The following is a 72,089-nucleotide window of genomic DNA, read 5'->3' on the forward strand; positions in this document are numbered from 1 at the left end:
AGTAAGCGGTGTTCATCTACGCCCGAACCCAATAACCTATCTCAATCCATAATCCACCATCTCAGATAGTAATCTTAATCCAAACGATGTATCAAGTGTGCCAATAACGAATCGACGGATTGTAATTATAGCCATCGGTCGATACAAGCTATCCATGGGAGGTCGTATCGGTGTCTATGGATAGACCTTTGTATAAAAATGACAGTTGACGAAAGCTCGATTTCAACAGTTAATTATTTTAACAGATTTTAACTAACACCAGTTTTTTAAATAATTAAAAAAACTGTTTGTTATGTTTTAAACATACACATGTATATTTTAATGTTATTTGTACGGTTTTATTTACTTTATTTGGTTTACATTGATTATCAAATATGAGTGAAAACTCGGTAAAACGGAACGACAAAGAGCATTTTATCCGTTGCCAAAAATGGATTGTCTTCGTAGGGTTTGGTTATTGGGATGCAGATAGGAGATCGATCGACTGTCACGGTCTGATCACAGATTGTTTTCAATCTGAGATTGTGGATTGATTATTGGGTTCGGGCGCGAGTGGATTCAGCATGCGTCTTCGATGCCTGGCTTTGCAAATTGCACCAATGACTTTCTATCTATGTGCAGCGTACTTGCCACTCGCTCGTACAGTGAAGTAAAACATAGTGAGGCGTGCCTTAGACGCAAAAAGCTGATGGCTTGTTTCAAAAACCAGAAGGCTGATCACCTATTTGCCTTTTATAAAAAAAACAGAACTCTGAGACCCAGACCTTAGTAGATTGTAGCGCCAGTTTTTTAATGATAAACAATCAAATCAAATCAAAATTCGTTTATTCAATTTAGATGCTTCTTAGAGCATGCTTATGAATATCAATAACGTTTACAAAATTCACGAAAGAGCAGGACTACGCCATCCGTTCGCAAAACTACCAGGAGGCCTTGTTCTGAGAAGAACGGGCAAGAAACTCAGCAAGTTTTGCCCTCCCTTTACATTACAATTATTCAAAGGAAAATGTCATAAACCACAATGTCATTAAAGTTACATAAGTAAAAAAAATAAAAATCTGTTCTGTGATTTACCACATTCACCATTACACACATATTCATAACACTTCAAAGATAACAAATCAAATTATAAGAATATAATTAGAACTATTGCCAAGCGTTTTTATCTTCCAGGTAGTCATTGACTGTGTAGTAACCTTTACACATTAAGGTTTTTTTGATATGTGTTTTGAATCTGTTTAAAGGCAGTTCCAATATTTCACTAGGAATCATGTAGCCATGTAATCATGTAATCAAACGTACCTTTGAAATAAAACAAGCGCATCGTTTTAATGTTGTTATTTATTTTTCGGAATTTCATATATTATTAAAATATCAGTTCTTAAGTTACTAATAATGTTAAATAAAATATGTTAGGTTATATTATGAGTAAGGCCCATTTGAATGTCCTGAACCTTCCAATGGAGCGGAGAAAACTGTATATAAAAATAGCATATATTTTACTTTGTTGATTCGCACAGCTACTCTTGTGTTTGCGTTTTCCGAAAGAAAATCATGAGGAGTAACGCCTCTGTCTGTACCTGGAACAGATATCAAAAAAAAGATTAAGCAATGGGTATTTAAAATAGGTTATATTTTGCGTGGTGGGGTAAAATTCACGTACGTGATACTATGTAAGTGATAGTTATTTGATAATATCTTGTAAAAGTTTCATAATCGTTTTAATTGTCCTTGTATAACATCAAACCTTTTACAATTTCAATGCGAATTTATTACATATAGTAATATTAGATAATACGTTAGATAGAGGGTCTTATTCAGGGTGATAAGAGTCAAGGCGTCCCGCTAAGTTCAACTCCTGTATGTCAAGAATGTATTGAATTTGATATACCGAAGTCATTATTAGTGGCAAGGGTAAGAATAAGAAGTGAGACTAAGCGAGAACTATGATTCATAAGTATTACCTAATTCGTCACGGATCAGTTTACAAATATACACAATTATTTTTGAAGCGAAAATCGTAACCTTAAAACACGCACGTTAGGATATTCACATTTCGAAGTATTATTAAATTTAAAATAATATTACTAATATTCATCTACTCTTACTCTTTCGTTCGGAGTTGTTCGGATTAGCTGAGTTTCATCATCGGACGTCGAGGCAGAATACGAAATTCCACCCGTATCACCTCGACGTCCGTCGTTCCACAACTGAGCGTTTTTTAAGGCAGGTTTTGCCGCGCACCGCTACTTTGTGGAACCAGCTGCCCACTGAAGTATTTCCTAACCAATTCGACTTAGGATCCTTCAAGAAAAGAGCGTACCAATTCTTAAAAGGCTGGCAACGCACTCGAGAGCCCTCTGGCATGGTGTGTCCATGGGCGGCGGTATCACTTAACGACAGATGAACCTCCTACCCGTTTGCCCCTGTTGTATTAAAAAAAATAATATAATTAACTATCAATATTTACCACATAAAATAACACTGTTTAACGAAAATTTAAACTCATCCACCAAGCTCTCACGAAGCACTACCGCCATCACAGCCGGGTCTAAATTAGCCCAATAATCAACAGCGGCGATAGATTTTCGTTCGAATATCATCATATAACTTGATATAACTGTTGGTATCTTCCCAAGAACATTGATTCGCCAATTCTGAAATAATAATAATGTTTTAATGACTTTTTTATTTTTTTCATACAACAAGCGCGCAATTTTTAAAACCCTAAATAATAATCATTAAACCTTGTAATTAAAAGAATGTTCGTAGATAACCGAACGCCTAATATTATTAATTTTAACTTATTAAACTACGAAAACTTTTAAATTATGAAAGAAAACATCCACGAAATTCATTAGGTTTATTAAAATCCAATATTTTGGATGGCGCACTACAAAAATAACGCGCAAAACGCACTACAACAGATAATAAAAAATCTGAAGTTAAGATAGACCATAGAGATGCTTCTCGCTAGTAAAAAATAAATAGTACAAAACCGTTTTAGCCCTTAAATTGAGTCGCACACAAACGAAATCATCGTCAGGAACCTGCCCTGCGATTCTGTAACTCACTTTTCGAACTCACACAGCGGTTTTCACATCGGCGCGGCGGTCGCTCTCAAATCAGTCGTGAAGCAGTCATTTTATGATTTGGCATTCTGATAAACAATAAACTATAAGCTCCCACCTTTTCAGAATGCCAAATCGTAAAAAAACTGCTTCACAACTGATTTGAGAGCGACCGCCGATGCGAAAACCGCTGTGTGAGTTCGAAAAGTGAGTTACAGAATCGCAGGGCTGGTATATGATCAATCTCGTTGATGAACATATTAGGTGACATATTATGACCAATTAGATGCTTTGGTCAAGACCGCTTTGTAGCGCTACTGGTAAATTTTTCTACAAAATAACAATAGAAGTCATTATTATTTAATTGAAAAATATTGCTTTAATAATTACCTTTTCAATTTTAACATAGGTTAATATAGGTGAAAAGGGCACCACTGTTACTTGGCTGGGGTAACTGTGGTTGGCTACGATGTGGTATGCTTCAGGATCCATAGCCGCGTTAAACTCAGCTTCTTTGTGTTCTGCAGCTGGTACAAAAAAAAACTTAACATTGACTCTTGTATGTGTGACCGCGTTCTTGCCATTGTCAATGTCATTTTTGAAACATTACTAGGGATGATGGCAAGTGACTGGAAGGCCTTAGAAGATGTGACGTCTTAAGTCTCTAAGTTAATTCAAAAGTTAGTACACTAGCAAATAGGAAATAACTGGCTTAAATATAAGTCGTGTCTATAACTATGGCTAAGTCTTGGGCCTAAGGATAAATATACCCACATGATTCATTTTTGATAATTGTGTTTAATATCTTAGGTTTAATCAATTATTTATAAATATATGAACAAATAATATTGCAGTATTTAAAACTCGTCCCAACATTAAGACATTCATTTGCTGTGGGTTACTAGTCAAACCTACTAGTAGGTTCAAAAAAATATATATATAAAATTATTTACTATAACCATGACATTAGTGATAAAACGAAAATCAAATTAAATCAAGATTTAGTCATTCATATTGGTAACTATGGACACAAAAGGTGAATTTATGAACGAAAAAGTTGTAAAATCTGAATTTACATGTAGGTACCAGTTCGAAAATCGAATGCGTAGAACGGGCGAAAACTGGCAAAATTGCACCATTGACACCGTACTTATCATCTATATTATATATATAGTGACTGGTTAAAATTATTTAAACTAGATTTCAGTCATCCTATCAAAAACTAATAACCCTCCTACAGCTCCGAACGCACGCAAATCAGTACAGTAATTAAAGAAGAAAGAGGGCATCGGCATCTGGCTTTCGACGGTACTGGAATCGTTAGATATAATCTTGTGATTTTACTTACTATGAATATGTCCCGCACCGACATACAACTGTCCTATTCTTGAAACAAACTCTGGATCCAGTTTGATTGCCAGTCCAATATTGGTTAATGATCCGATTGCTACTACTATGAGTTTGTCTAGAAATAAAAATAATGATAATTATTAAGGAGTAACTTTTATGTCTAATCTAAAGTTTGATAGAAACAATATGATTTCGATCATCAAACAGTGATGAAATAGAAATCGTAACTCCACTATTACGTTATTTCAATTTGCTTTTTTGTAATACTATGAGTAGAACAATGTTTAATATTTAATCAAATTACAAAATATCTGAGATGTTATTTAATATTTATATTATCCACATAAAAAAATGAAAGTATAAATTGTTACTTCAATATGTTTTTTCGAAACTAATATTTCTTAAAAATACCTATATGAATAAGTCAAATAAAAGTTACATGAGGTATTTTGTCTCCAATAAAATAATATTTTTTGTGTACTAAAAACTTGAATCGACATTGAACTGGTAGGTAATATTTAAATAAATAATAATTAAAACAAAAAAAAGCGCTTAAAACGATAAAAAACTTTAAGCGATATCTTACCACCATATAAGTGCGATAAATGGATAAGAGCCAACGCTGCGTGAATCGGTTTTGCAGGAAGTTTATCGTAATCCTCTACTTTATTGTCACCAAGACCGTCTTCTCCAAAAAATTTGTCTGATGGGATGCCATGGATGAATGGCGATGCGGCTCCACGGTAGATTGGAACCTGAAACACAAGATGTTTTAATTTTATTTCTATTCAGAAATGGAATTCGATAAGTTAATTCGAAATAGCAAGGTTTTTAAAGAATATTAAAAATTCGAAACATTGTTAAAATATCACTAACACGAACTGACTTTCTGATAAAGATTACACTTTAAAAAATACTAAAAAAATATTTATAGAAAAGGAATTTAGTTTTAAGTCTAGAAATTTTGAAAAATCAAATCAAAGCATTTTTTAAAGATATGGGAATGTCAGCAAAACTATACTTACATCTTTTCTCTCTGCTATGTTTAAGATTCTTTGAGTATTAATGTAGGCTTGGCTTTCATTGACATTACCATGGACCGTGGTTAAGCCTACCACTTGCGGTCTGAAACATTAATTTATTTTAATACGATTAATATTTTTTCATAATTTTAGAAGCAAGTAGGTTATCAGCCGTTTCTTTTAGGGTCTCAGTCATGCTGGATTTCAAACCATCCGTACCTTCACTTCATGGTGTACCATTACTCCAGAACTGGTTTGAATAGACGACCAGAGGGTGGCGACACGCCTAATCTACACTTCTATAATATAAGCTGTATAAAAATACGCACCCGTTCAAATATTTCTCGCAAATGAGAGCCATAAAAATGGCCATTGCGTCATCGGCTCCACCATCTTCGTCTATAACTAGTTTGGGTTGCACATGTGACGCTCCACTAGAAATAATAAATTATTTCATAATAATGCATCATTCTACTTATTACTATTATATACAGCTAGCACGTACCACTGACAAGCAACCAATAAAGCACACAACAATTTAAAATAATCGATCGTCATTTCTTCGCACTGGTAAATGTGAATGGTAACGTTCTAATGTTAGAATAATTACTAAACAGCTGTAGACGAATTAATAACAAATACGGGGAATAATTTCTCCAACGAAAGTCACGGAAATAATGGCACCAATTAAATTAATTAATTAATATGTTTTGCTTAAAGAGTTAATCGCTTATGCAACTACAAATACACTGATTTTCTAATTATTTGGTAGATCAACACGAGTTAAAACTGACCTATGCCTTATATAGTATGGTTCTGTACTCACTAGGAACGAGTTTTTTCTTATATTTCTTTTTCAAGTGATAATATTTATATCTAAAAGTGAAATATATCAATAAAACAAAAATGAAAATGGCAATTGCCTTAATTAGGTATAAGACCGATTAATTTTATTTCCTTTTGAAATACATATGGGGTCACTAGTGGTACACAATTGTGGTATTGTTATTATTTAACTCGTACTAACAACAAAATAATATACAAACGCGGTAACATATAATTGCGGGTAATTACAAATCAATGTTAGTGACTTTGACACAATGTGCATCGAATGTTAATCTGAATTCATTATACTCCAAAAAGTGTCGTGGGAACAAGATAAGATTACTATAAATTTAGAAAGACTATTTTTATAGAGATATGATATCTCGAATCGACAAAGATTCTAAGCTAATCATCTTATTGGAATATTTCTGTGAGTATTCACTTAAACATGTGATAGCCTAATATGAAGTAGAATATATTGATAAAACAAGGAGAAAGCAGAAGAAGAATCAATAAACAGATAATTCAAATAAGTACTGATCACTAATTATAATTATATGCGGGACGAAACGCAATAATTACAGGATTTCGTTTCGCACGCAGCACGAATGGATGTTTCAGTTATAATGTTAAAATCATTGGTTAAAGATATTGTACACGGGTGCGTTTCAAAATACTCGTGTGTTAACTTAATCTTAATATATATAAATTACGTGTCACGTTGTTTGTCCGCTACGGACTCCTAAACTACTTTACCGATTTAAATCAAATTTGCACACCGTGTGCAGTTTGATCCAACTTAAAAGATAGGATAGCCTTCATCTCAATTTATACCCGAAATATTATTTTATTGCAAAAAATTTTTTTTATTATTTGATAGTGACAATTCTAACAGGTGGCGCTGTGTTGAAAGTACCAACGTTTCAAATAATCTACAATTTAATGGCACTACCACCAAAAATGCATGGTGGTCCCCATGACTGGTGTTCTCCTACCGTTTCCCTTGAATAGGTTACTACTATGTAATATAACTAAAACCTTAGCCACAGCATCGCTTGACCGGTCTGCTAGTATAAGTATATGAATTACGTGTCTCGTTGTTTGTCCGCTATGGACTCCTAAACTACCGAACCGATTTCAATCAAATTTGCACACCGTGTGCAGTTTGATCTAACTTAAAATATAGGATAGCCTATATAATTATATATATAATTCTACTGTACGTATGTATGTCAATGTACTCCTCTTGGCGGCTGGACCGATTTGAATGATTTTTTTGTATGCGTTTGGATGGAGCCCTGCAGTCGACACTTTTTTTAATTTTTTATTGATAAAAAGCTTGCTAACGCAACTTTATACTTTGTTTAATATCCTAATCGCTTGATATATCATGCAGGACTACGTCTGTGGGGTGCGCTTGTTAAATATATTTTCATATTATACCATTGATAATAACATGATCATACGTTTTATTGTCATATAATTATATCTTTCATACATATATATGAAAGTTATTGGGGACCGTAACGGTATTATACTATGGCCTGGACAAAAATTTAGTCCTTTACTACTATAGTAGGGAGTAGAACGTAGACTGTTTCTTCTAATTATGAATGGAATATTATGAAATATAATAACAATGAGGCGATATTTCGACTATATTTACATATATACTTAATATTTAAAAAAAGTGCGTGCATACAAAGTACACAATATGTCAGAATTGAAATATCTTTGGCAAACAAGATTTTAACTCTTGTTCATATTGATACAAATCTAACACTTTAGATTCCAGAGACTTAGAGGGCGGGAAAACGGAAGATATGTTGGGAATTTAATGATTTAATTCAGTCATTTGAGATTTCAATAAATTATTTTGCATAAAATATATAATACTAACTAATATTTCATAAATTCTCTTTACGAAATTTTAATTTTAAAAATATAATTTCTATAAGGTAATTCCCCCTTTTCACTCTCTCTCTCAATCGGTCTTAATCGCTCTCTCCCATTTCTTCGACAAAAACGCTGCACATCTTCGTGACGTTCCGTAAAAAAATTACCCTCATTAAAGAAGTTTCACTTCAAAAAATGTTAAAAATTTAAAAAGAACTCGACACAGTCGTATGTGTATATGTTATGTTAGTAAATGAATAAATTTGAATTTTAAACATAGCAATAGTAAAGTAACGTACCGTTTTATTAAGTAACTTAACGACAAAACCACGACTATGGTTAATAAACTAAGACCTCCACAGACGATAAACACCAGTTTTTTATTCATACAATGTAGCTTGCTCATATTTTTACAACATTCACGGAAATCATCTATTTTATGTAAAATATTGACTTCTTAAACAGTTCTACAATAGTAACTAATTATTCAGTAAATGCTACAACGTTTGTGTTACAACGGCTTTATCTTACTTGTTTGTTTAATACAATCACGATTATCACAATATGATAAAAATGTATGTAGATGTTGACAATGGTGTATTCTGATGAGCACAAACTGGACGAAATTTAGTAAGGTAAGTCGTGTCAAGTAGTATATTATATATTTTTAAATCTCTAAATTGTAGGTCAAACAAATACTGATTTGACAGGACTATACAATTTTTATTATATAGTTTATCGTAAGTAAGACACGGTACTTCAAATCAATTAAATACATTTTGAGTATTTTAGTTTACAAGCGTTCAAGTACTTCTAGTTGATCGTTTGTAGTAGGTATGTTTTATAAATAATTGAAAACAAGAAGTGTTGAAGATGTTTCAAAAAGAAAGTATGTAGTAGTATAATAAATGTAATATATATATATATATATATGTCAATTAATAATAGCGACATTAAAGTGGTAAACTGTTCTGCCAAGTGAAATGGCACATTTCCCGTTCTCTGTAAGTAACAGTCCACTAATTCTAAATTCATTTCAACGATATAGAAAAGTGGCGTACTTTTCAGCCACAGATGAAGTAACCACAAGATATAGCAGTGCCGTCAATCATAAATCTAAGAAAGAATTGAAATGAGTTGTAAAGGTCTTGTGTATTTGTTTAGTTTAAAATATAGTTTAGGCTTATGGTTAATACATAAACAGTTAGTTGATGTTATGTATACAATATAAAACAATGAAATTATGTTTTACTCAACGATATTGTAATGAAAAAAAACTCAACATTAACTACCAAAAATATTATTATTTAGGGTTTATCCAACAATATACATTATGATAATAAGTGAGAATGTAAATGCTAAAAAACAGTATTCATTTTTTTAAATAACATTTAGATAACTTGCCCAGATCATAAATCATTCTCCACTCCTTTGGCCTTTGATTACATCCTTTCGATGATTCAACGGTAATAGATTATAGAATAATGACATGTCAAACTAGCATTTTATTTTGAATCTGTATTCTGCATGATCGTTGTGAGACGATTTTATGGATAAGCTATATATTATACTTTTAACTTTAACATTGTTCAGTCAAAACTACGTTAAAATTTTCTGTATTAGCCTCTTGTAGTCCCACTGGCCACCTGCGCCTTTGACAATCAGCTGGCTTCACCCTTGACGTAGCCTAATATTTTTGAAGTTACACGTCTTTAGGCGCGTTATGAAAAATTTATGAGAGTAAAATTTTACGATTCTCGCACGCCGTGACACAAAATTAACAGAATGAAGTTGCCCACGGAAGATGCTACGACATTGGACATAATTTAAAAACAAAATTCGAATAATAATCGAATTTATGTTACACTTAATGTAAGAGAATAATAATAAATATTTATTTATTTAATTTTTCAAATGTAAACTGAACTTTATTGACTATAATGACTCCTTTTCCAGTATTTTTTATTTAATTGTAATTAATTATTTGCATGCAATCAAAAACTATTTTTAATAATGCCAAAGAATAATAACTTCTTACGTGCATACATAAGTACACGCACCCTTTTTTTTAAATATGCAGTATACTGCAATGTCCCAAATTCGGTATACCGAATTTATCGCCATTATTAAAATTAAAATTTTTAAGTATTATAATTATTTTAATATAACGGCTGGTAATTAATTTAGATCAGTATTCAATTATTTATTTCATTAAAATGTAAACAGTTGTTGTTATAATTTATTTAAGCGACATCTATCGTTAATACACGAAAGCTTCATAAAATTAGACTTCTATAAATGTTATGAGCTCCAAGTAAAATTTAGAGATAGAGTTTTGCTATTTGTATTATGTGATACAGGTACTATTTTTTTTATTAATTATACATTACATAAATTATACAGATTTCTGTAATATATAAATATTGTAATATATCTGAAATACAGATACGCTTAAAACATTTCCGTCTTCAGTATATTATATATAATGAACCCTGTGATCATTGTCATTTAAAACAGTGCAGTGTTCAATTAGGAATTAAAAGATTCAAAATTTGTACTCGTAACACAAAGTCAAGTCAGCAATAGATGTCATTATTTGTCTATTTGCGATTTTTTTGCAAATGATGACATCTATCGGTGACTGAAAACATGCGTTTGTGCTACAAGTACGAACCTTATGTTACAACATAAAACACGATTTATGTTTTGTTATTATTATATGTTATTATTCTTTTTTCTCAAAAAGATAACGATTAGGGGATTTCTAATACATCTGTGTAGAAAAAAAACTAGAGAAATAGATTTATACAGTATGTTAATCGAAACAATAAGATTTGCGCACACTTTATAAATCAGAGAATATGAAAGAAATATCTATGCCTTGTAAAATAGAACCAATTTTTGAAGTTATACTTCTTTAGACGCGTTATGAAAAATTGATGAGAGTGAAATTTTACGATGCGCGCGCACCGTGACACAAAATTAACAGAATGAAGTTGCCCATGGAAGATGATACGGCATTGGATATAATTTAAAAACAACATTCGAATAATAATAGAATTTATGTTACACTTAATGTAAGAGAATAATAATAAATATTTATTTATTTAATTTTTCAAATGTAAACTGAACTTTATTGACTATAATGACTCCTTTTCCAGTCTGATCATTTAATTGTAATTAATTATTTGCATGCAATCAAAAACTATTTTTATAATGCCAAAGCAGTATAACTTCTTTCGCGCGTACATAAGTACACGCACCCTTTTTTTTAAATGGATATAACAAGAAAAATGTTTATAGGAATTAAACCAATGATCAAACAGTCTTTTATTTTCGTATATTTAATTTCTTTGCTTATACTTTTCGTTCGCCCGAAAATTCTTTGAAATCATGCTGAAAAGAAATAAATACCTTTGAACTATTAAATTGGAATAAGGCATTAGTTTTTTACTGTCTACGAAATTGATGTATCGGAGAATTCCATTCCACTTGCCTTATTTTGTCATATACGGAATGTTTTTTTTATAGAACAAATAGGAGGCTCACTTAATGTTACATGTCACAATACGAGAATTGACCCTCAGTTGTATTGGCTTGGAAATGTCACCGTAAAATTGTAAAAACCGTTAGATTGTAATCTATCTCGCGAGATTATAAACTGTCGAAAGATTGTGAACTTCAACGAACTGCTTAGAAATACACGTATTATTATTCGGTAGTTATATGAAATTGTTGGGAAGTAAAATTAATCTGTAATTGACCAAAGAAGTTTGAATGATAACTAAGTTAGTGTAGTACAATCTACCGAATAATAATACGTTAAATTGTAAGCGTTAAGTACGCTGAGGCTCACAATCTTTCGACAGTTTATAATCTCGCGAGATAGATTACAATCTAACGGTGTTTACAATTTTACGTTAACAGAAATACTTTGATCATTTACATAGTCGGAAAATAAGAATTGCAACCATAGAGACTATATGGCACTAAGGGTCGATTCGACCAAACAAGAGTAAATCTTAATCTTACAATAAATCGTCAGTTAATCGAGAGTAAATCAATTTTACGTTTTACCAACTACATATTCTAAGAATAGTGGGCTTATTCGGGAATTGCTACTATACCGCCGTTTCGCACGGAATAACAGCTATTCCTAGAATAATTTAATGGCGTCAGTCAGTCCAATCAGCTGATTTCTGTCATTTCACAAATATGTATTCTGTGTTTTAATTTCAAGTCAACGCAACGCAGTAAATTAATAGTCTAGCATTGTATAATGAAACGTTTAAACAATTTATTATTTATTTATTTTTAGATTTTTTATTTTCTATAATATTAGAATGAAATTCAACTAGGCTCAACAGAAGTTCCTTTTTAAACGAAAGCCTCAAACATGAAACAAACAAGAAATAAAAACATTTTGTTGTCGTTTGACACCTGTTAAAAGCTACTTTTTCTATAATACGGCAAAATCGAGTTGACATGATGTATGCTCTTACACTGTCCCGTTGTAGAACAACATTTATTTGCCGAGTTTTATTTTCGTTCACCATTCTCTTGCTATTCGCGTATTGTTATTCCTAGCGCAATTATACTATCGATTACGTGGACAAACGACTATGGATTTACTCGAGATTAAAATCATGGAATAGATTATTCTTGGTATAGTTACTCGTGTATAAATTGAAGTTTGGTCGAATCGACCCTAAAAATGTTAATGTGATTTATTTTAATTGGTTAGAATAAAACTTTTGAGGCAAGAGAATGGTTATCATACCTGACTGAAGAACCACCAGCTTCGAATATTTTCTTTAGAATCTTTTGGGATTAACTTTAAGTATTCGGGTGCGTTGTCATTTATCTGAATATTATTGAAGTTTTTCTGAAATTGAGAATAACAAGCAACACGTTTATTTATAAATAAAAATTGCACTGTAAGGAAATAAAATAAGAGGTGTTGCGCGTATTATCAGTGCTCTTGCGTACACAAACGTCTGTTACGCATTCGACATAATGCCGCATCGTCGCCGCACAGCAGCAGCGGTCCGATATAGATAATATTAATTTATTGAAAAAATTATTGTGTGGTTCTTCTAAATCTGTCTTCGACCTCTTGCAGGAGATGATGCTAGGATAGCTACACTTAAGTGCCCTTACAATTTATGCGCTGGCATAAGGGCCACATTTTTCTTTGGCTACCTTATAATTTACATACCGCAATATAGCCACCCATCAAAAAAAATATACAATATAAAAAATTTAATATTTTACACATTACTGTTTTTAAACAGTAGCATTCATGTGTTTTGGTTTAACTGCGAATTAACTTAAAAGTTTGTGCAACAGCTGTTCTTAGAACAATAGAACTATCTTATGTCTAAGATTTTTGTAGTAATGCCTCCTACTTAAGTTTTTATTTAAATGTTATATGATAATTGAGTTGGAACAATGTTGGCCAAGTCGGTTGAGCGTGCGTGCGGTGGAGCGTCTCCAACGCTGAGGTCGTATGTTTGAATCACGGTTGTGTAGCAATGGACTTGGTTGTGATGTACGCAATGAATCGCTCGTACGACGGCGCGTGTCAGGCACACGGCTAATCACTTACTTGTCTATTGAGAAAAATGAATATTCAGCACATATAAATCTGAGTTCAAGAGTTAGTAGTTGTAGTGCTACTTTTTTATATTAGAATGTTCTGTAGAGTATCTTTAGAGACACTATTTGCAAATAAATTATGTATAAATTAATTCATTACATGAGCTTTAATCCAGTTCTTCTCGGTTACACCACCTTCAAATTCTATGCTTTTTGGTGTTGTACTTCTCTCTTCTATTGAAATAATATCCGCTGATGATGAATGTAATATATCTTCGTGCTCGTTTCTGAGTATCGCTTTACTATCTTTATTTTTTTCTCGCAAAGAGAACAAGTACTGAAAGTTATCTTTATGAAACATACATATATTGTTTTAGGACTATGAGTAGCAGAGGGATTACCTGATGTAAGCTGAGTCCCACTTATGCTTTATTTATGGGGGAAAAACATTTCCTCAGACATATAAATCTACTAACATACAATAGTAATACATACAACACGAAATTGACATGAATAAATAAGAATTCTATTTATTTGCAACACAAATATCGCTTAAGCTTTCCTTCTACCTTCCTAACATAATCGACGCCTTCAAGATTTTACAAAACTAAGCTTACGTCGTTAACTCAGGTTACATGGCATTGCCCATTTTATACATAGATTTGGATTAAAGATTTAAATTGTGAGTGGAGGGGCGAAATCTGGGCTCCACTTAGTAATTAGATGTTCGAGATACGGGACCAGAAGATACGCTCTGGAATTAGAAGCAAAACGGAGTATAATTGAGCTCACTCTTTGCAGACAAGAAATCCCGTATATGCTGGAGTTAGAGTGTCAAAAGATGCTAATATAAAGCCAAGTCCACATTTCAAGGATCGTCATGCTCGCTTAAATGTCATTGCTTGTGGCGGCGTCCATGCGTCGGGTTGTCTCTCTCCCTAAAATATGGATTGGGGGCCGATGGCTGGCCATGCGTCATACTCGTGAACGGGTGCTACTTGTGGTGACTGGTCGTACTTGAATTCGTGTATGCGTTGATGTTAATTATTTCGACTATGTGTTTGCGTGTTGTTCCCACGAGAATGTAAGTGCGTGCTCCTATTTCCCCATGCCTCCTGCTGATAGATGTCAACTCTTTGTTTTTAATTTATGTTATTAGTATTAATTACTTAAGATGTCATGTGGAACATGGTTTAATGGTTGCAGCTCCTTACAAAACTTGTGTAAAAAAAAAAAACATGGCGATTAAAAAGGGTGGCGGAGAGTTTATTGCCAGTTCTTCTCTTCCGTTCTATGCCCTTGATTTAAGAACTGGCACTAAATGTAAAATTAGAAGCATTAATATGTATTTCTTTACTGACAAGTCATAAGTGTACAATGTGTTGCCTGTATGATTAAATGATTTTTGAATTTGAATTTGAAAAAACCTTCGACATTTTAAAATCTGGTGGGTTTAAAAAATAGGCTTATGGCGATTAGAGCATTCTAATACAGCAATTACAAAACTGGTCTCCACTTTCACCACTCTAATTCCCCTATTTCTTTGACATATACGCAAAGCATTTATGGCTTTTAATCAAGAAACCTTTGGTCCCAATTTGATTCATATATCATCACGGAAGACTACACACGCGATTTAATTACATTATATACATAACTACTAATTCATGGCTCATAATCAATCCAATTGTTGTTTGGTACAAAATTTACATGATCGAGGTACAAATTTGTATATTATTTTTACAGATTACAGATTTTATTTTAAGACAAAAACAAATTTAGGTATGCATAGCAATCCCTACCTTTGAATGTACAGGAACAAATCTGAAACATTAATTTGTTAATGTACATATATAAAACCAGATATTATGGTACATATAGTTGTAACCAATATGTTAAATTAAATATAAGATATTAATGTAATTAACTTTTTCATTAAATACTGAATGGTTTTTTTTCGAGAAAATTTTTGGTTTACATGAATTGGACCTAGAACAATTATGCAGTCATGAAAGTGTTTAAAAAATGCTTCAAAACTCAATCTACTATTCCCATTTTCTATAATGATTTTAATAAAATTGTTAAAATACCTTTTCAGTCTTCTGTCATGACCCTAAAATTAAAATGATAATATTATGTTAAAATATAATGCACATATTCACATAAATTTGAATTAAATTGCATTTAAATTAAATGCTTACAACGGTATGGTAATCCTTTTAAAATATTCTAACTGATCATAATATAGATTTGTACAATGTTAATTTGCGTTTCAATTAATTATTTCTACATATTTTTACCTACAATAAAAGTGTAACCCCTATCTATAAACGCACTATTTAGAAGTGTTTTATTAACTAGATTTATTAACTGTACTGTTAATTATGCTACTTAATTATTTTTATAAATAGTATGGTAGTAACAGAATTAAGGAAAGAATACCTTATAATACTTTGAATTATTCCAGCGCCATTTTTTGTGTTGTCTGTAAAACAATTATTTTATTATGACATGAATACCCTGTATAAGATGAATAGTGATCGCAGGTACACACACACTTTTGCTAACCGTAACATACAATTAATCGAGTAAAAATTTACCACGATGTTGCTACAAAAAACAGTTGCATAAAATATGTATGAATTACCATGGTACCAGGAAACATTCAAATTTGGTGACTGTACCCAGATTGCACCTGATTTGAATTACGTTTGAGAAGTGTTTAATACTACGTGGACTGTGGGTACTAAGCTTTTCCTATCTTCCAGTTTCTCACGGATACAAAGAGAATAGAAGGAGATTGACAAACTCAATCATTAGTCTGAGTTTATTAAGTTTTCCTATCATAAAGAATTATCCTCTCAATAGAACAAGCAATTATGCCGAATAGTTTGAACTGTATTCGGTTATTTATTTAATATCACTTTTAAAAATACAACAGAGAATGTGACGGTGGAGCGTAAATTTACATTACAAAAATAATATTATACTCAGGAATAAAATTACTATAAATTTGATTATGACAGATAGTTGCTTGATGTATGTTGTAGAAGCTTTTACAAGACTAACCTACCCCACTGAGATAAGAGAATTAATTATTATATACTTACTCCACATTACTGAGATAGTTTTTCGGTGTTTCGTTTATATTCTGAAAGCAAATTTGTCTTAATTACTCCGACTTTTTTAAATAATATTTGCGTCACATACACACCTCATTCTTCACCGCAGCTATATATAGCTTTGTTTTTCTGAAATTATTATTCTGTATTAATATTAAACATGATGAACAATGTCATATAATATTTAATCAACTGTTCTGTGGTTACGATAAGTTTTTGTAAATCAGATCAGTATTTATCGAACTAATCAACATATTGATAAAAAACTATACATTACTAGCTGACCGGGCAAACGTCGTTTTGCCATGTATATCATTTATAATAAAAAAATAGGGGTTGATCGTAGAGGGGTGAAAGTTAGGGGTTGTATGTATTTTTTAATGCTGTATCATAAAAAAAATATATAAAAATAAAATAAAATATTTAAGGGTGGACTACCCTTATCATTTAGGGGGATGAAAAAGATAATGTCCGATTCTCAGACATACCCAATGCACACAAAGTTTCATGAGAATCTGTCGAGCCGTTTCGGAGGAGTTTAACCACAAACACCGCGACACGAGAATTTTATATATTACATTAAAATTTATACAACAGTGTTTTTTTTTTATATTCAATATATCACTTTTCTACTCCCCTGCCATTGTGTCCAGGGACATTTGCACATCACACGTCTCGCGAAAGACGCCCCGGCTACATCTGTAATATTTTTGTTTACAATATTCATGGGCGAGCCGGGACGCAATTCCTCGCGAGACCCGTTCTTGGGGTTTTGTTTGCCGCCTTTATATATTCCACAATTTTATGGCAGAACCGTTCCAGGCACGATCTGTGCTTTATTAACATGTCCTGTAGGCCGTTACGGTCTACAGTCATCTGCATTTGTTGCTCCAGGTCGTGCCTGGACGCTGCGAATATAGGGCAATGTAGGAGCACATGTTCTACTGTTTGTTCTTCATCGCCGCAGTCACATGCTGGGCTTGTCCTAATTTTAAACCTATGAAGGTAATGTGCAAAGGCTCCGTGCCCTGTAAGAATTTGCGCCATCTGGGGTGTGAAACGCTTCTCTTTTATTAATTTGTACGCAGTTCTAACATTTGCGATGAATAATTTTGTAGTTCCAGCTGTTTCACCCCCCAGGTAGCGTTCATTCCATACATCTAGAGTATTTTGCCTTATCTGATGTTTTACATATGACAGGGGGTATGCGGCGTATTCAGGTTTTGACCTTAGTCTTTCCGCCGCTTCTTTTGCTAACGTGTCCGCCCTCTCGTTCCCTGACGTACCAACGTGCGCCTTTACCCAGAAGAGGCTTATATGAGTTCCTCTTTTGCGGCACTCTTCCAGGCTCCGGCGGATCTCGGCTACCTGGGGATCGAGAGATCGTCCACTCACAATAGCATCTAATGCTGACCTAGAATCACTGTTTATTTTAGCATCACGCTTATTTTTATTTATGTGGCTAGTCGCGTTTCGTAGTGCCGTCAATTCAGCTTGAAAAACTGTGCAGTGGGGCGCCATCTTAATCATCTTGCTATTTATTTCCATTCCATCTTTCCATTCCGTCCAAGCGGCACCCACTCCTATACTTGTTTTGCTGCCGTCCGTATAGATTTGTGTGCCGCCGTGTCCTTCGATTTCTTCCGGATTGGTGAGCATCTTGTAGTCCAGTTTTGTTTGTTTCGCCGGGTGTGGGAGATCTACGTATTTCACTCTCCTCTCTAATTCTTCGCCCTCCAGTATTTCCGTGCTGACCCCCCTTCTTATCTCGTATAAGGCAGCGGCTTCTTGAATACGGAGGTCTAGTGGAAGTATCCCGGCCAGTAGGGTTGCTGCGTGTAATGATGTCGTCCTATAAGTTTTTGCTACTTTTTGGGCAAAGCCCCTTTGAAGATGATTTAGTTTTCTGCGTACACAGATTTTATTTGTCGCGGGAGCCCACACCGCGGCCGCATACATTATGATTGGTTCAATAACGGCAGTGTACGCGGTTGCGATAACTTGCTGGTTTAGTCCCCATTCGATCTTCGCGGCTTTGGCCAGCTGCTTATATATCTGGATGGCCTTCCGGCATACCCTCTCCACATGTCTGTTAAATGTGAGTCTAGCATCCACATCAACTCCGAGAATTCGAATGTGGTTATCCATCTGTATCGGTACATTATTCATATTTAGTCGTGGGGTATCATACTTCAGTTTGCGCGTCACCACCATGGCTTTGGTCTTGTGTGGCGCAAACTTCAGTTTGTTTAGGATACCCCATCTATGTATCCGGTTCAATGTTAGGTTGAGGTTCTGCTGGATCTCACTACCGGTCTCTCCTTCCGCTATCAAAACGACGTCATCCGCAAAAGCCTGGACGTACTCACCACCATTTCGCAAGTCCTGTAGGAGCGGGTCCAATATTAGATTCCACATTGTTGGTCCCCCTATTGAACCCTGAACGCAACCTTTGTTAGTTACTTTTTCAACCGTTTGTCCAGCGTAGGTTAATTTTATTTGTCTTTCGTGTAAGTAACTATCCATTACTTTCCTTAGTTTTAATGGGCATTGTTCTTCTGCCAGTCGGACTCTAATTTGCGGCCACCAAGCGCTGTCAAATGCGCCCTCTATATCGAGTGATACGATTGTTAGTATCTTCTTTTGTTTCAGCTTTGCGCGTATATGTGTGACTGCGTCATATAGGGCGTCTTCAGTGCTCCGCTGGGGCATGAATCCGTATTGGATTTTCGAGGTTTTCGGGACTAGATGCCACTTTAGCCGAGCGATTATCATTTTTTCGTATACTTTGCCTAGAAGAGGTAGTAAGCCTATGGGTCTGTAAGACTTCGGGTTTGTATAATCTGTCTTACCAGGTTTGCGCAATACAATTATTGTAGCCTTTTTCCACAATTTGGGGAAGTACCCTAGCTCCAGGCATTTGTTTAGGACGGTGAGGAATAAGTTAGGCGCCGCGTTTATCGCGTGCCAACTTATGTCCGCCGTTATGCCATCTTCTCCGGGGGCCTTCCTCGGGTTGAAACTGAGAGCGGCGGTTTCGAGTTCAGTCATTGTAAAAGGGGGATCATAGAAGTTATGTCCCTCTTTATTTACTGTGTTTGCTCTTCTTCTTATCAATTTGTGGTCTTCAGTTTCATCCTCACTAGTGTCTTCCGGGAAGAAGGTTCTTGCCAAGGTCTCCGCTGACTCCCTTTCGCTAATGTATCTACCGTCCCTGCGAAGTGGTAAATCCTGGACTCTGGTCTCTGTCCCTCTTATCACTCTATATATACCTTCCCACATTGTCTCTCTTTCCTGTTTCTCGCAGAACTTTTTCCAACTCTCAGTTTGGGCTTGTTTGATCCGGTTTTCATACTCTTGTTTTAATGCAAGGTATTCACCTACGACCTCTTGCCTTCTGCGTGATGCGGCACATCTTATCCTTCTCTTCCTAGTTTCAACCTGTTTCTTGAGCACCTGTAGTTCTTCGGTCCACCAAACCATTTTTGTTTTCTTCCCGGTTTTAATTTTTGGAATTGCTATTTCACTTGATTTAATTACTACATCTGTGAACTTTTCTACAATTTGTTCCAAGTCTTCAATTTTATCTATCTTTGTTACGACGTCCTCTGTTAACTGAGAATTTTCTATATTTCCTAACATTTCTTCCTTGAATTTTACCCAATCAGCTTTTTTACTGTTGTAAATTTTTGTTTTACTCTTTCTCTGGATTCCTTGATGCATTTTTGCATTAATTTTGAATAATATGGCATTGTGATCCGATGAAACCATTCCTATGTCTACTCTCCAATCTTCGATCTTTCCCAGTAGGTCACTCGTGCACACTGTTACGTCTAAGTGGCTGACTATTCTGGTTCCTTTCCTTATAACCTCAAATGTTGGTTGCTTCCCATCATTCAGTATGTGCAGGCCAAGCTCTGTTACCAGACTTCCGAAGGCTTGTCCTCTATTGTCTATTTTTGGGCTTCCCCACCACGGACTTTTGGCGTTTGCATCACCCCCTAGCACTATTCTACTATTGAACTCATTCACCGTCGTATCCAGGTGCTTTAGATAGGGTTCTATACAGGCTGGGTCTGGTTCCAATACAACAGTGTTTACATGTCAGTACTTATTTACGCTGTTGTGATGAAGATTTAAATCAGTGTTGGCCTAATGGCTTCAGCGTGCGTCTGTTTGATTCTCGGCTCTGCACCAATGGACTTTTTATCTATATGCGCGTTTGACAGTACCACATACGGGGAAAGACTCAAAAAGTCGACGGCGTGTGTCAAGCACGAAGGCTGATTGCCTATTAGAAAAAAAAACAAATGACAGATGCAGAAATCTGAGGCCTACTCGCAATGGTTATTTAAATAGAATGGTAACTGCAACACTTGGTCTTGAGCTAAGTTTTCGTGTATAGAAAGCAAGCAAGGTAAGGGTCTTTCTACCCTATATGCTACCTTCGGAAAGAAATTAACAAAACAGTGTTATATGTTCTATAAGTTTCGCGACTAAATATTCATATTAATATTTCGTAGTCAAAAGTTAAAGCTAAGCACTTGGTTAATTAATCATCGATCTTAATTAAAAATAATTTTAACAAGCAATGAAAATATTAAATTTCTAATTACCCTTTATGCCTGAAGTTCAACTCTGCAAGTGCTTTCATTAATTGCTTTTTGAAATCTTTATTGTCCTGAAATTGTGTTGGAATTACTTCTGTTGATTAATTTTTCTATCTTAAAATATGATTTGTTTGTATCGCTGTTAAATAATTTCATCGAAATCTATAGTATTAACATTTTGGCTAAATTGACAATCAGTAAAACTTAAAATATTAAAAGCATAGTCTTTGATTCGTCTATATTCCACCAACAGATGATACACGTAGTACGAATAGTTTTTACACATGCAAAACTTACGGATAGTTCAACAATTTTAACTTGAATTTATATCTCATAATTAGTAGTTCAACATATGCATGTATCGTTAACTATGCACTATAAATTAATAAGTTGATTTTATTTTTAATAAAGATATTAAGGCGCCCAGTCTTGGACTAGTGGCGTTCAGCGTACGACTCTCATTCCTGAGATCGTAGATTCGTCCCCTGCCGTGCATCAATGGACTACTGTCTATATGCGCCTTTAACACTCGCTCGTACGGTCAAGGAAAACTGTAACTGTAAGGAAACTGGCATGCCTTAGACCCAAAAAGTTGACAGCTTTTGTCAGGCATGATGTCAAGACTGATTTGATCGAAATATATATCGATATCTGAGACATGATGTTGTAGTGCCACTGGTGTTTTTTTGTTTTTTTTTTTATATTAAGGTGTTATTTTTTAGGTTTTTGGCATATTACTTTCAATATTTATTTAATTTATAAATAAAGTTTGTTACATACCAAATCTAAAACGGTCGACGATACTTGAAACCTATAAAAATTAGTATTAAAGTAAACGTAAACGAAATAAAGTATAAAATTTTTAATTGTTCATACTCAGTCTGCCGCTCCTTTTGTTTATTCGGTAAAATCTGTAAATATTTGTATAATGTAAGCAAAATATTCTGCTTTTAATGATCAATTGGTTTATTTAACGAGTTTCAGAGGTAATATCAAAGTCGACAAAAATTTCAAAAATCCCTTTAGAATTGCCAATTTTTGTGACCACTAGATGGTCTTTCAAAGGAAGGAACATATTTAAATACAAGAAACAAACTCGTATTACAAAAAGTTCAAATTATTAAACTTAACCTAATTTAACGCCATCTCCCTTATGACAAAATCTAATACGTTTCTATCATACAGGAACTTAGTGTTACTCTACTCTAAGGGTCGGTTTTTTGATCCGTAGTTAACTCAACTATTGGTTAAAAATCCTTACTAATAGTTAAATATCAGCAAAATGCGTTTTTTGATCCGTGGTAACAGCATCCAATGGTAAAATATCTAACCATTTGTCAAAAAAGTTAACTACTCAGTATCGGAGGGTTAAAAAGATGGCCGCTGGTAATTTATATAGTAACAGCTGTTTGTCACAGAAATCAAACTATGATAAATACGTTTATTACTATCTAATGATGAATTTAGACATATTGAGATACTTTAATTAATGAGACGATGAAGAAGACGATAATATTATATGAGAATGTGTTAATGAGTGACCAAAAATATTTAGGCAATGTCATCCGCCATTAGAAACCTGGGATGATGTAGATTTTTGTCACTGTTACCCCCTATCGAAGGGAACAGTGCTCTGGATTGTTACTGAAATTGGGAATGATCTTAAACTGCCAATGAACAAGAGTATATATAGACAGCAGCTCATACCAACCTATTTTGCTTCATTACTAGCTACAGAACCGCAGCAGTATATAATTAAGTATATTACTGATTCATTATGTGTTTTATTGCCTATAATATTAACTTATAATTATTATAATTAAATAAAATACAAGAACAAGAGTATATATAGACAGCAGCTCATACAAACCTATTTTGCTTCATTACTAGCTACAGAACCGCAGCAGTATACAATTAAGTATATTACTAATTCATTATGTGTTTTATAGCCTATAATATTAACTTATAATTATTATAAGTTAATATTATAGGCAATAAAATACATAATGAATTAGAGTTAATATTATTTATATATTACTAATAATATTAACTTATAATTATTATAAGTATATACAAGTATGTACTTATACTAAAAACTACAGCTACACATTAGTTAGGGACCTATGATATTCTTTAGGGCTTTTATTACATTTGTGAGTTAGCATCTACCTACTTTATTACAAGAATTTATAAATAAAACATGTGACTTGATTAATAAACTGTTTAATTATAACTTAAATACAAACCATTTTTATTAAAAAAAACATTACAAAATTTACATGAAACCCTAAAGTAGCAATTAAATATTTTCTAATTGTTTCTTCTTGCATTTCACCTCAATTTGATGCAACTCTTTTTGCTGCTACATATACTTATTGTGCCTTTCTTCCATCTGCTGCATCACTTTTTGGTGCACCTCCTCTTTATGCAGTATGCATTTTGGTGGGCCTCTCATTGGTGCAACAAATGTTTTTGATGCTCTTCCTTAGCATAATTGAACAAATCATCCTCTCTTATTTGTCTTTGTTTCAAAAACTCAATTTTTTTTATCCGTGTGGATCATAATCCGCTTCCTTGTTTCCAAAGGGTTAAAAAAAAATTTCCTTTTGTTGTAGGACACAGCTATACAAGAATAAATATAAAAATGTGCCTACACCTTCATTAAATGTATATTAAATTTAACACTTCGGTGTCTAGACCCATCTGAGTTGAAAACGTCACAGAGATTTCCAAGCTGCATCTTTTTGTAGATTGCTGCAGTGATCAGTTGCAGAGCAGGTTACGACTGTGTAATCCTTGAGAAGCATCACCAGTTTGGCAGTTTCTTTTTTGGCGAAGTTAGCAGTATGGTCCCTTTAACAAAACATAAATGTATTACTTTCTATTACGAAATACAAGATAAACCGGAATAAATAACACGAAAATATGTTTGTACTTACTTATTTGACCGTTGGCTGTTTGCGGACATCGTTATTTATATATTTAAGTATCGTAAAAGGTGTAAACCGTATTAAAAAACAGAAAAACAACTTTATATCGTGTTATTTAGATTAATTTGACAGTTGACACTTCAAACTCTTCAAAGCGCAAATAACGAATGAAGATGGCAAAAATGGATTTCATTCACTCAATATGTCTAGTGTTGTCATACAAAATAAATGTTCCCCACAAAAAAGAACCACATTTTTTGGGATGTCATTGCTCATTGCACTGGCAACAAATTGACAAATTGTTAAGTTTAACTATAGTTAAAAAAGGCATTGAAAAACGCATTTACGATTTTACCAATGGTTATTCATTTAACTATAGTTAATGTAACAAATGGTAAAACCATTTTTTACTACGGATCAAAAAACTGGCCCTAAGTGTTACCTCATAGTTGTGACAAACGCTTATTATTAAAGACACGTTTTCTTTTAACGATATTATGAGTATACAAAGCTTTTAAGTTTACTTAATATTCTTTTCCTTTTAAATATTGTGTTTCCAATTTTTGCACATCCAATTCGAGAGCCGGGAAATTGTAGACTTTCTCACTTGCTTTGAAAATCTCAGTTGTTTCCGTAATTGCATCCATAAATATAGTGCAATGTATTTACTGTTACACAAGTTTCAATGTTCTCAACCAAAACCGCTTCGCAGGCACAGATTTATATAAAGAAACCAATGCTTGTACGTAAGGGCTTATTATTCCTAGTCTGCAACATTACCATGCTTGCAATGCATGCTAAAGATACTTTACATAAACAATATTAAAATTACCATAACATAATCAGAAGGTGATCTTCGAAATCCTGAATAAAGTACGCGTTCATTTTTGGCGTCGTATCTGTAATAAATACGAAGTAATGTGAAAGGAACATAACAACTACAGCCCTGCGATTCTGTAACTCACTTTTCGAACTCACACAGCGGTTTTGGCATTCTGATAAACAATAAACTACAAGGAGAGACCTTATCTGAATGTCAAATTATAAAATGACTGCTTCACGACTGATTTGAGCGCGACCGCCACTGCGAAAACAGCTGTGTGAGTTCGAAAAGTGAGTTACAGAATCCCAAGGCTGGTTTTTTATTTACGATTTATTTTAAAACATATAAATATTAATTTGCATGTAATTAGTTACAATGTGCTTTATTGTTTAACACGTGGCGTCTTTTATTTTTAGCAAAAGAAAATCTTTTATTTTTAGGCACATTAAATTATACAAAAATTTTATTAATTTCATAGATTGCAAAGAAAATAAGAATTGTATGCTTAGTAAATTTTCTTTAGAGTTCAGGGCTTGCTAAATAGTTTATACTGAAATTTAAATAGTAAACTAAAGTAATCATTAAAAGTTTAAAGTCTGCGCTATTGTTCTACCGTGATAAGTAAAATATTTAAGATAAAGTTATTGTATGACTCGACGACTTCTAAGAACATTTAGTTAGTTCTACTTTATAATGAAACGCATACTTTGATTTCATTTATTTTTTGCTTCATAATAATATAACTTGAACGTGGTATTGAGTGTAATTAATTTATTAAAACATATTATTATTAGGTATTAGTACTTCATACACATTTGGATAATACTTATTTAAGAGATATAAACGCGGCTTTCAGAGATCGTGGAGAGCGAGTCAGCTGTAAATCTACGTTTATAAAGAACTATCAATTAACTCAAATCAATTTAAAAAGCTGTCAAATCAATTAATTAAATATTCCGAAAATAAAAACATACTCAATGTATACATAATACATAATTTTGTGTAATCTGCTATAAAATTAATTAAAAAGTTTTCAATATGTTTGTAAATTTGGGGCTATTTACGAATATCGGAAAAAAAAGTTTTTACGAAAGCTATATTGCTACGAGTGCTCACATCTGAATCATCTCAATCAATAGAATGAAAGAAGGACGATTCCATAAGTTTTCTGTGGTCCAACCAAGATGTTTGAGGTGTCAAATGATTCGCAGCGGCAGCCGGCGATCACCGGCGAATTCACAAAAACATTTTATACTGTTAATATCAATCAAGTATGTTATTTTTTAAGAAAATTATTGAATATTACAATATGTTCTCGGGTAGTAACATTTTGGAATACGTTTCTTGGAGTGTTATGATTATTACATTCGTATACCGGATTTAAGGATGCTCAAAGATAAAGGTAACAAATTGTTATCAGAATAAAGCCAGAAGCTAAATTACAAAGGAATAATCTTGTTTGCGATCGTAATTTACACTGTGGGCCTATTTGTATTGTTTGGGACATTAATAATGTAGTGATGTTTAGCTTTAAAGTTACAGCCATTTGAAAACTTATTACTATTTGTTATTGAATGGCGCTGAAATTAAATGGGGAATTGATAATGTTAAATTGGTTTTAACATAATATAGTATGGATGGTAAATGTTATTTTTAATTAATAATGTCGTCTGAGAAATTTATCGATTGATTGGTAAGGTTTGGACAATTTTTATAAATCGTTTTCATAACACTGTGTCTGGTTCCTGTCCAGCCAATAAACTTGATTATAAAAAAAAATCGTATTTAAAGGCTAGCCGTGGTTGCGTTGGCGGCTTATTAAATTGTGAAACTCTTAAGTTACCTCATATTTATTTTTAATGCGCAAGTAACTGTTCTTAAAACTGTGAAGTAAAACACCAGCTCGCAGACTCATGATTGTCGATGAGTCAGAGTCAGAAAGCAGATTATCTACTTGCCGACAAATAAAAATTAACAGCCTAACCTTATTCCCAAATTTTCAATATTTCCATAGACTCCAGACCCGTCTTCCAATTCTCTATGCGGAAACTTTACAGCTGACTTTAGCATGCCAAGCGAAGGACGAATGAGGGTGTGCCCGGGAAGTATCGATTCCGCTTCGGGGAGGTGGTTGGGTATTGACGGTACACCAACTATATTTGAAACTTCTCTGGGGTCAAACTGGTAGAAGCCAGACCTACGCTGAAAGGAAATAGGAGCAGCTTGTAGTAATATAGAAATGGATGAACTTATGGAATATTTTTTGCGAACTTAGACTAAACTGCATATTTTACAATGGCTTTTTATCAAATAAAACACGTTTTTGAGATATAAATTATAATACGAATAGATTTTACATAAATCCAAAACACATTTAGATCCATTTTAATATCTTAATCGACTTCAATATTCTTAAACAGATGACATAATTAGAATACTTAGCATTCTCTATCTATTGAAATGTTTGACTTTAAAGCAGAGTTCCCCAAACTTTTTTGTGTCGTAGACCCCTTGCCATGTTTTTCTACTTACCTGATATTGATTTCCTGTAAATTTCTAACTGTAGTGAAGTTTAGTGTTAAAAACTTAAAGTAACAAATTGGGGAACTGAGAAAATTCGCCCCGTCCAATATTTTGCTTCATTAGTTTAACTCTGGCAAGAAACGCTGATAAGATGGACTTTGTTTTAATCTAATTTAAACTGTCGCCTTGTAATTGCAAATTAACCATATTAAATTTTGTAAACAAATCTGTTAAATAGGCGATGTCTGTTTTCCTCTATCAGTGTATGTGTTGAGATCCACTATAGTGGACCCCCATTTTCATTTCATGGACCCCCAATTTTTTTTTCGCTGACGTAGACCCCTTGCAGGTTGTCATAGACCCCTAGGGGTCGATATAGACCACTTTGGGAATCACTGCTTTAAAGCTAGTCAGACGCAAGAGATTAGTAATAAGTTAAACTAATGCAAAAATAAATTCGAATAATCAAGCGGCCACAGTGAAAGATCTTTATGTTGAAAATAAAGTTTTATCACGGTCCAACCTCACGTGCACCTGATAGGCTATTAATTTTTATATACGGTGAAAGCGAACGAAAGGATTTTATAAGAGTTATTGAGTAAAGCCTGCCAATTGCGGAAATCGTATCGCTTCAAAATAGTAATATTAAATTAAGCGCAAACTAAATTGAGAACTTGTAACAATTCTATTTCAAAGGAATATTTTTTTTTATTTCAAGGGCATTGATCCTGATATTAATTTTAGTACCCAATAACAGCTCATAAATAGAATTCTACTTACTTACATGGCAGTATTTATACGAATATACTAACATTACACTAAAACTTTCAAAAATAAATAAAATTTATTTATTATTATTCACGTACTATTAGGAGAAGCAAGAGTGATATTGATTACATATCTGTTTGAGGTTAATTTTGTTTAATAGGAAAACCGAGTGATATTGTCAAAAATTGCAACTAACATATGTAGTGGCGAAACATAAAATTATTACTATAACTTTCAATATTGTATGTACCACAGTACATGAACATTATGCCACTAGATGGCGTTAAACAATAATTCAATATTAAGTTGTAATTCGCGTGCTTTATTGTACGAATGAGGTATTTAATTACATGAATACTAGAGTTTTTATAGATGACCAAATTATTCCCATTCTAGGATACAAAGTTATGACCATATTTAAAGTTAGCTTATTAATAATGTAAAACTTACATATGCTAATGCGTTGATTCCTCCATTACTTACAGCGCGTGCATTCTACAAAAACATATTACTATGCTATAATAGATAATATTGTTAATCTTTACGTACTGGATTTTTTTAAATCAAGGTTTAGCGACAGTCTTGTGGTTGCGTCCTCTTTGCCCTGAGATCGCGCGTTTTACCGCAGCTGTGAACCAATTGGTTTTACATTCTATGCGACATTTAACAACCAATAGTGCTCGTGAAATTTGACCTACTATACGTTTATTAAGCTTCATTACTAGTTTTGGATAAAATTCACATTTTACTACCTTATCAAAGAGAATGTGAGGAACATTTTCGGAAGCGGGAGGGAGGACTTTGACTTTCTTCAAAATATTAAGTTCTAGTTCGTGTATTGTTCAATTTCAGTTTTTTTATCTATTTATGTACTTAATTGACTTATGTTGTCTGTTTATTTTGTTTTATTTATTTTATTGTATGTTTGTTTTGGCGTTGTATATTGCCTAAGTGTTTTCTAATAAATAAAATAATAAAAATGCATTTTATTTTATTTGTCAGTCTCGTCTTCAAAAACTTGAACGTCTAATATATTATGGGATCAGTGGCTAACTTTTAAATAATTTATCCTAACAACGGGTGTTAGGATAAATTAGATTTTATACACATACGAAAGACGCGTTAGAATACAATAATTTCTAAATTATACATTTAATAGATAGTTTTGTCCAAAATAGTAAAACTTACGGCAATGTGTTCCAACTGTGTTTGCAAACTGACTCCTCCACATTGATAAATACACTGAAGTACATGAAAAGTATTAAAATAATATTTTTAAGTATTACACATGCTAAGTTAAACATTATTTTTTCTTAGATAAAATAGGCGCAGAAAGGCTCTGCCTTAAGGGCCTGATCGACGGACGAGTAAGACCGCGGTTTTATGGCTCGTCGGTAAAGCTCGCCGGTGTATCATTGCAAAACCACGGTTTTAAATACCGCCGAGCCTGGCTCGCGGCTCGTCGTCGTGCTATATTTTTTACTCGGCTCGCCATGCAAAACCGCGTGTCGGAAAGAGAACAAGACATGTTTGCGACTGTTTTGCTTGCTAATCGATCAGCAGCAACGAGCCGCGAGCCAGGTTCGTCGATATTTAAAACCGCAGTCTTACTCGTCCGTCGATCAGGCCCTTTATATTTTACACATTACAAACAACAATTTTAATTACTGTTTTTACAAATGGTATTTAGGAAGAAAACTTATATTCAGGATAATGTTTGAACTGGAGCCGGTACTTTTTAACACCAAATAGCGATAGAAATTTCGTATACATATAAAAGTGTTGTTTTTAAATCACGTGATCACAAGTTTGTGTCATCAGCGCTCGGATGTGGACTGTATCGAAAATCGCGTAACATCAGGATTGCTAATCATCGCTCGAATTAAAAAAAATATCACTTTCAACTTTTCCCCGTTAGTAAAAACAAACAATAAAGGCAGACATTACTTACAGAAATTAGGAGGATAATTTCGATTGCTTCCATTTTATGCCTCCATAGTTTTCACAAGACCCTTGGTTGGCAATCAAAGTTTTCTTATTAAATTTGATTGGTTAAAATAATTAACAAGTTTTGCGTCCATGAAATTGGGTTTTCATTATTTTAAATTAGAATTTTGAATAATCGTACTAAAAATATATTTTCCTTGCATTTATCAGGTTTTAGTGTTTAACACTTTAGTTACATATAGCTTAATATTTATATCTCTTCTGATCTAGTGTTAAATAGGTTCAGGACTCCAAAAAAAAATATAATTGAAATTAAAGAAAAGTTAATTTAAAAAAAATACATATGTGATACAATATTGAAATGTCCTCATTACAGTTCACGATGTTAATTAACATATATATCCTTTGACAGTTTTCTAATCTAATCTAACCCAGAACTTATTTTTTTATATTATATACTTTCGTATATTTGTACTTTCTGATATTTAATACCTACTTTTCCCATAAATTATTAAATATGTGTACCTATGTCGTCCAACTAGACATTTTTTTTACATTTCGCCGTATTTATTTAGGTGGCTTCAGAGTGCGACTCTCATACCTAGGTCGTAGGTTCGATCCCCGGCTTTGCACGAATGGACTTTCTTTCTATGTGCGCATTTTACATTTGCTCGAACGGTGAAGGAAAACATCGTGAGGAAACCGACATGTCTTAGACCCTACTTGCCTATTAGATTTAAAAATGATCATGAAACATATTCAGAAATCTGAGGCCAAGACCTAAAAAGGGGTTGTAGCGCCACTGATTTATTTTATTTATTTATACAAAGAAACGACAAATTATACAGTTTTATAAGCATTAATATAATGAGATTCGAGGTAACTCGAGGTTTGATTCTTGTAAGCATTTACAACAACCCTTTGTTTTTCGCGATTACAACACCTTTAAGTAAAACATCTTTATGCAAACGCAAAATTACACAACTGAATATGCTCACTGTCCACGATTGCTGAAAATCACTAGAAATTTAATGTTAATAATGTAAGAAATGCGCGTAATATCTTAATTACGTTTTATTTAAGCTGAACTTTGCAATCAAAACGTTGAAAGTGGGTCATTCAATCGTGACATGCAACATTCAGGAAGCAAACCCACAGCCAATCCAGACAGGTGCGGCTAAATGGATCGGAAAAAGAGCTCTAAAACCCGCTTTTTGTATTGAAGCGTTGTAAAATATACTTAAATACATCACAGTTACTTTAAAACAAGTAAAAATTACATGTTATTTAATTCATGGTCAATTTACCAACATTAAATCGTAATGACACACAGTGGCAAAAGGAATTGTGAATGCATTCTTTTCAGCTATGTTGATCAAATGATTGCTTGCATTCGCTCTAATTGTATATCACACGACTGTGTACTACCATAGAAACGTAACGTAAATACACTGAAAATATTACAATGTATTTAATACTCTGTGACAAAAAACAACACTAATATTATGTTTTCACCGATTCGGGCAAATGACTATATGTAGTTTGTAGTCACTACTTATACTATGAAAACTTCGTTAGGTTACACATAGTTAGGATATATTTTAAACGGACTTTTATTTCATACGCTCATACGGGTAATGAAAATATCGTGGCATGCTTTAGAAACAAAAAGTCGACGGCGTGCGTCAGGCACAGAAAAGGCAAATAAACGATTTGCCTATAGATATAATAAATGATCACGAAATATATACAGACTCCTTAAGCCAAGATCTAAAAGCCACTGTTTTTTTATTTTATCTATACCACTTCATAACATATTATATTATAACGCTAAGTTTTGCTTGCTTCTTTGGTTTATCGCGCCATGGTTGAGAATAAATGTTAGAAAAAATGATGTTCGAATTCATACAGTCTTTTTGTGTTAGTTTCTATTTATTCAGGATATATATCATTACGCCAGAACCAAATAAAAGCAGGTGAAATCACAGCATTCAGTCAGGGACTTAATTAAGGGACACTTTTTCTTCAGTAGAGTCACATGTCAACGAAAATAAAAGCCCTATTAATCTATGGGAAATTAAGCGGATATCGCTGTCGAGGGCCAACCATGACTCGTCAATTTATCAACATTTCGTCTCGCATCGAAAGCTCCCGTTTTATTCCTATCAATTACTGTCAGAAGCAATATATTGCATCACGAGAATTACCCATATTATATAGGCGATTATGGCTGGTGAAAATTATGTCATTGACGAGCCAATGAAACTTGGACACACCTATATATTACGCGTCATCATTTATCAGTCGTAAAGCAGTCATTTTATGATTTGGCATTCTGATAAGGAGGGAGCTTGTAGTTTATTGTTTATCAGAGACCGCCGTGAGAGTTCGAAAAGTGAGTTACAGAATCGCAAGGCAGATCTTGCAAGCATCTATATGGAAATGAAGTGGTAGGTTTTGTTTTTTCTTTGTTCAAGAACTCAACGATTGACGTTCATCAGTGCCCTAAGGAAAACTTATTCTAATGATATGTACGTTTTATATTAATATTAAAATTAATTAAAGCGTTTTCACATAGGTACGACAATAAAAATACCGATAAATCATAACATTATTTATTCCAAAGGTTTGAAGTCATCCTGAAAAAAATTGCAACATTATTCGAAGAATATAAAAGTGCAAAAGCTTGATATAAATATTACGTACTTGATTATAATACCACCACTTTCTGCCAAAAAATAATGATGAACCAGAAGGACCATAATTTTGAAATATTGGTGCGTAGGGGTTCACATTCATATGGTCACCATCCATCTAAAACATGTTTTAAGATATTTTACTATTAAACATTAATTACAAAAGTTATGATACATTGTCTGCACTACGGCAGGGATCGTATTTTAGACGTATATATTCTAAATTCAACAAAAAAATCTAACCTGTACATTATATCTACTAAACGTTTTGTTGTAGGTACTTTTTTTTCTCTTTATGGCTCTGGCATGGTTTGTGATTGTAGGTACTTGATTAAATATTTTTTTAAAGACTCATCAATAAAATATAACGGAAACCTTATCCATATTATTTTTTTTAACACAAGTATTTACTCCGGTCATTCAAAACGAAACAAATATAATCCAGTTACGAATCGAACAGGAATTATATGCCCCTTACGTACCTCTATGCGCTATATATATTATATATACGAGGTACCGTGTAGTATTATGTTAATTAGTAAATTTTTGAACTACTTTAAAATTGACAAAAAAATTATAACTAAATTAGTAGTAAGTAAATCAGACCTGGTGGTTCCATAACCAATTTTGTTTATATTTGTCCTTGTGTATTGTGAAGGGGTTTCCGGCATTCTTCTCGTAGTCTGAGCTGGCTGATGATGGAGAAAGATCGGATGACGCTGTCGACTCACTGCTTTGTCTTATTCTATAGGCAGATTTTATTTTTCTGGACCGACGTTCATTATTAACCTAAGAAGTCAGTTATATGTGAGACGAGCAAAACGAAAATAAACTTTAGTCTGAAATAAATGGTTTAGCAGTCCTTAAATATGGATATAATTCTGTTTGACAACTCTAGAATACGGAATTACAAGTGACATCGCATGCTTAAATGAAATATGTATGCCGCAGTAAAGTAGTTAAACCAGAGAGTTAATTGAATCTCTAGACAGTTCTTTCTTTAATTAACTGTCTAGAGATTCAATTAAGACTCTGATTTAACTATTTTACTGTGACATGTATATAAACAATAATGTATAAAGCAGGCACCTTCATGCACTTATTTGATATTAAAAAATATATTTTACTTACATTCCCATCATCCGTGAATAAAGAATCTGCGCTGAGAAATTTAAAATTTCAATTGATGCAAATGTTATATAAAACACTTCAAATATCTACCTTATGTGGTAAATAAACATGAACATTAAAATCAAGCCATTATGTATTTTCATAATATAATTGAAAGTTACAGTGAAGTTCGTACCATTGATCGTCAGCTTGCTTTTACAATCGCGCCTATTTTGACTTATTAAAATGTACTTACTCATCCAAGATTTCGTTTGCGCCATTTTCATCTTCGATCGACTGAAATTAAAAATTCAATTAATTTTATTATATTACCTATTTCTGTTTGTATAGCTTTCTTTAGCTTTTAATGTTTGCTGTCTTTCGTAGAATGAAACCTTAAAACTGGAAGCTGGATAATCTATAAATTGAAGCTGATACTTTGTTAAAAAGTTTATAATATTGTAAGTAAAGGTTAATTTTAGCTTTTCTTACATAAATACTGCTTTTAAACTTTCCCCAGATAAAGACTTATTTATAAGAATATTTTCGAGTTATTTGTGGGTAACAACTAGTTCAAAAATGCCATAGCATAAAAAGGGTTCAAAGGTTTTCAGTCAGGAACACAGATTCTGAAAAGGACTGTTATACTTACTAAACACATGTACTTACTAAATTTCTGACAGTTTCCCTGGAAAATAAATAGTAAATGAATATGAAATAAAGTGCGGTCTTTTGTGAACATTTTTATTTTTGTATGTAAATTTTTTGTGTTATTAAAATTTTGCATCTTGTATAAGTCACATAGGCTTTAATGCACTTTCTATTTGATTCTAAATTTTAGGAATATCTGACTTGACTAAAACTAATTAAGAAAAGGTATAGTGCCACTCTTCTATGGATCTGAGATCTTCATTTATTTAATTTATTTTGTTTCCTTGCGATTTGTTTCTTCACCTTTTCATTTGCGAACAAAAAAACTTAATGTTCCACGCTACCTTCTTAACCACTAATGCTTTTATATTGTATACGACTTGGAATTATATACTTACGATGGTTCTTTAGTTAATGGTAAGTCAGTTCGGTCAAATTCAATTACGACCTAAATAAAATAATATTTTAATAATAGTTATAAAGCTTGAATAAATTGAGCCTTAAAGGTACGAGTTGTGTGTATTTCTAGCTCTCATTGATTTCAAACATTTTTAGATTCTTAGAGAGAAAAAATATTTTTTATTATCAGTTATAGCATTCTCTGAGCATAGAATTCATGTCGGGATTTTCTTTCTGTCTTAAATAATATATAAATATATTAAAATATAACCTAAGGTATATAATAAGCTATATAAGGGAACCCAAAAACTAACACAATAGATTAAAGTTTAAAGGGAATTATTAAAGTTCATATTATATATAAATATAAATTATACTTACCACTGGATTACTTCTGAAATCAGTAAATGATTAATTAAAATTTAATTATTCTTATAATATAAACTACTACTTATACTACGCATACTTACATTTGATTAGATTTTGATTTTATATTCTTAATAGCACCAACTATAGCTGCCTGTAAACAAGCTTTTTATGTATATTAAGAAATCTGAGGTTCGATTCTCGGGGGAACAATCAAAGCTGGAAGGCACAGCCTTGCTGTAAGGAGGGTAATCTATGGAAACAAAAATAAATTATGAATCCGCCTCATGCTTTAAAATAAATGATTCTGTAATCTTTCAACTATCTACAGGATCTTTTATAGCTGTACCGTGCTGTGTTGCGGTTTTCTGGCTAAACGACTACTTCTTAAATCAATGGATATACTGATATATCTGAATGTATAACTAGTCTATTACTGTCAATGAAGTGTTGACAGACGTTTTTATAAACAACTAGCTGACCCGGCAAACGTTGTTATGCCATGTATATTATTTCTAGGAAACACTATTTTAGTTCAATAAAAATAATTATCTACTACTTATAATAAAAAATTGGGGTTGATCGTAGAGGGGTGATAATTGGGGGTTGGGGGTTGTATTTATTTATGTATGTTGTATCATAAAAAAAAAATTGTCTAAAAAATAAAGATTTTTTTTTGGGTGGACACCCCTTATCACTTAGGGGTTTGAAAGATAGAAGCCGATTCTCACTAGACTAGTACTAGTAGTAGTAGTAGTAAGTCTATTCAGTAGAATATGTATAAAAAATTTCATAAGAATCGGTCGAGCCGTTTCGGAGGAGTATGGCAACGAAAACTGTGACACGAGAATTTTATATATTAGATGATAAGTACTAAGAATACTTACCATGACATTCTCAGTTTTTCTAAAACCTGTATATCTAATTCTCTCATTGGTATTCCCAAATCTAAAAATTTATTAACATTTGAGCAAATATTAGGACCTTTTTATAGATAATGTATGTACCTTTTTTATGTTTCTATATTGAGGTGCAGCAAATATTGCACCTGCGTGTTGAATATTGTTGTTTCTGGTATCTAATTACTAATCTTTGAGGAGTTTATACTCACGCTATTCCAATATTATTTATATTTCCATATACATTGTTGCCCACACTTCTTTGAGGAAATTTCACTGCGGACTTTAGCATACCGAAGGAGGGTTTCAGTAACGTGTGCCCTGGTAATATCTTCTCAGCCCGTGGTAAATGCTCAACATATTTTGGGACGCCCAAGATTTTTTCGTCATCGGTTAAGATGCTTCTTCGCTGAATATGTCATAATATTATTTTTTTGTTAGTACCCTTTAAATTTTCAAAATTTTTGTGTAAAAGAAGATGGTGTAATTGCGATGTACTGACTGACTCTAACAAAATATTAGGTTCAAAATAGGAATAAAAATGTAAATAAAACATTTATTTTGGAATCTGGAGACACGGGAGTAATTTCCTTTTCTAGTTCAGGCCTTTTTCGACCCCCTTTAACTTCGGTGAGGATAAAATTAGAAGCCTTAATTCAGTCAATTTATTTGTTTAAAACGTAAATGATTTATGATATGGTAAGAATATGATGTTGATAGGTTATCTAATTACGTAATAACTTAATACAGTAGGTCCCTGAAGTAGGGACTGAACAAATTAACCGACTTGGTATTACATGGATCTCACAACTTTTTACGGTAGAAGAACTGCATTGCAAGACTTGGTTTCATTACAAGTTATGTTTTTGATGGCACATATGATCAGTGGCGTAGCTACCTAGGGACTAGGCGGGGCAGTGCCCCGGGGCCCTCAAGCTCAGGGGGCCCTCAAATCCTTACCAGAAATCTCGATCGAACTGAAATTTGGGAAATTTCTCCCATTTTCAAAATAAATATGACAGGTTGCAACTCCAATTTAATCATGAGAACTCAGTTGAAAGAAATTCAAAAGTTATGCTTAGGGAATTCCCCTTAATTCTTTCTGTAGGTTGGCAGTGTCGTCAATTTGACGGATAGTGATATGTGCATTTTGGAATTCGAGATTGGAAGCATTTATAAGAAAGAATTAAACAACACAGTTGTTCGAGTGCCCTGCAGTTCACAAAATAGCTTAAGTAGCTTAGCATTTTTAAAGTATTTGTATATTCATATTTATATTTGATAAAACCTAGGTAATCAGTTTACACAACAGCGGGCCCCATTTTTCAATTTGCCCCAGGGCCCTTGGTTGCCTAGCTACGCCACTGCATATGATGGCATTACTTTCAATGAAATCCTAATTAGATTCATATTACCTTAGACATAAAGACGTATATTTCCACCCGGTAGCAGTTTTAACGATGATATAATAATATTATTTAAACAACAGTCGTTGTTATTTACGTATAGCAGACAGAAATATTTAAATAAAAAATTAAATTAAAGCCTTATTGTATGTAATGTAATCTACAGTCGAATTTCACGTACTCCGCTACGGCGTAGTAGATAATGCTACGCATTTAGCACGTGAAGTGAAATACCTCCAAATATACACAGGAATACAGGAATACAGGAGTACAGGAATTTTGACAACGCCGACGTTACTTTAAAAAAAGAATTCATTTTCATTTCATAGGTAGGCCAACAAATATTTTATTAATTTATGTATTAATTTATTGAGTATATTTATATTGTTATGAGCTAATTATAACAAATAGTTATTACAACTTACACTATGCATTTGGCATAAAATATGAAATTCTTAAAACTACAAGAAAAACTACTTCTGCTCGCAATTAACTAGGAAAATTATTAAGAGTTATGTAAATAATCTGACGGCCAAACAAAGTGAAGAGAACATTCTGTTTAGGACTTTACTCTCTTGAAAAACAAGCTTGTTTAAGTAAACTTAAAATTTTAAGTAGATCAATCCAAAAACTAAGTTCACGAATATATACGTATACTGATAAATGGCGCATTTAATAATGTAAATGTTAAATAATAGATAATTTGTAGCATAGATAGTGCTGAAGTCTGGTAAAAAAGTATATAAGTAATATATGTCACGTACCCGTACAACTATTGATTATAATATGCTCTGTTCGTTATTAAAAATCGGTTGTCTGTAAAGTCGGTTTACTGACGATAGTTGAACGTGACAACGTGATAAAAAAATATTAATGGGATGGTTGCATTTTTAAAAAAAAAAATGTAATTTTATTTGTTTGATAGGTATTTTGTATGGATATAGAGGAGGTAAATGGAAATCACAATTGAATTGATCAAGTTACATTTATTTGTACGCATAAATACAATTATGTCAATTTTAAATGGAACGCCTCAGAGCGAGGTAACGCCGCATGAGTCATGTTTTTTCATGCATGCAGCCGGCTCCATCGAATTATAAGTTACGTTGTCACGTCAAAAAAATATGAGTATAATGCCTAAATCTGTGTATATAATGCGCTAAGTACTGTAAGTTTCATTGCTGTCTATTTGGAGTTATTTTTGTAGAATTAATAGTTATCGCTTATTATGAGTTTATATGTTGTCTAATATTAGTGGTCCAAAGTAGACAACAAAGCTCCACTCACTCAGAAAAGGGTTAGCCAATGTACACGAATATTCACTTCATGAGTTAACTTTAGTTTCAGTATACTAAGTTTAATACGAGTTAGTTCTAACATGCCTTATCAATTACCGTTACATTAGGTCGATATTTCCGAACCTTCTTACAGTTTTGGAAATGTCTATTTAATGCTAGCAACTTTATGAAATTTCGTTATTAAATTTAAATTTTCAAGATCAATTTGATTTTATATTTGGTAAATTTAATTTAGAGCAGTGTTGGCTTAGTGGCTTCAGTGTGGGACTCTCATCTTTGAGATCATAGGTTCGATCCATGGCTGTGCACCAATTAACTTTCTTTCTATGTGCGCATTTAACATTCGCTCGAACAGTGAAAATAAACATTGTGAGGAAACCGGCTTGCCTTAGACCCAAAAAGTCAACGGCGTGCAGACAACAGAAGGCCGATCACCTACTAGCCTATTAAATCAACAAATGATCATGAAACAGATACAGAAATCTGAGGCCCAGACCTAAAAGGTTGTAGCGCCACTGATTATTATTATTAACTTTAATTTAGATTTAGATTCAATAAACTAAAGAGAACACCTACGTAAAATATATATATTGTCATTAATAAAGAGGAATCTGATATGTCTCTCCGTACAAGCAAGTATTAGTTAATAATAAACAAAGAATACTCAACTCAGGCGAAGTTCAAACGGACAACCTTATGCTGAGAGCAACTTTTATACATATACCTACGCCTATATAACATTCTTTAAGAAAACATTCTTGTTTTGGAGGTGCCTCCAGGCGAAAACAAGAATGTTGTTTCCTCTGTTATGTTTACCAAAATTTGAATTAATCTCACTTGATCTATGTAAAATTTCCGCTGTTTAAATAATAAGATTTAAAAAATATTTCTTGTCCACCGCGAATTAATTTTATATTGCGCACAAGTTCGAGCCGTAACTTATTACGTAAACATATTTCTTATAAATTATGATAAAAAAATGTCACTTACTTTATCTAAGCGTTTGTCTAAACTGGCGTAGGAAGATCGTTAACTATTTGATTCTCAACGAAGTGAGCTGGTGCTGAATATCTAGTTATCGTAATACTTTATCAATGAGACAACAGAAATATGTGTGTCCCATACTTCATTTTGGGAACAGAAAGCCCTTTATAAATCTTATTTTGCTATTCATTTAGATAATTGATAACATAGTACTTACTCTCACTAAGTCGATGAGATTTTCCAGGTCAAGAGATTTGTAACCCTTGACTACGACAAGAGTCTGTAATCATACAATTATGTAATATTTATTACATATGAAGCTAATGATAAACATAACATAGTTTATTTCTAGTTTAGATTTAAAGTCTAGAAGGATTCCAGTTATTCAATAAAGCACCATCCACGTTGCAATGGTAATGTGATGAAAGAAAGTTTGTGCGCTTCTTATATTTTAAGATTGATTAATACAATTGTATTAAGAATTTCATGAGAAGACTAAAACAGTAGTTTTACTTATAACTTCGGTGCAATAGCGCTGTTACTTTATATTGTAAATGAATGGTTACAATATTAATAAGTAAAGTAGTAGTAGTATATTGTTTTAACAAAAATAAATGTTGTTGAATCATATTTTTGTTATTATAAGAATCTTTCCAGGTAAGTTCCAGTTGTGTGTCCGAAAATGCGTTATCATAGGTGGTATATACGTGTATTTTGGTGAAGTATATTTTTTTAATATTACATGGGGCAAAAGTTTCACCTGATGTTAAGCGAGAAGGCCCGGCGGTTGACGGCCTTATAAAAATTGGTACGCTCTTTAATTGAAGCACCCTAAGTTGAATTGATTCGGAAATACTTTTGTGGGCAGCTGGTTTTACATAGTGGTGGTGTGCGGCTAAACTGATATGAGGTGATACGGATGGAATTTCATATTCTGCCTTGACGTCCAATGGTGAAACTCAGCTGCAGGTATTAAGCTATTATTGATGGAAACCAATCCTGGTCGACTCTGATTATTACTATCGAAGTACCATACACATAATGAAATACAAAATAATAAGAATATTTTAATTAATAATATCACTCACCACAACTATTAAATACATAACAAACCAATCCATTTCAAGGCACTATTATTTTACAATACCATTAAAAACTCCTATAATAAAATGTGTGTTGATTGCAGTAGCTTTCAACGTCTAGTAAATATTTAACTTCAGTTCTTCGACCTGTAATATATCATCAACTTAATGAAATAAGATACAATTTCCTATGTACGTATCGATATTAACGATTAATATCAAACTTACAATATCCATTGGTTTGAATTTTAAGTTTGGTTTTCAATTTTAACTCGTATCATGATCGCATAAAGCATATTTTCCATACAATAATTTTAATGTAAGAAATATCTTAATAACGAACGTATAGTTAATACAAAATGCAAACCGTAAAATGCGTTTGTTTTAAGTTATTCGTACTGCGATATTTAAAACAAAATATTCTTGTTAATACTTAAAAAAAGGAATGGTTCTATGTTGAATACAATGTCTACATTTTCTGCTATATATTATATGAATAATTTGTATGTGAGTAAATAATAAATATAAGATTTAACAATAATAACAAAAGTATCACATTTTTTGTAACATTTATATATCGTACATTATCATATTGAAATCGTTATATAATAAAAAATAAATCATTGACTTCTTTGGGCTTTGCAACAAGCTTATCTATCTATGTCTTATCATTAAAACTAATCCATTAATATGAAAAATAAATACGTAGCAAAATACGTAGAATCATTTGGAATGATAACCGCTACAACTAACTTTGTAATTTAATAAACAGGCGGACGAACTTTAGCCGCAAAACTACCGATTACATTACCTGGAGGGTGATAGTTTGCTACAACATACACTTGTCCTTCTTTTGTTTTCGCAAAACCTACACCAACCTCCATAGTATCTTCCCAAACAACCTGGGAGAAATGACCTGAGCCTAAATTATCTGGCTCTTTGCCAAAATCATGATTCTGAATCTCACTATACCATTTGTCTACTGGATCTCTTCCAGTTAAAACAAAGTTTGGATCGGATGACCAAGCATAGAATATATTCTCACCATACTCATTTTGATCTCTATGTTCAACTCTTCCATTTTTGGATATAGTTTTGGCCCATTCCTCAGCATACTTGTTAAGTTTTTTATTCAGAACTAGCGGAGGGACACGATGTTTACTGCGATATTCATTGTGAGCATTTAAAAATTCTTCTTCAAATTTATCTGATGATATTGTAGTTGACTTTAATTTAGTCACCAAATCAGCGGCGTAATCAGTTAGATTTTTGCTGGTTCTTTGTGGCGATGAAGGCACGTTATTATTAGATTCATAAGGAGTACTACTACTAGATTCGTCGTTAAAAGTAGATTTGAATTGAAATGCACCAGGTGGTGGAACGTTTTTAACAAATTGTTCACCATAGTTTCCTGGCGGGTAGTAATTAGCTACTACGTACAGCTTACCAGATTTACTCTTCGCACATCCAATTCCAAGTTCTTGTGTGCTCTTCCAGATTAATTGTGTAAAATGTCCGCAATTTAATACTTCCGGTTCTTTTCCAAATGAGTATTCATTTATTTCGCTGTACCATCTGTCTATACAGTCACGTGCTCTGATCTTAACATTTGGGTCCGATGACCAACCACAATATACGCTTTCACCGTAATCCGGATTTAAACTATAGGACATAGAGTCCTTTTTGGCCAACTCATCGGCCCATTTTTGACTAACTTTGCAGATATCTTTATTGAGGACTAATGGCGGTGAACCATGTTCTCTTCTGTATTCATTATGAACTTCTAAAGCTTCGTTCTCGAAATCGCTCGCTTTTGATTTGAAAAGTTTACTCTGAAAATAAAATATATTTCATGAGTTAAAGGAAATAAAGTAATCACTAATTCCACGCTCTGATTCAGTATATTTTCTTATCGCTCAATGTCATTTAAACATTATTTCATTTTAAATCCACTGTAAATAATAACATGGTGTTCAATTCTTGATATTGCTAATACATTAAATTTTCGAACGATTTACGAACGCGGCGACCATTTACTAATTTTATGTCTCTTTTTGAGGCCTTACTTCGTAATGTTACATAATTAATACGATGTATTAATTATGTAACATTACGAAAATTTAATTATTATTAGATATATTAACTAATTAAATCAAATTTATAAACATAATTTACCATGATTTTTTTGGTTACACGACTATATTTGTTACAATAGAAATTATTACTATTCTTTGTAAATTATATCGAATTGGAATGTGATAAAAATATTTTAGATAAGGAAATAGGTAAAATATAATTTACGATTTTATATCTTTCGACATTGGTCATTAGTTTTCCGGTTCATATTTATCTTTTATTTTTATTAGTTTAGTTGACAGAAACTTTATTCTTGTATAAACATATGGTTTTTATATGACAATTTAATTATGTGAAAGATATATATCTTTAATAAACATATAAATTAAAATAATAAATTATAAACATATTATGCTACTTTTGATATTATTCAGAATGGAGAACATGTAGTTATATTTAAAAATCTGTTAAACCCCTCTAAAGATAAATTGTGTCTCTTATCGCCTATATTCCGGACCATGTGATAGTAAACAACTTCACCCCTTTTCCGACAATATAAATAAATTGTTTTTGCTATCCCTTTTATATGCGGGCCAGCAAAAAGAGATAGAACAATTGATTGCATTGCTATATGGAAGTTGAAATGTACGTGAACACTGTTCAGTAAATAGTTTCATCCAAATTTGTATGCCTTCTTTAATCAGATTTTACTCAGTCTAAAAGCCGTGGGAATTTTAAAATAAGGTTTATAGTTTTCGACGACTCATTGGTCTAGTGGTAAGTACCCCTGACTGCGAATCCCGGGTTCGATCCCCGGCTGAGACGAACATCGAAGTGATGAGCATTTGGTGTTGTGATTTAGGTCTTAGGTGTTTAAATATGTATTTATGTGTCTATAGATCTATAATATGTATGTATATCCGTTGCCTAGTACCCATAACACAAGCTTCACCAGCTTAACATGGGACTAGGTCAATTGGTGTGAATAGTCTTTAAAATAGTTAATTTTTATTTTAACTTGTACAAATAATAATAGTTACATAATAGTTTAGTTCATTAATATAATCAATTTCATGGTTATTTGGTTTGATTTAAATATATTGTGGTGGTGTTGGAAGCGCTTGGAAAGCATTTATCCCTGAGATTCTGGGTTTATGTATGGAAAATGGTAGTGGGTGCAATCATACCTCTGTCTCATATCGATAGGTTTCGAGTGCAGTTTCTAATTATCAAACAGGTGAATACTTTTTTCGGATAAATACTAAATAAAGTCATGTATCAGTCATAAATATATCCGGTCTAAAAGTAGCTCCATTTCGCTAATAAAGTAGATTAGACCAATCTACGTTTCGCCTCATCCTTAATTAATATGGCCTGGGAATTCTTCAAATAGCCCATATTCCTGACACGAATAGCGCCTAGTTTATGTTTAATAACGATAAAGGGTCGGGAACACACGTTTATATTGGTATCCCGAAAACATGTTCTTTTAAATGACAAAAGGAAACAGCGCCTGTAATATTGTAATTGTTTGGCATTGGATAAGCGTAGGTCAAAGGTCGTGGTTATAAAATGTGACCCACAGACACAAAAATAAATACAAACATGGAAAAAAATGAAGAATACGCTATTATTAGAATTGTGTAAATTTTAGAAATATGGCACAAATTCCTGACATAAAGGGAACACAAATATGTTTGTGTAACACGGAAAATGTGTGTGTGACACTAGTATATTAGATAGTAGAATGACCTTTATTTACGTTTTTTCAAGATTTAGAACAAAACTTTTTGGTAACAGTATACCGTGATTCATTGAAGTTGCAAAGTGTAATAAATAAAAAATGAGAAAGGTTCGCGGCGTGAGGGGAAGTTTTGTTCTTTTGCAGATCACACATGTTTGCTCTAACATCTTGATTTTCGTTTTAAAAATAATATAGAAAGGGCCGCGTCTTTTCGAGTGTGTTAAATGTATGTATTTTAAGATTTTTAGTATAATTTCGTAACAAAATTTAAAACCTTAACGGGATAAAAGGAGTATTATTATTTTATTTTGAGATAGTCCTCTATCTCAATTTACATTCCTGTCCGTTCCTGGTTTATAATTTCAAAAAGGTAAAGTTTAAAAGTTTCAAATTTAATTGGAGCCTAGGCGACTCCTATGCAAAATTGTGAAATCCAAATAAAATAAAAAAGTTAAGTATTCTAACTTATATTAACAGATCTACCAAGCATACGAATAATAATAATAAAATAACTACGGAAAATACGTATTAAGAAGTCACAATTTCATCAAAAACAAAAGCAATTTTCCGCGCGTTTTAACTTTCGTCCTTCATTTTCTGATAGCCAATTGGTAGTCAGTCAGCATAGTATAACTCGAAATATGAATTAAGTACTCACCATTATATATGCGTATTTTGACCTCTGTAATCCGTAATTAAAATATCACTATCACATGTCCAAGCCCCTGACCCACTCGGTTATAACCCGTACTTTGCAATGAGAGTACCATTATAAAATTGAGCGTTATCACGGCTCGAATCCGTCTCTATTAAGCCGCGTATGTTAGAATGAGATGGTACAACAATGACTGCTCCCTTCGTCCTATCAGAGATTACGAATTAATAGAAACTTCGTGTTTAATTCTTATCAATGATAGTGAATTGCTGATATAATTTTTATGGACCTGTTCTTGTTATTTGAAGATTAAAGCAATTATCTTTTTAGCTATTAAACTTCGACGATATAACTCTATAGGTATTATAACTATATAAATAAGTGTACAAAATATGTAAAATAAAAACATAAGAAGGCTTTCAATACTAAATCGTTCAATTTCAATAACAAACAATACAGAACTACTAAAGCTTAATCGAACAAATCTAAATCCAAAACTCCAAAAAATATTAAAAAAATAAGGCATATACCTACATGAGGTGTAAGATTTGCGGTTTTAACATAGTTAAAGAAGAAAGTTGTCTTATCCATCGTCATGGTCAATAATGTTCTTAAGTATATTATAATTACAGTAAAGTATGTATTTATATATTCCAAAAATGCCGGTGCCTTTAAATGTTTACATCTACAGTACGCAAATGTTATTGCGTACATAGAAGGTGAATAGCCTAATCCATTGGTGTATAACCGGGGTTCGAACATTGGACCTTGGAATCCATGATCTTCCGACTCTTTTTAATCGTAAAAATAAGCGATGATACACTGTGCTTCAAGTGTCAGTTACGATGTGAGTATAGCAAACTTTTGACACTAGCCTATGTCGACATCACAATTATATTATAACTTCTCCAAGAACATAAAATTGCATTTTTATAGATTTACCCGTGAGTCCCTTACCCACGACTGCTGAATAGCAAGTTTTAATTAAATGTGTAAACAAGGTTATGCAAAGTGTAGATTTATTTTGTAAGCGTTCAGTCCCTGATTCGCACGCCTGAATATTTATTTCATTTAATATGTAATAGTTAAACATATGGTATTGCGAACTTTGTTACAGATATTAATGTCTTCAATAAAATTGTGTTCTATTGTCAATAGTTTCCACAGAGTACGTGATATGAAGATTATTATCGGATTTTTTTACATCTTGGGTTACACTATCGAAGTTTTCATAGACATAACTTATTTGAAAATATTCTATAGCCTATGTTAATTAGGGATAATGTAGAATTCTAATGGTGAAAGAATTTATTAAATCGGCCGAGTAGTTTTGAAGCCTTTTCAATGTAAACATACAATCAAATATTTCCTCTTTATAAAATTACCGTAGATATTTGGAATACAAATCATAACTAACTCGCTATCGCGTCAGCTTTCGCTAACGCTCTTGCACATATCCACAGTTGAATTCGTTACATACCCACAGAGTCGTATGACGTATCATCTAATCCCGCATGACTGAGCGAGCGGTCACAGAGCGATTGTTTTGTACGTGTTCTATCAATTTTCGTGACTTTCATATTTTTTGTTGAGCCTTTGTTGACCACAACGGGTAATTAGTGCGTCACATCGTGCGAATTTTCGCTTATAATTTTGTTGGGAACAATAACTAAAATTGTACTTAAATAACGGTAACAAACTGTAAACTGGAATGACGTGTATGTATGATATTGACCTCTATAGTGAGCTAATGAAAGAAAATTTTAAATTTCTATCTTCAGGGCATGATAGTGTAAGCAAGGAAGTGTACAAATGTTACTTATAGTCGAATTTTTAATTAGACGAAGTCAACTGACGTTTACGGTATTGTCAGTTTTTAATGAAATAAAAATAGTGTTGTGACAAAGTAAAAACCCCTGAATTAATGATCGGTGATGGCACTAGTCGCTGCGCCGCGCTTTGTAATATATCAGAGCACTTTTATACAATTTTGAAATAGAAATAATATTCTTTTATTGTTTGAAATGATTGACTATTCACACTCATTGTTCATTCATCTGATTGAACAAGAACTGAACGCATCACTATTACTTTAAATATGGCAACATTATTTTACAAAGTGACATTAGCTACTGTCAGTTGGCTTCGTCTAATTAAAAATACGACTATAGTTACAACTTTAGCGAATAATTTACTTTATTAAGTTTTATATGTTAAATATGTCCGAGTAATGGCGCTGGTATCAGCTGTCATTGTCATTATATGTTACAGAACTCACGTCAAAGTCTTATCAACTGTTTATAACCGTTATTGCTAGATCTACAAATTAACAGACTATTTGATAGCCCGTAGTAATAGTAATTTCATAGTCATTATTATTAATGTCGGAACAATGGCTAGTGTCAGCTGACATTGTCATTATAATTTAATAAAATCAAAGTCAAATCAGTTCTAAGCCGTTAATTTAGTGGTTTATTTGATTTGACAATGTTGCTAGATTTATAAATTATCGACAATTTAATGGTCGACTATGGAGTCATTATTAATATTAAAAGTAATTTATTATAGCTTTCAACCATTGAAACTTAAAGACAATCAATATTAACGTAATCTTTGACATTCGTTCCTATGACTGCCGTTTGACTCTGTAGTCGATTTGGGTTTGGTCGCGGAACAATTACACAAAATGTCACGATATTCGCTCGTTATTGTGCCTAATTCTCCTTCGTCCACGTTGCCTGTCTTACCCTCTTTTCCCGTCAATTAGGTTTAAAGAAATGTATTCTCATTAAAAACAAAAACATACCTGTTCCTTACACGAGAAAAGTTAATATTAAAAACATGAAAAAGTTAAATCTATCACAACACCGTCGTACGCATATTGCATTGAGATCTACCAATAAACCACGCAGGCGTATTTAAAACGGGTCAACTTCTACTATTTCCCGTATGTCAGGCAAGCTGTTGTAAAGCTTTGTCCCGAAATAGGTTATATTTTTGCAACCGTATTTGGTTCTGATTTTAGGTAGATTATATTAGTGTTATGCCGGCTGCTTGTGGGATTGAAGTTAAGTTTAATGCCAATGTGTATTTGGTTATGTATTTTTTTTAAATGCAAAGTAAAAGTATAAGTAAAAAAAATCATTTAATCATATTAATGCTTCTAATTTTACATTTACTGCCAGTTCTCAAATCAAGGGCGTAGAACGGGAGAGAAGAACTGGCAATAAACTCTCCGCCACTCTTTTTAATCGCCATTTTTTTTGTTTTACAAAATGTTTGTAAGGAGCTGCAACCATTACACCATGTCCCATGTGACTTTTTAAGCAATTAATAATAATAACATAAATAATTAAAACAAAGATTTGTCCTCTATCAGCAGGAGGCATGGTGAAATTGGAGCACGCACTTACATTCTCGTGGGAACAACACGCAAACACATAGTCGAAATAACCAACATCACCGCATACACGAATTCAAGTACGACCAGTCACCACAAGCAGCACCCGTTCACGTGCATGTTTATACAGCTGCTTAATGTTAATTAATTTTGTGTCAAAGTATAGTTTGTTAGGAAGTAATTAAATTTTTTGATTATCATGAATATTACTTTTATTTAAAATTAAAAAAAAAAATCTACACTTTGTTATATATGGTTGTTTTTGTTAATTTTAGAAGTTTTAGAAAAAAAAATAAAAAAAGTTGAATATTTGTTTATAACAAATTGGTAAGTTAATAAACAATAAAGTTGTGTTAAATTTTTTTTTTAAATATTGATTTAATCAATTTGTTTAAAAAATTTTTATCAACAAATGGCGGGATTTTTTTTTGCAAATCAATAAATATCTTATATTAATAAAAAAACGATTTTATGATGATTTAGAAAAAAAAAATTTTTTTTAACAACATTACATGGATTTTTAAGTTTTTGTTTAAGTAAAAAAAATGTTATAAACAAAGTATAAATATTTTTTTAACTTTTATGGCACGATCTTGTTAAGTATGTATGTAAGAAAGGCTCTACGAAGCGAAATATTTTTACGACCATTATTTAAACATTTTTTTTCACTTACAGTTAAGACGGTCGTTCGAGAAAATTTCGTTAGTTAACAATTATTTAACTTGTTGAAAAATTAACTTTAAGTAAAATTTTCAACGGGAATAAATTAATTATAGTGTTCAGAACACACCATAATTTTTTCAAATTTAAAAAAAAATATTCAATACCTTAAATAAATTAATTAATGTGCCGTACTCGCTTTTGACGCCACGCGCGAATCCTAAAAATGTCACGCGCAGACCTATTTTCAGCGTTAAATTAAAATTATAAATAATGGAGATAGAGTTCCGAGAGCTAGGAGCTTTTTATTGGAAATTTCCTCCTCTTTCAGAATCTTTATTTGAAATTATTAGAGGAAACTCTTTGGTAATTTGCATACATATTATATCGTCATAGTTCGTTATTTAAAGTTGGCGTTGCTATGGTCTTGTTATGTTTTTTTTATATTGTCTCTTATTAATAAACTGGACTGCTGCACGCGACTACCGCTGCACACTTATAACCCAACAAAGGTTATGGGCCCAGTCATAGTCCAGTAAATTAATAAAAAAAAAAGGGGGAACTAGAGTGCTTAACCTAGTAACGATGGCGAGTGTGCGGATAGAATTATTAAGCCGTGATAATTACGACTCATGGCGAATCCAGGCTCATGCTCTATTGATTAAGAGCGATGTGTGGGGCTATGTGGATGGTAGCATTAAGAAGCCAGCTGAGCCAGCAGAGGCGTTGCTTTGGGAAGCGGCGGATGCAAAGGCGAGAGCGGAGATTATTCTCTCAATTAGTCCAGGTGAGCTACGACACATTAAGGGGACGAGTACGTCGCGAGAATGTTGGTTCAAATTAGAAAGCATCTTCGCGTCTTCGGGTCCCGCTAAGAAAGCGACACTGTTAAAGCAGCTCATATTACACAAGATGTGTGAGGAGGACGACATGCGTGAATATCTGTTAAGCTTTTTTGAAGCCAAAGAAAAGTTACTAGACATGGACATAAATATAAATAATGATCTTGCATCTATTATTTTACTCTATAGTCTGCCCCCAAGTTATGAGAACTTTAGATGTGCGATGGAGACTAGAGATTCATTGCCAGACCCGAATTCTTTGAAAGTTAAAATTCTTGAAGAAGATGCCTCTAGGCGACAGCAAAGGAAGGAGACAGAGAGGGGGTCGTCAGCAATGTTCGCTAGGAGAAAAACCACGAAGAGTTCTACATCTAAAAATCCGCAGAATTATAAACCGGATCAAACGTTTAAATTTAAATGTTACAGATGTCATAAATTTGGGCATAAAGCTTCGGAATGCCCGTGTAAAGGAACAAGGCAGGACTCAAAATGTGTTAGTGAGTTAGGTGCTAGTGAGAATTTTAACTCATGTGTTCTATCTGTTTCAGAGTGTAACGGAGTGATTGGTTCGGGATGTGGAGGAAACTGGCTCATAGATAGTGGGTGTACATCGCACCTTTGTAGATCGAAAGGAAAATTTGACACCTTGACAAATTGCAGTAGTAAGTTAAGTTTGGCCACCAATGTGAGTACATTTGCAAAAGGTAAAGGAACTGTGAGTTTGAATGGGGAGGTTCCGATAAAACTATCAGACACTTTATATGTTCCCGATTTGCGATGCAACTTAATTTCCGTATCTAAAATTACAAGCAAAGGTTTTAATGTAACTTTTAAGAAAGATTCAGCTTATGTAACCGATTCTGAAGGGAATATTAAGTTCATAGCAGATCGAAAAAACAACCTTTATTATATGCGGGAGGGCCATGCTTCTGTTTCTGCGATTTCCGAAACTAAGAACGATTTACTATCCTGGCACGAACGTTTAGGTCACTTAAATGTGAAGGATTTAATAAAAGTATTAGGTCATGTGGGCATTAAAGTTGATATGTCAAATATAAATATTTTATACGACTGTAAGTATTGTGTGCAGGGTAAGATGACTTCTTTCCCATTTTCCAAGTCGAGTGGACCATGTGACGAAAAACTGTCCATCATCCATTCCGATGTAGTTGGGCCAATTCGAAATGAAACTGTCGGTGGTGCAAAATATTTTGTCACGTTTATTGACGATTGTACTAGATGGTGCGAAGTTTACTTACTGAAGAGTAAGAGTGGTGTTCTGGAATGTTTCAAAGAATACAAGAGCTATGTTGAGAACCTTACCGCTAAGAGAATAAAGTATTTACAAACTGATAACGGTGGAGAATACTGTAATAATAAGTTTGATCAATTCCTGAAACAAGAGGGGATAATAAGAAGACTGACTATACCTCAAACCCCACAGCAGAATGGCGTAGCAGAACGAATGAACAGGACATTAGTTGAAATGGCTAGGTGTATGTTACTTTCATCTAATCTCTCAGCAGGTTTTTGGGGAGATGCTGTATTGGTGGCATGTCATATTAGGAATCGTTGTCCCACGAGTAGTTTGGGTGGTACAATTCCGTACGAGAAGTGGTTTGGCTCTCCAGTGAAGATTGAGTATCTTCAGAAGTTTGGAGCTGAAGTTTATGTTCTAGACAAGAGTCCAACCAAGGACAAATTTGCTGCCAGAAGTGTCAATGGAATATTTATTGGATATCCAATGAACCAAAAGGGATATAAGGTATGGATACCAGTAGACCATAAAACCATTATAGCTAGGGATGTGAAATTCTGCAAGACGAGGCTCGATACTAATGATGACAGGAAATCGGCAATTACTCATGATCCTTTTCAGCTAGATCAATTTTCTGCTGATGTTGATACACCGAAGCCGAAATATGTAGAGGTGGACGTAATACCAAGTACATCTTATTCAGGAACTCGAGAAATGATCGTGGAGACGACTGATTCACCCCTTGGTTCACCTTCTCTATGTCATGAGGAAGATAGTGAAATAGCGCAAGCTGATACAGAGGTAACGTATAAGAGAGGTCCCGGAAGACCAAAACTTCAGAAAGGCCAAGTTGGCCGACCTAAGAAGGTCTATAAAATGATACCCAATGATAATAATGGCCGTGCAGAAGAAACTTTACCTGAAGATGTTGCGTTGACTGTGGAAACTTCCTTAGGGGATGCCCTAAGTAGCGCTGAACGTGCTCTATGGGAGGAAGCAATATTGTCTGAGGTCAAAAGTCTTGTAAAAAATGAAACATGGGAAATTGTTCAAAAGCCGAGAAATCGAAAAGCGGTAGGATGCCGATATGTATTGACAACGAAGCTTAACGTTGACAAAACCGAGAAGAAGAAAGCACGGTTGGTAGCCAAGGGCTACAGTCAACGATATGGCATCGATTACCGAAACACTTTTTCACCTGTCGTCCGACTAGACACGGTAAGACTGCTTACAGCGCTCGCGGTTGAATTAGACATGGAGATACACCAGTTGGATATCAATACTGCATATCTGAATGGATATCTTGACGAGGAAATTTATATGGAGGTTCCAGAATTGTTGACAGAGTGCTTAGGTAGAATTATTAAAGAAGAAAGAGACGAAAGCTTAAAAGAGCAGGCTCGTAAGATGTTAAATGATCTGAAGACAGGTGGAGATGTATGTCGATTGAAGAAATCACTGTATGGCTTGAAACAAGCTGGACGTCAATGGAACAAAAGACTTGACAATAAATTGAAGTCAATGCATTTTAAACAGTCTTTGAAGGAACCGTGTCTCTACTATTTGGACGGTAACTCCATTGATACGTCTATATACTTAGCGGTTTATGTTGATGATTTACTGATAGTTTCACGCAATAAAGGTCTCATACAATCTTTCAAAGATGAACTTTCCAAAGAGTTTGATTTAAAAGACTATGGACTGGCGAAATATATTTTAGGCATTGACATTGTCAAAAATGAGTATGCCACGAAACTGTCACAACAAAAATATATTAATGATTTGATGATAAAATTCGGCATGGAGAATTGTAAAGAAACAGTGACCACGCCGATGGAGGTGAATTTTAGACCCGATGGTTCACAAATTCCGCTGGAGAAGGAATGTCCATATAGAGAATTAATCGGAAGCTTGATTTATCTTTCAGCAGGAACTCGTCCGGATATCACACACGCCGTGACAAGATTAGCAGCGTTTTGTGATAATCCTGGACAGATACAGTGGAATGCGGTGAAAAGATTACTTCGTTATCTTAAGAGGACAGCCGATTATGGACTGATTTATCGAAAAACAGGTAAGAGCTTAATTGGTTATTCGGATGCTGACTGGGCAAATTGTCCTATAGATAGGAAGTCATACTCCGGGTATGTTTTTTTGTTAGGAGGGGCTGCGATTTCATGGAAATCCCAGAAACAGAAATGCGTAGCAACTTCAACGTGCGAAGCCGAATATATTAGTTTAAATTTGGCGATAAAAGAGGCAGTTTACCTGAATAGTCTTATGAAAGAGATAGGGTTGCGCGATTTCGGGAACATAGTGTTGTACTGCGATAATCAAGGTGCCTTATTTCTATCGGAGGATCCAGTCTTCCACGCCCGAACTAAACATTTCGATATTCAATATTATTTTATAAGAAGTGTTTTAAGGGAGAATACTGACATACAATTATCGTATGTGTCTACCGAGGAGATGGCGGCGGATGTGCTAACAAAAGCTTTACAAAGACAGAAACATTACCGCTGCATCTCAATGTTAGGTGTAGATTAAGATTGCATGTCTGTATATTTTTGTAATGACTATTTAGTACATATTTGTTGTTAAATGTGTATGCAAATCAAGGGGGTGTATTAGAGGAAACTCTTTGGTAATTTGCATACATATTATATCGTCATAGTTCGTTATTTAAAGTTGGCGTTGCTATGGTCTTGTTATGTTTTTTTATATTGTCACTTATTAATAAACTGGACTGCTGCACGCGACTACCGCTGCACACTTATAACCCAACAGAAATTTCTTAAATATTAATAGTTTATTAAATATTGGCAAAAAACTAAATGCCATTTTTTTTTTCATCTTTAATTGTCTATAACTTTTGCAATTTTTTATGTGCTAATACACGCTTTTAGCACATTTTTCTAGACGTCATTCCGGATCCAATGAGCTTTCGCACATAATTTTAAGAGAAGTATCTCTATTTTGTACCATTTTCAACTTGTCGACTAGACTAATATAAGAATGACGGACCCGTACAAAATTCAGGAATAATTTAAATCCTCATAATTGGTTTTCCGACTCCGAGTACCTATGGTGAAAGTTGTTAATTCTTTGACCGCGAAGTTCAATCAACGCGGTGAATTTTAATGTCCAATCCATAAATTATTTTAGTATCTAGTAAATCGCTGCACATCTCAACCATCTTAGTCCGACGACGGAGCTTTGCTTAAACAGACACAAAAATGTATATAATATTGGTATTGATTTCGAAAAGATTATAAGCTATTGCATAGATTTTATCTCGGGCTTTGAGCGCGGCGACCGAATCAAGAAATTCCGTAACGAAATAAACCTAACACACGATGACGTAATATAGATGCGGCCAATACGCGTTAGAGCGGGACAGAACGCATACTGCGTCTCACATAGATGTAGCGTGATCGGATAGGCATTAGGCATGTTAGTCTGAGGCTGGTAGAGTGGTAGATTGAATTAATATCAAAGAAAAATACTGAAGTTTCACTTCTGATATTATGTTAGGAATTAAATGAATTTAATTGTCATTAAAATATTAAGTGTCGAATAATAAATAATAAATAATAAATAATAAATAATAAATAATAAATAATAAATAATAAATAATAAATAATAAATAATAAATAATAAATAATAAATAATAAATAATAAATAATAAATAATAAATAATAAATAATAAATAATAAATAATAAATAATAAATAATAAATAATAAATAATAAATAATAAATAATAAATAATAAATAATAAATAATAAATAATAAATAATAAATAATAAATAATAAATAATAAATAATAAATAATAAATAATAAATAATAAATAATAAATAATAAATAATAAATAATAAATAATAAATAATAAATAATAAATAATAAATAATAAATAATAAATAATAAATAATAAATAATAAATAATAAATAATAAATAATAAATAATAAATAATAAATAATAAATAATAAATAATAAATAATAAATAATAAATAATAAATAATAAATAATAAATAATAAATAATAAATAATAAATAATAAATAATAAATAATAAATAATAAATAATAAATAATAAATAATAAATAATAAATAATAAATAATAAATAATAAATAATAAATAATAAATAATAAATAATAAATAATAAATAATAAATAATAAATAATAAATAATAAATAATAAATAATAAATAATAAATAATAAATAATAAATAATAAATAATAAATAATAAATAATAAATAATAAATAATAAATAATAAATAATAAATAATAAATAATAAATAATAAATAATAAATAATAAATAATAAATAATAAATAATAAATAATAAATAATAAATAATAAATAATAAATAATAAATAATAAATAATAAATAATAAATAATAAATAATAAATAATAAATAATAAATAATAAATAATAAATAATAAATAATAAATAATAAATAATAAATAATAAATAATAAATAATAAATAATAAATAATAAATAATAAATAATAAATAATAAATAATAAATAATAAATAATAAATAATAAATAATAAATAATAAATAATAAATAATAAATAATAAATAATAAATAATAAATAATAAATAATAAATAATAAATAATAAATAATAAATAATAAATAATAAATAATAAATAATAAATAATAAATAATAAATAATAAATAATAAATAATAAATAATGTGACGGTAAATTTTTTTCCAACGCCGATAAAGAAGTTTGACTTCAAAAAGGAACATGGCGCGTAACCGAAAAACGTGACGCGTACGGCGTAACGAAAAAAGGTTACACTAAATTTTTTTCCAACCCCGATAATAATTATATTGCATAAGTTTATACAAAATGCTATGCAATAGCTTGACCGCGGCAGACCCCGAGTGCCACACGTATTTTTATTTAAATATGAACTTTACCATTTGTAGAAACGGACAGCGGCTTATATTATATTTGTAAATTGTACCGTGTAATTGTAAATATACCTTAAGCTTGTCCCAATTTAAACAAGCAATATTTCCTCCAACGAAAATGATATTTCGAGGAAATTCCAAAGGCTTCAATTCACTAACTATGTATTACAGACAATATGTGGACAATGAAAGGTCCCACGTGCTTTATTATGATGGATCCCATAAAGTTTTGATATGAAATTCGTTCCTATTCATAATTTTATGACCAGTATTTTATGATACGTTGACGTTTCATGGCAATCTTTGAAATTGCTTTGTTGCTATTATTGCTTTGAGTCTGGCCATTTAGATGGTAACTTTAAAAAGCTTATATTTTATCGTTTGTCTACATCTTTAGTATAATTTAGCTGTATCTTAATAACTAAGTTATCCATAAAACACGTATACGTTTATTATGGTTATGGACTTTCATGCTTACCATAAGTTACCATTTTGAAATTCAACTTTAAAGCAGGCAAGCTAAAACAGCTTAATAAACCTACATGTCAATATAAAAAAAGGGTGCGTGTACTTATGTACGCGTGTAAGAAGTTATACTTCTTTGGCATTATTCAAAATAGTTTTTGATTGCATGCAAATAATTAATTACAATTAAATAATCAAAGACTGGAAAAGGAGTCATTATAGTCAATAAAGTTCAGTTTACATTTGAAAAATTTAATATATAAATATTTATTATTAGTCTCTTACATAAAGTGAAACATAAATTCTATTATTATTCGAATGTTGTTTTTAAATTATGTCCAATGCCGTAGCATCTTCCGTGGGCAACTTCATTCTGTTAATATGTGTCACGGTGCGCGTGTTTCGTAAAATTTCACTCTCATCAATTTTTCATAACGCGCCTAAAGAAGTATAACTTCAAAAATGGAGTTTAATATTTATATTTAAATAATCTGGGGGCCTACCATGAGCTCTTATTGCCTATTGACAACCTACAACTGAGAAGCATCGCTAATTCGTACCATGACATCGAAGAAACGAGACAGTTTATGTTCCCACGTGACCTTAGCGGTTATCAGATTTCGTTCGTTTAATTTGTATGAAAATTCGTACCATGACCGCTGGGCTGAACCGAAATTTGACAGTTGCGCCTTCCAACTATGACAGAATAAGCGATTCTAAAAAAGTTACTTTTTGTTCAACTTTTTGAAGTTATACTTCTTTAGGCGCGTTATGAAAAATTTATGAGAGTGAAATTTTACACACACAAACACACACACAAAATTATCAGTATGAAGTTGCCCACGGAAGATGCTACGGTATTGGACATAATTTAAAAACAACATTCGAATAATAATAGAATTTATGTTACACTTAATGTAAGAGAATAATAATAAATATTTATTTATTAAATTTTTCAAATGTAAACTGAACTTTATTGACTATACTGACTCCTTTTCCAATCTTTGATTATTTGATCGTAATTAATTATTTGCATGCAATCAAAAACTATTTTTAATAATGCCAAAGAAGTATAACTTTTTACGCGCGTACATAAGTACACGCACCCTTATTTTTTTGTATCGAAATATCCAAATAATAGTAAAGAACCTATAAAATTCAATATGTCTATGTTTCGGATATTTTGGGGTAATTTGAGTTTAGAAAGTGTAATTGTAAATAAATTATTAAAATATCGACGGAGATGATAAACAAGACGGCAATGCCCTTCTACCGACTTCGTAGATATCGAGTATATTTTGCGTATACATTAATGATTTTGATTCGTTTAAATTTTCAGTGTACCTACAAATAATTGCACAAACTGTTCAATAATATTCAATTAATTATTTAGGCAAGTTGCCCACGGAAGATGCTACGGTATTGGACATAATTTAAAAACAACATTCGAATAATAATAGAATTTATGTTACACTTAATGTAAGAGAATAATAATAAATATTTATTTATTAAATTTTTCAAATGTAAACTGAACTTTATTGACTATACTGACTCCTTTTCCAATCTTTGATTATTTGATCGTAATTAATTATCTGCATGCAATCAAAAACTATTTTTAATAATGCCAAAGAAGTATAACTTTTTACGCGCGTACATAAGTACACGCACCCTTATTTTTTTGTATCGAAATATCCAAATAATAGTAAAGAACCTATAAAATTCAATATGTCTATGTTTCGGATATTTTGGGGTAATTTGAGTTTAGAAAGTGTAATTGTAAATAAATTATTAAAATATCGACGGAGATGATAAACAAGACGGCAATGCCCTTCTACCGACTTCGTAGATATCGAGTATATTTTGCGTATACATTAACGATTTTGATTCGTTTAAATTTTCAGTGTACCTACAAATAATTGCACAAACTGTTCAATAATATTCAATTAATTATTTAGGCATGTCTAACAAAAATATACTTCCCCAATATATCATATTTTATAATAAATAAGCATGCCATATCAGTTGTAGATATTTATTATAATTAAATTTTTCCTCATTATGTTAATGAGTTGTATGATTATCTTCTGCTTTTTGTTGTTTAAAAAAACAAAGGAATTTTTCAAATTTATAATGTGTAAATAATAAGCCATTTGAAGATATTATAATAACAGTATTTATTTAATTAGGATGACTCCATCAAGATAGAAAAAGGTGTCTTCAGACAATGTTCAATTGGATTCATATATTTCATTCTCTCAATTTAGCGAGTTTGTCTGGTTAAAGCTGTAAAGAAAATATATTTTTTTATTAATTTTTATTATGATTTTCGAGTAATAAGTTGATTTGTAATATCTTTTGCAAAGTGTTTTATATCAGGAATGAACTTCGATATAGGTATTTATTTTTAATAAACAAATTTGTGAACAATACTTACCCCATCATATTTTTTTATAAGTTAAACAATTTGTAAAACTATATTTATTGAAATTTTGTAAACACCAAAATATTGAAAGCTCCTATCAAAAGTTGACGGAAACGTTTAAAAATAATAAGTGTCAACTATCATAGCACCAGAAAACTTTGTTTAAAATATATCAAAATAATAGTTTTATATTAAATAAATATATATATTAAGACATAATAGCTTATTGTTATTGATGAATTATTGAAAATAATTTTATATTTTATTTATTTTTATAGAAACATCTGTCAAAGAAAGTTTGACAGTTAAATTTCAAAACTTACATAGAAACCTCAAACAAAATTATCGTTCTTTCGATGCAAATACCTTTCAGCTTAAAGGCGGTCATGGTACGAAAAAATGCTATTCCTAGGTGCCTAAACTCAACTGGATTGTTTTAAGAAAGTTCATGGTAGGCCCCCTGTAAAAAAATATTGATATGTGATCTGATAAATGATAATTGTCTCGATGATATTTATTGAAAAACTTTCAAGCTGCTTTATTCAAAAATTTACATCGTATATAAGTGTTTCAAAGTGCTAATTCTAGTTAGTACATAATGGTACAATGGTATTCGTTATTGTAACGTTCGGAAATTACCAGCAGTGATTTATCGTTAGTACGCCGTAGATCGTTGACCCGGATAGATAGCGCTCAATCTTTTTACTGACGACCTTAAGTATTGTACACACTGATGTATTCCTTTTAACACATTGTTGCATATATCATTAAATATATTAATTATAAACAATCGCTTCCAAACCACTTTATTGGTGGATAAGTGAGGAAATTAAACAAAAGATAATGCAAAAAATAAAACAAGGTTAATATTTATTTTAAACTTATTTTCTACCATTAAAGCTTACCACTAATTTGTTAGAAAAGAAACTATAACCTAAAACTTCCCATAGCAGATGATGACAAAGCCACTCTTGTGAATTCAGTCAGTGTTCAACTAATTATGTCAGTTTTTACAGCAATTTTGTTAAGCGCAATGCACGCGTAAGTTGTGAATCTCTGTGCAAGTTAGTGCGCGACACGGCCACCAAAAGTTGCCGTTTCTCATGCCTACTGTGGTTAATTGGTACTCGCAGCTCCAACCTCTCTCACACTTCTGCATTATTTACCTTATCTGTAAGGATTTCAAATAGGTACCAAGCTAGATCCTACTTACTTAGCTGAGTGTATCCAATCATACCCAAAACGAGCAATATCGGATACATAAGCGTGTAGAACGGATAAATTCTCATGTATATAAATAAACAAAAATCACTTTATTGGACGAAAATCAATTACATTTTGTAGTTACATTCTAAAGGTTGTAATCGTTGAGATACCCTATTCAGTTTGTTTAACTTTATACATAATATTCTTCTATGAGCACTAGCGTTTAAACTAGGCCTAGCCTGTATATTAAATGCTAGCGAGTAAACTTATTTTGTATTCGCTCCACCAATGTTGTGTATTTCTTTTCACGTGGGGTCCATTGCGTTACCTTACCAAGTCACTTATTACATTTTTACAATATATTAAAAGCAACAAAAGAAACATACTAAAAGTATAATATACAAGACAAACATTAAAAACATAGTAGTAAATATTCAAAAGAATCACGACAATGACGAATTAGACAGAGGAATATTGCTGCTTTTATAAATTTTAGATTATGTATATCCAATGTACCTGTTCGGAAAGTAACCGAACACCTTGTAAAATAGCATAAGTACATATAGTTAGATCGCCGCCTGCGCGCGACGCTTTTCTATAACATCAGTGTATCATCAACCATCAACGCGATCACTCATTAAATTAGTTTTTAAGAGCAAAGCAATCTTTTATTTAAATATCATTAAAGTGTTTTGGCAGCAGCCCGAACATTTTTGGTCCTTCGAGCCTCCGTACAGGCGGGACCTGGAACGCGAGTTTTCGTGAAAGTTTCGTGTGTACGAAGTGCTAGCACCATTGCATTAAATCATCAAGTGCGGTGAGCTGCATCAGCTCCCACACAGCATACATCACAGCATACATCAGTTCTGGTTCGGCAAGCTAGCAGGCTTGCAACCAGGGATAGCAGCATCAGCATTCGTGAGGTGGCCAGGCAGGCTAACCACACAACAGCATCATTACCTGTGGGCGAGCCAGGCAGGCTTGCTACGCAGCAGCATACAGCAGCAGCATACAGCAGCAGCATACAGCATCGACAGCACCGCGCGGGCTCGAGCAACAGCACAACAGTAACAGCATATCAAGTGAGATCTTTCCATATTACTACTTAATCCAGTATGTATCTCGATAATCTTATTGAAAAACAAAAAACAACCTTTGAGGCTCTCGAGTCGTTACAAAGAAATATTAAAAAAGACCCCGCGGAAAGAAAGTCGCGACCGGACTATGCTAGGCGTAAGTTAGCTAATCTGGAAGACCTGTGGTCTGACTTTCAACAAAATCACATACAGTTGTGTACCTACGATGAAATCAAACAGCATCCGTACATTACCAATTCCGAATATCAATTGGCAACAACTTTGTATGAATCTACAAAGGAATTAATCAAGCAGATACACGCAAGAGGTCCTGTCCAACAGCCTATATTAGAAAAGGCATCTATTTCTGGTGTAAGGGATCGGGCAGCCTCTCCACTGTCAGCTAATAAGCCAGCAGCAACCATTGTGACTCCAGACGCAGCAGCACAGCAAAATCAAGGTTATCAGCCTAGTCAACAGCAAACATCGTCTACATATGAATCAGTACAGCAAGCAGAACCCCCGAAATCCAACGGAAAACTTCGGGAGCTCCTTAGAAAGCAGATATCAAACTTCAAAGCATTCGAGAGAACAGTCAGCAACATAGATTTAAGTAGCATGTTCGAAAGATGGGAGTTTGAATATACCCTAAAATCAATACAGCAGCGCTGGTCAGCTATAGACTCTCTTCACTGGGAGGTCGACATGTACCAAGAAGGTGAGGATGAGGTATATCAAAGCATATTTTCTAAGCATGAACGAACATACAACGAGTACATCAAATCAATCAACAGCAAATTATGGTCCGTTGCACATCGCGAGTATTCTACGCCCAAAATGGATATTCCAGTTTTTACGGGTAACTACCAGCACTGGACCTCATTCAAGGACCTTTTCCTAGAAACAATCGACCGCAACCCGTCCTTATCAAATGCACAAAAAATGCAGTTTTTGAAGAGCAAGGTAAAAGGTGAAACTGAAAATTTAATTCGTCACCTACAAATCAGTTCCGAAAACTACTCTATATGTTGGGAAATTCTAAATAACAGATATAATAATCAAAGATTAATATTCACATCACACATGAATATTCTGTTCAGTCTCCCAACCATGCAGCAGCAGTCATTGACCCAGATCAAGAGGATGCATGACACAGCAGTCGAGGTACTTAATGCTATAAAGAACCTAGGTGTCAACATAAGCACCTGGGACCCCATCATAGTTCATATCTTATCACAAAAACTCGACACAGAGACCCATGCAGATTACATTGAATCAGTCAAAAATCCCCGGGAATTGCCTATTTTACGAGAGTTTATCGACTTCTTAGAATTGAAATTCACTACCCTAGAATCGTCTAGTAGAAAACAAGACTTTTCGACTCAAAAGACAAATCAAGGGACTCAACAAACTTATTATCAAAATCGAAAACAGCATTTTGAACACCAACCATCAAACAAAACTTTCCCACCGCGTCCCATCATGAAAGCGCTTCACGTATCTACGGGTATCATATGTCCATTATGTTCCCAGGCACACGGCATATTCCAATGCAATAATTTCTTGCAAATGCCGTGCGAATTGAAACTTAAAACCGTGCAAAAGTTACAACTCTGTGCAAACTGTTTGTATTCTCATAAAAATAATAAATGTTATTCAATAAAACGATGTCGTACATGTAATGAAAATCATAACAGCCTGTTACATGACGCCTTTAGCAAGCAAAAACCAACCATATCAACCGCAAGTACTTCAAAGTCTCACGTTCAACAAAATACCAACGCAGCAACTACGCCCCATGTAGCCGTGGGAAAGGCAACCGAAGTTCTCTTAGCAACCGCAGAAGTCAAAATCACAGCAATCGATGGTTCACAGCAAATAATGAGGGTCCTGATTGACCAAGGATCCCAGATATCATTAATTTCGGAAAAGGCTGCTCAATCATTAGGTTTACAACGGCAAAAATGCAACGGCTCTATCTTTGGAGTCGGTCAAAAGCAGAATAATTGCAAAGGCATGCTCACTATCAAGTGCGCGTCTGTCAACGATGATTACTCATTCGAAACTGAAGTTTTAATTATAAACAACTTAATCAAAAGCTTGCCGAATCACAGCTTCGATAGACCGTTTCTACCGTATTTAGATAACATAAAATTAGCGGACCCTAATTATAATATGAGTAGACCAATCGATCTACTTTTCGGTGCGGATGTCTACGCATCTATAATCTTAAACGGGATAGTCAAGGGCGAACATCAATCACAACCAATAGCACAACAAACGCGCCTTGGCTGGATTCTCTGCGGAAACATGCCCCAATCATTTCACTGCAACGTTGTACTCAGCAACTTCGAAGACCTGAAACAATTTTGGGAGATCGAGGGTATAACGGAGGAGTATTCAATGTCCACAGATGATCAACATTGTATTGACTTTTACAAGCAAACAACAAAAAGACTCGAAGACGGACGGTACCAGGTCAGGTTACCAATGACAGAAAATTTTGAAGAGAAACTAGGAGAGTCTAAACACATAGCAATAGCACAATTTCGTAACATCGAAAAGAAACTAGCAAAGGATCCTAATTTGGCAACAAGTTACAAACAATTTATGCAGGAATATCTAGACTTAGGTCATATGACACCTTGTATATACATGTATAACGAAAGGGCTTCCCCGGAATGTTATCTCCCGCACCACGGCGTGCAGCGTGCCGACGCGAGCAAATTCCTACGCGTTGTTTACAGTGGGTCAGCAAAGACGTCGTCTGGGTTCAGTCTTAATGATTTAATGTACAAAGGTCCGAATTTACAAAAAGACTTGCAATCACTAATTTTATCATGGAGACAATATAAAGTCGGCTTCGTCGCCGACATAGAAAAAATGTTTCGGAAAATTTTATTAGATAAAACCGATCAAAATCTTCAAAAAATTGTATGGAGGAATTCACCTGAGGAACCTATCAAATCTTATCACCTTACGACCGTAAGTTATGGGACCAGGGCAGCCCCGTTCCTGGCTATGATGACGCTTAAGCAGTTAGCAGCCGATGAACGCGAACGTTTTCCGAAAGCAGCGAAAATTCTAGAAAATCAATTCTATATGGATGATCTGGTAAGCGGAGCACATTCTATAGAAGAAGCAAAACAGATTGTAACACAGCTGGATCAGTTATTAAAATCAGGCGGATTCTTGCTGAGAAAGTGGACATCTAATACAGCAGACATTCTAGAAGACCTGGACACAGAGCAGACAGAGCAAATATTCAATTTCAAATCAGAAAACTCAATCAAAACCCTTGGGCTAGGGTGGTCTCCAGCTGACGATGCATTTACTTTCGAGTGCAGACTGTCCAAGGAACCAATATCAAAATTAACAAAGCGGAAGTTGCTATCAGAAATATCAAAGGTGTTTGATCCGTTGGGCTGGCTAGCGCCAGTCGTTACTAAACTCAAGCTACTTTTCCAAAAAGTTTGGATAGAAGTCAAAGAATGGGAAGACGAAGTATCAGCTGAAAGTTTAACAGAGTGGATAAAAATCAGAACAGACCTGGAAAACATCAACCAATGCACAGTTCCAAGATGGATCGGAAGCGGTGAAAAAGGCGTCATCGAGCTCATCGGGTACTGTGACTCATCTGAAAAGGCATTAGCATGTGTAGTATATGCACGAACAAGCGATGAATCGCAAAGAATATTAGTAGCAGCCAAGACAAAGTTGGTACCCACTGATAAGACTATCACGTTACCACGACTGGAACTTAGTGCAGCTGACCTACTCTCGAAGTTATTGGGGAAAATTGTAGAGAGCTTAGTAGGTCACTCAATCAAAATATCAGCATACAGCGACTCTATGATCGTCCTTGGGTGGCTTCACGGAGACCCTGGAAAATGGAAAATATTCGTATCAAACCGAGTTAAATCAATCACAAAGAACATACCGGCCGAATGTTGGAGATACGTCAAGACCGATCAAAATCCTGCTGACGCAGCCAGCAGAGGTATCTACACAACTCAGCTGGTTAAGCATAAATTATGGTGGCACGGGCCGCCAAATAATGAAGATAAAGAATCTGAAATCAAAACATATACTACAGAAGAGGAGTTACGTAATAAAATACACACCAACGTCATTCAGGCTAACAACGAGCTAAAAAGCATATATAAACAAAACATCATAACAGATTTACTAGCAAAACACAGCTCTATAAGAAAGGCCAGACGGGTGTTGGCTTGGATATTACGGGCATCTAAAATTCTCTTGTCTTCTAAAGCAAAGAAACTACCAAGCTATTTAACGCCGCACGAGCTACAAAATGCAAGTCGGTTGATCATTATCAATGAGCAAAGATCCGCATTCGCAATCGATATAGAGCATTATCGAGAACATAAACGTGTGCAAAGTAAAAGCAAATTATTACCTTTGACACCGCACCTGGACAAGTCAGGAATCCTTAGAGTTGGCGGAAGATTATCAAAAGCAAACATAGATCCTGAGATGAAGCATCCAGCAATCATACCCCACGAAGGGCGTCTCACGACCTTACTGATAGCAGAAGCACATGAACTAACTTATCATGGTGGGCCAAGACTTACTGTGACATGTTTAAGAAAGAAGTACTGGATCATAAGAGGATACAGTGCCACCAAAAAATATTTGAGATCATGCGTAACCTGCAAACGACACGATCCTGTGTTGGGCCAACAACTGATGGCTGACCTCCCCGAAGCAAGGGTCAACGAGGCACCCCCATTCTATCACACAGGAGTGGACTACACGGGGTTCGTAGAAGCAAAAGCAAGTAGAGGTAGAAGCATTCGAACTACTAAAGCATACATAGCAGTGTTCGTTTGCATGGTCACTAAAGCAGTACACCTAGAGTTGGTGTCTGACCTAAGCGGTGAGGCATTTTTGGCGGCTCTTAGGAGAATGGCTTCAAGGAGAAACGCGCCTCGGCATATCTATTCCGATCAAGGAACTAACTTTATTAAAGCAAACAGGATATTACAAGAGGAAATAGAAGAATTTCAAAGCATGTTCAACGATAGTTTTTTCTCCGAGGTATCTGAAATGAAAATCGACTGGCACTTTAACGCCGCCACCTGGGCGAGTGCCGGAGGACTGTGGGAAAGAGCAGTACGTAGCCTCAAACATCACCTAAAAAGAGTTATAGGGCAGCAGAAACTTACCTTTGAAGAGTACTCCACTCTTCTATCACAGCTAGAAGCATGTTTAAACTCTAGGCCGCTCTGCGCGTTAACAGAAGATACGGACGACTTGCAAATCCTAACCCCAGCGCATTTCCTGACGGGAAGGGCAGGTTCGATCATTATACAGACAAAGGAAGATGCAAGGACAAGGTGGCATCTCACTAGCAAATTATTTACAGACATATGGAAGCAATGGAAATCAGACTATCTCACCCAGCTAACAGAAAGAACAAAATGGCGAAAAAGTTGTAAAAACATTGAAATTGGAGAAATCGTTCTTATACAGGACGCTAATTTACCGCCAGGGAAGTGGGCGATGGGTCGCGTCGTCCAGCTTCACCCGGGTTCAGATGGACTGGTAAGAGTTGTTACCCTAAAAACAAAAAATTGTTTATTAAGGAGACCGATCATCAAATTGTCAGCATTACCTCTCGCCGACACGTCGTCTGAAAGCAAGCAAGAACAAGAACAAGAGCAAGAACAAAACAGAAAAAAAAACATCAAGCAAGCAAACTAATGAATCATGTAAAGGTCAATCATCAGCCGGAAAGAAGACACGACCAGTTAAGAAGAAATTCGACTTTATATCAATGGCGATAGCGCTTCTTTCATTCATGAGCATTATGTCTACGTCTAGATCGGAGTATAATATTACTGAGATGAGCGCCAGCCAATAGTTGTATTTCGACCCCATAACAAAGATGCAACTTATCAGAGACAAATAACCCTTAGTTGTGTACCACAATATGGCCCCGTACTGGCAAGGTAAACTAGCATACAAAAAATTATCAAATCACTTGAACAAACTATGTACTAACATCGAGAATAATCAACAATGCCATATGATTTTACTACAAATGAATGACGACTACTCAGAATTACAACACAACAATCAACTTTTACTGACACAGCATCTTACCGAGCACTCCAGACAGCGTCGCGGTCTTATCAACGGCGTAGGCTACCTTGAGAACACATTGTTTGGTGTGCTAGATCAGCATTTTGCAGATAAATACTCTGAGAACATTGAACTGATTAGAAATAATCAACAACACTTGGTAAATCTATGGCGTAACCAAACTTCTATAGTAGAGTCAGAATTTAACTTGCTAAAAAGAACAGAAGCATCGATGGAAAGGCAGTATAACATTATAAGTAGTCGGTTAAACTCTCTCGATAAGGCAACAAACGATTTTAATAAACAAATACAGAGCATGTCGGCGTCGGCGACGTCTGGTGCTCTCACCGGGCGCGCAACGCAGTGATAATAGTGAAATACAATCAGTGGTTCACAATGAAAGTGAAAGTGTTAGTGCGCGAAAGGCATTCTCGATAATCGAAGATAGTGTCGTGTAACATAAACACTCATTTTTTTATTATTTTTTTATCAGTAAATTTTTTTCTATCATTATTATGTATAATTTTAAGCATTTTGTTTTTTTTCTCCCGCCCGGGAGCATGTTCGGAAAGTAACCGAACACCTTGTAAAATAGCATAAGTACATATAGTTAGATCGCCGCCTGCGCGCGACGCTTTTCTATAACATCAGTGTATCATCAACCATCAACGCGATCACTCATTAAATTAGTTTTTAAGAGCAAAGCAATCTTTTATTTAAATATCATTAAAGTGTTTTGGCAGCAGCCCGAACAGTACCGGTAGATCCTCGTCCTTTTGTCTCCCTTTGCCTTTTGCCTGATTAATTGATGAGGGAAGGTTTTTATTGTTTATAGATTTACACATGTATTGTAGTGTTGTTCAGTTTCTTTTGTATATTAGTCCAATTAGGTCCTTTATTATGTGTATGCAACTACCTCATCCGTAGTGTTATGTTTACTTAGACAAATTATTTTTATAACGCCTACTATACAACTTACAAGTGCGGGTAGAAAGCCGTCTTCCCCGAAACAATGTCTACCCGTGCATTTAAAAAATATACCCTATATTACAAATGCTACATACTAAAGAATTTTTGAAATCGGTCCAGCAGTTTGATTTTATATGTTTACAAACATACACAAAACAAATCTTTCTTTATTACTTACACAAGTATCATATTTTTATATGAAGTTTTAAACTACTATAATATACATTACGTTAGGTTTCGATAACTGTGTCATTATTTGAAGGAAATCGATGTGAATGTGGACACTGCACGGAACTACCAAATAGATTAAATGGCTCTGCGATTGTCGGGAACACGGTTCGGCTTGAACCCGTTAAACTTAATGAGATTATAGTAATTGAATTAAATTCTGCTTTCGAATCTGATAGATATTTAAATTAATTGACCGTTATTATTATCTATATATATAAAAATGAAACCCGTTTTCCGTTGTCACGACATCACATGAAAACGGCTCGACCGATTTGTCTGATTTTTTTTTGTTGTGTTTGTAATTGTCAGGAGAAGGTTCTTATAAAAGAAAAAAATTGCGCGGAAAATTAGAAAATTCAAGAATACTTAACCACCATACAATTCGAACTTTTTGGTGTAACCTTATGGCATTTGACATAACACAACATTGACAGAATGCGTGCTGCGAATATCGTTCAAAATAAATGCTTCGATCGGAGTTATTTTATTGATAATATAATAATATGCGAGGCAGAAAAACAAACAAAGAATGTTGTATAACATAAAGTATTAGAATAATAAACACTTTGTTTCTGAAATATTTTTTAATTAATTATACCAATTTGAAATCAATATTCATAGTTAAGACAGGATAACGTCTGTCGGGTCCGCTAGTTTATTATAATCGTGTTTTGTGTATCAGCTACATTTCAGTATTTTAAATATGATAAACTGTAATTTAAAATGCATTAAGATTATTGATTAGTAAAGTATTTTTATTTTATTCTATTTAAATTACTTTTAACACTTGCATAGTTAATAAAGTTATAAGAAGTAAATAATTTAATTTAAATTTTGTGTAAGAGATTACCACACATTTTAATAAATTTCTTTAACGGTTTTTCAACATAACATTTAAGCCGAATTCACTACAATATTAACATACATGTTTCAAGTGCTTTTCAGCAACTAGCTCGCTTTATGTGGAGTAAATTTTATTTTAATAGTGCTAGTAAACCAAATACAATATTATGTTTACGTGTGTTTATTTTTGTAATAGTTTTCTTGTCAAAATAAATCACTGGTATTCTATGGAAAAATAACATTTTTATTCAAAGATCTTTGACAATACAAGTAGGTCAGTCCACTTCCGTCTTCAAATAAAGATACAAAAGATACGAAAGCCCTTAATTCTTTAAACAGGGGGAATCTTCACGAATAGAAGTCGGAATCAGTGGAACGAACAAACCTTTTATCTTCACACATTTCGTGAAAATTACTTCTATTTCATGGAATGACGATAAATGTATTTTAATTTAAATGGATTTTTCAATATGAAGAATGAATCGTATCAAAATGTTACTAGTACTTGTAAACATACTCAAACTTGAATCATACAGAATATTATAGTCTTCTTGCGTTATGTATGAGGGCTGTATTACTGTGTGTTATATTAAATAACTAAATATTAATAAGGTTCTCTAGACCGAATCAGTGACCACTAATTTAAAGCAATCAAAACGTGTTTTGAAAATAATGTAATACATTATCGTTTACAAAAAATAAGTTAATAGAAATAATAAGTTAATTTTAAGGAATTTATTTATATAATTACTTCTATTAGTATATTAGTACTCTAGGATCACCAGGGTTATTATTAATTTTTGGAAAAAGTTCATATATCTATATATATAAAAGAAAGTCGTGTTTGTTACAACACTTATAACTCGAGAACGGCTGGACCGATTGCCATGGTTTTTGATTTGTTGGATTTGTTTTCGTCCCGAATAGCAGAATAAGCAATAAAATATCGGATAAGTTATCGAATAACAATAAATAAATTACTTAATTTTACGAATGCAAAAACCATATGGTGCCAAAACTACGCATCATTTTACGTCGAATTCGTGTCAGTTCAAGAAATTCCGATCTTGAGGTGAATGAGGAGATGCATAACCATGCTTTGATTCTGATCAAAAGAATTTGGATATCAGAAAGTGCTTAACATGCAGTATCGCCATATTGACGCTAGAGAGAAGATGCCTAATGTGTAAAACTGCCATTCTTCTTTCGCAATGGCAAGCAATAAAACATTTCTGTATTTGCAAAAAAGTTGTATTAATGTAATACTTAACATTAATGAAATCCTAAAATAAGTTAAATTAAAGTAACAACGATACAATATAAGGTTGTAGGGCGGAACGAAGTTAGCCAGGTCAGCTAGTATTATATATTTATTAATATATCATCAAGTTAATAAGAGACACTTCTTGGTTTTAAAAGTTGATTTATTTCGCTATTTAGTGACAAGGTCGCCTGTACTACATAATGTGTCATGAAATATTTATTGTAATGGCAATCAAGTGTTAAATGACCAGTGTTGGCAACAGCTTGTAACGCTTATCCCTGATGTAGTAGATTCGAACTCCGGCTGAGCAACAATTCAACAGCTTCCTGAAAACAACAAACAAAGCGTTCTAGATCCAATAAATAATAAAAGCGCTCTGTGCCATATTTTTCGTCTATCGAGCAACCCATGCTTTGTCACAATAATACCAGTATTTTTTGTTCATTACCATTTTCAGCCTAAATTAGGAATTATTTTTCACTTTTTAGTTTGATGTGCTTTAAAAGCGTGATTTTTAGTTTTTTTAACTATATTTATTTTCCACTTTTTAGTCCTAGCAGCAATACGT

At 33.2% G+C, this 72,089-nt stretch overlaps 5 protein-coding genes and 1 long non-coding RNA gene across 9 annotated transcripts; all 6 read right to left on the minus strand.

The window, feature by feature from the left end:
- Positions 1-1,323: 1,323 nt before the first annotated feature.
- On the minus strand, positions 1,324-8,585 carry LOC125051334 (inosine-uridine preferring nucleoside hydrolase-like). 4 transcript variants are annotated; one of them, XM_047651578.1, is made up of 8 exons: positions 8,464-8,585; positions 5,773-5,877; positions 5,447-5,546; positions 5,008-5,176; positions 4,420-4,536; positions 3,462-3,598; positions 2,471-2,657; positions 1,324-1,580 (listed from the first exon to the last, which is right to left on the minus strand). In XM_047651578.1, exons 1-8 carry the CDS (start codon positions 8,568-8,570, stop codon positions 1,423-1,425), a joined length of 1,080 nt encoding a protein of 359 aa, XP_047507534.1. In that variant the 5' UTR covers positions 8,571-8,585; the 3' UTR covers positions 1,324-1,422. The 4 variants fall into 4 exon arrangements, with proteins under 4 accessions (XP_047507534.1, XP_047507538.1, XP_047507537.1 ...); XM_047651582.1 differs by lacking the exon at positions 8,464-8,585 and adding an exon at positions 6,270-6,355; XM_047651581.1 differs by lacking the exon at positions 8,464-8,585 and adding an exon at positions 6,238-6,352.
- Positions 8,586-11,497: 2,912 nt separating this feature from the next.
- On the minus strand, positions 11,498-22,309 carry LOC125051299. Its single transcript, XM_047651515.1, has 10 exons — positions 22,275-22,309; positions 21,501-21,565; positions 16,977-17,013; positions 16,873-16,913; positions 16,205-16,247; positions 15,853-15,875; positions 15,565-15,586; positions 13,923-14,099; positions 12,945-13,049; positions 11,498-11,560 (listed from the first exon to the last, which is right to left on the minus strand). The coding sequence occupies exons 2-10, from the start codon at positions 21,536-21,538 to the stop codon at positions 11,522-11,524; spliced, it is 525 nt and encodes a 174-aa protein (XP_047507471.1). The 5' UTR covers positions 21,539-21,565; positions 22,275-22,309; the 3' UTR covers positions 11,498-11,521.
- A 33-nt stretch (positions 22,310-22,342) lies between these two features.
- On the minus strand, positions 22,343-30,592 carry LOC125051273 (the record flags this gene model as incomplete). Its single annotated transcript, XM_047651484.1, has 6 exons — positions 30,490-30,592; positions 29,727-29,780; positions 28,989-29,033; positions 27,232-27,449; positions 25,257-25,323; positions 22,343-22,405 (listed from the first exon to the last, which is right to left on the minus strand). Coding segments are annotated over exons 1-6 (480 nt in total), but the record flags the coding sequence as incomplete, so codon positions are not given.
- LOC125051235 lies at positions 24,269-24,863 on the minus strand. Its single transcript, XR_007117257.1, has 2 exons — positions 24,434-24,863; positions 24,269-24,347 (listed from the first exon to the last, which is right to left on the minus strand). It is a non-coding gene; the product is annotated as an uncharacterized LOC125051235 (long non-coding RNA).
- A 5,152-nt stretch (positions 30,593-35,744) lies between the features above and the next one.
- LOC125051262 lies at positions 35,745-41,827 on the minus strand. The gene is made up of 5 exons (XM_047651473.1): positions 41,383-41,827; positions 40,512-40,574; positions 36,819-37,015; positions 36,595-36,655; positions 35,745-35,861 (listed from the first exon to the last, which is right to left on the minus strand). The coding sequence occupies exons 1-5, from the start codon at positions 41,413-41,415 to the stop codon at positions 35,808-35,810; spliced, it is 408 nt and encodes a 135-aa protein (XP_047507429.1). The 5' UTR covers positions 41,416-41,827; the 3' UTR covers positions 35,745-35,807.
- A 120-nt stretch (positions 41,828-41,947) lies between these two features.
- LOC125051260 (protein PRY1-like) lies at positions 41,948-46,000 on the minus strand. The gene is made up of 2 exons (XM_047651472.1): positions 45,855-46,000; positions 41,948-43,208 (listed from the first exon to the last, which is right to left on the minus strand). The coding sequence occupies exons 1-2, from the start codon at positions 45,855-45,857 to the stop codon at positions 42,138-42,140; spliced, it is 1,074 nt and encodes a 357-aa protein (XP_047507428.1). The 5' UTR covers positions 45,858-46,000; the 3' UTR covers positions 41,948-42,137.
- Between the last annotated feature and the right edge of the window lie 26,089 nt (positions 46,001-72,089).

Source organism: Pieris napi, chromosome 7, assembly GCF_905475465.1.
Source record: "Pieris napi chromosome 7, ilPieNapi1.2, whole genome shotgun sequence".
Lineage (NCBI taxonomy): Eukaryota > Metazoa > Arthropoda > Insecta > Lepidoptera > Pieridae > Pieris > Pieris napi.

What these genes read in the sequence shown, in the direction of transcription:
- LOC125051334 (XM_047651578.1), bottom strand. Translation starts at nt 8,570, where the DNA reads ATGAGCAAGCTACATTGTATGAATAAAAAACTGGTGTTTATCGTCTGT. An exon ending in TGCGAGAAATATTTGAACGG is followed by an intron (nt 5,547 to 5,772) that starts GTGCGTATTTTT and finishes TTAATGTTTCAG; the next exon opens with ACCGCAAGTGGTAGGCTTAA. An exon ending in CCTATGTTAAAATTGAAAAG is followed by an intron (nt 2,658 to 3,461) that starts GTAATTATTAAA and finishes TTATTATTTCAG; the next exon opens with AATTGGCGAATCAATGTTCT.
- LOC125051299 (XM_047651515.1), bottom strand. Translation starts at nt 21,538, where the DNA reads ATGAAAGCACTTGCAGAGTTGAACTTCAGGCATAAAGG. An exon ending in AACTATCTCAGTAATGTGGA is followed by an intron (nt 16,248 to 16,872) that starts GTAAGTATATAA and finishes ATTGTTTTACAG; the next exon opens with ACAACACAAAAAATGGCGCT. An exon ending in AGAACTGGATTAAAGCTCAT is followed by an intron (nt 13,050 to 13,922) that starts GTAATGAATTAA and finishes TCTCAATTTCAG; the next exon opens with AAAAACTTCAATAATATTCA.
- LOC125051262 (XM_047651473.1), bottom strand. Translation starts at nt 41,415, where the DNA reads ATGGATTGGTTTGTTATGTATTTAATAGTTGTG. An exon ending in ATAAATAATATTGGAATAGC is followed by an intron (nt 36,656 to 36,818) that starts GTGAGTATAAAC and finishes ATAAATTTTTAG; the next exon opens with ATTTGGGAATACCAATGAGA. An exon ending in GAAAAACTGAGAATGTCATG is followed by an intron (nt 35,862 to 36,594) that starts GTAAGTATTCTT and finishes GCTTGTTTACAG; the next exon opens with GCAGCTATAGTTGGTGCTAT.